This window comes from Triticum urartu, chromosome 5, assembly GCF_003073215.2.
Source record: "Triticum urartu cultivar G1812 chromosome 5, Tu2.1, whole genome shotgun sequence".
NCBI lineage: Eukaryota > Viridiplantae > Streptophyta > Magnoliopsida > Poales > Poaceae > Triticum > Triticum urartu.
Window position 1 is genome coordinate 453,163,893 of NC_053026.1, and position 72,089 is coordinate 453,235,981.

At 44.2% G+C, this 72,089-nt stretch overlaps 2 protein-coding genes across 6 annotated transcripts; both read right to left on the reverse strand.

Moving 5' to 3' along the window:
- Positions 1–2,930: 2,930 nt before the first annotated feature.
- On the reverse strand, positions 2,931–35,252 carry LOC125509748. Of its 5 annotated transcripts, none has more exons than XM_048674780.1 (13): positions 34,965–35,252; positions 34,108–34,351; positions 33,527–33,598; positions 32,416–32,493; positions 32,150–32,227; positions 13,090–13,127; positions 11,986–12,962; positions 11,468–11,662; positions 10,976–11,132; positions 10,724–10,769; positions 10,407–10,453; positions 7,411–8,816; positions 2,931–7,281 (listed from the first exon to the last, which is right to left on the reverse strand). In XM_048674780.1, the coding sequence occupies exons 10-12, from the start codon at positions 10,762–10,764 to the stop codon at positions 7,840–7,842; spliced, it is 1,065 nt and encodes a 354-aa protein (XP_048530737.1). In that variant the 5' UTR covers positions 10,765–10,769; positions 10,976–11,132; positions 11,468–11,662; positions 11,986–12,962; positions 13,090–13,127; positions 32,150–32,227; positions 32,416–32,493; positions 33,527–33,598; positions 34,108–34,351; positions 34,965–35,252; the 3' UTR covers positions 2,931–7,281; positions 7,411–7,839. The 5 variants fall into 5 exon arrangements, with proteins under 5 accessions (XP_048530737.1, XP_048530740.1, XP_048530735.1 ...); XM_048674783.1 differs by adding an exon at positions 9,708–10,116 and having other exon boundaries at positions 10,215–10,453; positions 11,468–12,962; XM_048674778.1 differs by having other exon boundaries at positions 11,468–12,962.
- Positions 35,253–43,686: 8,434 nt separating this feature from the next.
- Positions 43,687–45,055, reverse strand: LOC125556240 (tricin synthase 1-like). The gene is made up of 5 exons (XM_048719012.1): positions 44,863–45,055; positions 44,656–44,735; positions 44,400–44,544; positions 44,175–44,309; positions 43,687–44,095 (listed from the first exon to the last, which is right to left on the reverse strand). Exons 1-5 carry the CDS (start codon positions 44,935–44,937, stop codon positions 43,802–43,804), a joined length of 729 nt encoding a protein of 242 aa, XP_048574969.1. The 5' UTR covers positions 44,938–45,055; the 3' UTR covers positions 43,687–43,801.
- Between the last annotated feature and the right edge of the window lie 27,034 nt (positions 45,056–72,089).

Genomic DNA, 72,089 nt, shown 5'->3' on the forward strand with positions numbered 1-72,089 from the left:
ATCGAGCAGTTCCTTCACTTGACCCTCAATTTCATTTTTGAGCTCTGGTTTGTGCCTGTAGGGACGCTGGTTGACAGGTTGCGCCCCTTCCATGAGTGGGATCCGGTGATCGCAAGCACGCCTCGGTGGAAGTCCTTTTGGCTCTTCAAAAACATCCATGTATTGCTCCAAAACCCTGAGGATTTCTACTGGTATGGCTTCCTCTTGCACACCTGCTTCGTTCACATCATTCAGGTGGACCACATATGCAACTGAGCCCTGTTTACAAGCAGCTAAAAGCTCCTAAGACCAAATCGCTGAACATTGATGCTGGTTTTTAGTTACTGCCTGCAGATCCACAGCCCCTTGGTCAGTGGTCACTGTCATATGTTGCGCCTCCCAATCGATATGCATCGGGCTATGTTTCTTGAGCCAATCCATTCCTAGGATAGCATCATAAGCCCCAAGTGAGAGGAGCTTAAAATCTGTGACAAATTCATGTCCATGAGATGTCCACAGGCACCGAGGTATGAAACTGTCACAGTGTAACACTGCACCATCCGCAACCTTAACTTTGCAAGCTTTGGACAGTTTACGCACCCCGGATAACTTAGCAGCCATGCGATGGTCGACGAAAGATGCTGAACTGCCTGAATCGACTAGCAACGACATCTCTATACCCTGTATCCATGCGTGTAGCTGCATCACACCTGGCCCATCTGACCCTTCAATAGCCTGCTTGGAAATGGTGCATAAATTGTCTCCCTCAAGCTCCGTGTGAATCTTGATTGTGCTCGCCCAACACTTCCTCTGTTGCAAATAACTCCAGCAGCTCTTCCACTACATGCATCTGGACGGTCGAGGGGCATGTGTGATCTTTGCCCCACCGTTCGCCACACTTAAAACAGAGACCTCTAGCTCTTCTGAAAGTACGCAGCGCTGCCATCTTACTGTTATCTGTCCCTGCTCTTGCTGCTTCTGTTCCTCGGCGATCTTCCGCACTAGTTGCAGGTGCTGATGGTCGTGCAGTGCTCACAGACAGGCTCGGAGCACTTGTTGTCATGAAACGTGGTGCTGGGAAGCGACTGGGCACCGTATGCCTGGCAACCTCGCCCTCCGCCACTTCCTCCTGAAGCAGCGCCAGAGAACATGCCGTGCCGAGGTCGGGCGGGCGTTGGATGAGCACCACCGCCCATATGTCCGCCCGCAGACCCTCGATGAATCGTGTAAGGAAAAAATACGGATGCGTCAGTTCAGAGTATGATATCATGTGATTCATTAAAGTTTCAAAACGTTCAATGAAATCCGCAACAGAATCCGTCTGCCGTATAGCATAAAACTGATGGATAAGCAATTGGTGCTTATCATGACCGAATCAACTGCATAACAGAGCTGTGAATGACTCCCAGTCAAGACCAGCGATCTTGTGTTGTACTGATTGCAACCAAATGGCAGCCGAACCAGAGAAATTCAAAATCGCCATGGGTACCCAATAGGACTCCTGAACCGCAAACATCTAAAAATATTGCTCCGCCAGCGTTTTCCAAAGCTGAGGATTCTCGCCCGCGAAATTGGGAAACGAGATCGGCGGGGGTGCTTGCCCCATCGCCGTCAGTACTTGTGAGGACAACGGGGAAGAATTCGAGGATGGGATCATGGCCATACCCGTGACCGGGGAAGCCGCCGGTGACTCTAAAGTTACCGTCGGAGATCCACCGAGGTGTAGTGACGCGCCGTGGCTTGGTTGCCCTTGAATCTCGTGCACAACGACCGGAGAAGTCGGCGGCGACAGCGAACTGGTGGGTGGTGCCGATGACGCTGATGCGGCCTGGAGCGCGGCAACCGAGATCTCCAATTGCGCGAACCGCACCTCCAACTCTGGCTTCCACGAGACGAGGGCTTCGATCCGTGCGGTCTGCGTCGCCACGGCCTTGAGGATGGCCTTGTTGTCCTTCTCTTGCCGGTTGGCGCGGGCGGCGGCCTCGTCGCTCATCTTGTCGAGGTACGCTTTCAGGGCCGGATCCATGTTGGCGATGAGGTTGTCGCGCGCTTGCTTCTGGCGACGGGTTTCCAGGGCGGCGACCTAGTGGCGGTGGCGGTGGCGGACTGGTGGTGGAAGGGTGGTGGGTGGCTAGCTGATACCACGATGTTAGGCGATGGATCTGATTTCTCACACTCATAGGGTAGCTTACAGAGTTCCACTTTGTCTTGTGGGAAGGGAAAGAAGAAAGCAAAAGCAAAAAAGAAAAGCCGTGCCGTGCCGTGCCGATGCCTGATCCTCCTGGATGCTCTCCCAGTCGCGCTGCCTTTCTTAAGTATAGTTCACCCACTCTAGGCCCACGAACAGGCGATTCGAATGCTTGATCCGAGGTGGCTTGGCGATGACGCGCTCCTGCCCCTGGTTGGTTGTAGGTCGAGTTTCTGCTGCCATGCTGTCCTGCCTGTCTGACCTGGCCACCTCCTGACTGTCGATGGATGCTTCTGTATTTAGGACACTGACAAAAACAAACAGTCCTTAGTAGTTACTCCACGGGATGAGGGAATGTTGATCAACATTGACCAACCACCACGACCCACCCACGGAGTAATTTATTCGGTCAATAATAGTCAGTTTGGGTTTTATACATGAAAAAAAACTGAGCAGATAGTGGAACGAACAAATTAACACGGCAGGCAGACAAAAACGCATCGTACCAAGCGAATAAACTGCAAAAAATCACCACAATTGAGGACCCTAACTCAAAAAGCCATCATCTTTCGTTTTTGTTTTTCCAAAACCACCATCATTATACTGACAGTTTTTAGAAAATGCCGATTGATCGATTAGAGAAGTTTGATGCAAATTTAACAAATGGGTCCCATTGTCAGGTGCCACATGGCTGGGTTTAGACGGGTGCCCGTCACGCATGTACTCACGACGCTAAGGTTTGACCAGCTCGCGTTGCAGCAAAAGCAAATCATCAGTCCAACTCCAAATCACAGCCATCATGCCGCAGCGCACCCGCCGCTGCCCCGCGCCCGCTAGCGAGCCTGCCTTGCAGCGCCGCCGCACACCCGCCCGCAAGTATGCCTTGCAGCGCCACTGCCTCCAGCCACCGAGAGCCTTGCTTGCCTCCACGGGGAGCACCGGGGCCGCAAAGGCGGCCAACTTATGAAAGGGGACGAGGGGGCCACGGGAACCGCCGTGGCTGCCGGGCCTCGGCCAGTAGGGAGAGGCGACGGGAGTTTGGCCGCTCGTGCGCACCATCGTGCGGGACGGCGGCCATTGAGCGTCGACGGGGACGCCATGGTGGAAGGCGGCGGGCAGCACCTCTCCACAAGATGAGCACTGGTACGACTCCTAATCCGAGCTCGAACCAGGACCTCGCCGCCATCGACTCTGGTGAGGAGCTACTCCACAACGTCGCCGGTCTACATCTTCCATCACAGTAGCGGCCATGGATGAGCGAAGGTGCCGGTAGCGAGCTCTCCGGCGAGCTCATGAGCTGCTCGACGGAATGCCAGAGAGGGGTCGAGAGAGACGGGAGATGCTGACAAGTGGGCCTATATCAACTTAACGAGCTATGCAAACATTGTTGACTTTTCTTGACACGCCATCACTTACACGCGGGTTGCAGGCGTCTGGTTTTCACTGAAGCCGCTCTAATCGGTCAATCAGTGTTTTCTAAAAATTGTCAACACAATTGCAGCAGGTTTTTGAAAAAAAGAAAACGAAAGGTTGTGATTTTCTAAATTAGAATCCTCAATTATGGTGGTTTTTTGCAATTCACTTCGTCCAAACCTATTATCCACAGTTCTGCTCAACACTATTGCAATATCCAGGGTGCTTATTTCTTATTCAGACCAATTCAGTATGTGCTGATCGACACCAACCCAATTCAGTGTGTGCCGATCGACACCAACCGAACAACAGCGACATCGACATCAATTGATCCGCCGCACCAGCCGTTCGATCAGGCAACGCGTCAGCACAGCATGATCATGTCGGAAATGATGAGCCGGCACACCTGGATGCGACGGTCGCCGGTGAGCGCCGCATTAAACGAGTTATTTACCCCAAACCACCACACTTGAGACTAGAGTAACATCACGCACTCGAGCATCTTTCATAAAAAATCGTCTTTTGAACTTTTCTAGCTTTTTTTTTGAATTTACTATAGCTTAGGAGCAGATTTTTTTTTCTTTTGAGGGAGCTCAGAAGTAGATGCGCTCGGGTGCATAGATGGATTTTTGCATAGGTTCTTTACTTCTTTCTAATACTAGTTGACCCGTTGAGCCAAATGGCGCAGAGGCATGCTAAAGCCATTTACGCGATGAAAAGAATTTCCATGTGTTTAATCCCCTAATGACAGGAAACATGATGGAATGTTGTGTATAGTGATCTAGATATACACGGCTTATTTTAGTAGTATAGAGTCTAATCTAAAACGAAAATGCATGCCTTGGTATGAAAATTAAGATAGAATTGTCTTTCACAACCAGAGTGTTTTGAAAAGGTTTGTCTTTCTCAATAAAAAAAGGTTTTAGCAACCACTTAGGCATAAGCATGTATTATCTTTACTCCTTTATTAATTAGCCAAAAAATATGTGCATGTCTAACAGTATCTACAAAGTATTTAAGGTTTTACTGTCCTGGACTGCTCGGTGTCCGGCCCACGAAAGGTTTTCCTGGGCCTGCTCTGCTCGCTGTAGAATATGAAGCGGCAGGGTATGTATCCTGTTAATCCCACCTTCACACGATACATTGCGGACTGGGCGGAGACACGGCGGTGACCTGCAAGCCAAGATGATGGGAGGTGGGCGGTTACAGAGAGAGACGACACAACGACTTGCAAGCATGTGATTTATAGTCCAGTAAATATCACATGGCACTGGTAGGAACCCAATGGCCAGATATTGAATAAGGTGTGACGTTAAAGTTAGTCCAATCATCTCCCTGTCAGAACATACACAACATTTCACCTCTAAAGTTCACCTCTACATATTTTTTTACTAAACAATGTTTTGCCAGAATGTCATACACCATTTCAGCACAGCGATCCTTTTTTATATACGGAGCAACGAGAACAGGAACTAATCTTAGTGAACTAAAAGTTATTCTCCATCTTAATAAAAAGAGTCAGACAGCATACGAGCATAAAAAGAAGTCCACATCACCCCTGTGGTTTCAGAAACCGGCTAACCCACCCCCCAACTCTGAAACCAATTAACTAATCCCCTGAGATATCTAATACCAGCCAAGGCACCCCCTAATCCCAATTAAAGTGGTATCTGCCGATGGTTTTACTTGCGTGGCTGTACAGGATGGCCACGTCGGCTTGGTAGGAGGCGCAGGAGATATGAGCACGGGCCGCCGGCTGTTCCTAATTCATCCAATCCCCAATCCCCAACCCCATAGTTCATCTCTTCCTCCTCTCCTGTTCGTCGCCATGGCTGCGGGCTGAAGCTAGATGTTTGTTTGTTCTCTGGTTCTTCTCCTCCCGTTTTCGCTGCCATGGCCGCCCCTCTCCTCCCCTGATCCATTATTCTCCCATGACCTGGAAGCACCTTGAACAAGGAGCGCCCTTGCCATGGCTGAACGGAGCAGCACAATCTTATCTTGGAGTTTATGTTCAGTGTACATCGTGAGTTTTAATTGGGACAGTACAGATGCAGATATACTGAACTTTAAACTTTTTTGAAGTCAATGCCCTGTTTTGCTTTCGTTGGAATTTTTTTACGAGTAGAATGCGTCGTTGGTTCAATTTGTTGTCTATATTACTTCTCAAGGGAGACAAGGGCTGGGTGTTCCCCATCGAATTTTTGCTACAAACTGAAAGGTAAAATGCGAGTAGTACTTTAGCTTACATGAATCCTGTATGATACTAACAACATAGCTTTTCTTCAAATGGAGAAGAGAATAACAGTGGTTGCGTTTTTTGTTGGTTAGTGCGAACATCTTGGTAAGGAATCCAGGCTAGAGATCATCAGGGACGCAAGTCACACCTTGCTGTTGGAGGGGGCGAGAAGGTCAACAATTTCACCAAGTTGTTCTCCTAGATGACCCGAATAGACCTTGATTTGGCAGAGCCCAAACTGAAAGCTGCTCAGAGCATCCATTCTTTCAGGAAAACTACACCCAAAATCATCTCAGGGGCCCAAATGGTGTACATTATACTCTTTGTAGGCATGTACTAATGCTATGAGAAGAGAGAATTCAGTTTAGTTGAGATTGAGAATCAGTACATGCAAAAAGTGTTATCTTCTCTCGCTGGTGTTGTTGTCCCAGTCTAGTTGAAAAAGAAGACTTCAGAGAAAGCATTTTATTTAGGAAATGTACTTCTGAGTCTACAAACTGTTGCATATGCACCAATATATGTAATCTGAATGCAATATTTTCTTCTAACATGAATGAAAGTTTTTGTGAATTGAAAGTACTCTGTTGTTGTAATTATCATGGTTGCAAATTGGCAGCATTTTATTTACATTCGCCATCATTATTGCAAATTGGCAATAGCAGAATTAATAAACAAGACATGACGACAATTATCTGTACTGTTTCAGCTTTACTTTGGAAGAACAAATTTTTCTAAACACAGAAGTGAAATCACATAAGAACAAATCATGCCCACATCGCAAAACAGTATATGTGTCACATAACAGGGAACAAGTGCTACTAGTACCAGTTTTACATAATATAGCATGAACTAGAGCATGCATAACAGTGAATGATGTACCACAAGTTCATATTTATTTCAATGTAGGTAGGTAACTAGCAGTCAATTATTGCCATATAACCACCATTGGAATCCTGATTGGTTTGACATTGGCTGAGATCTCGACCCAGGTGTTGGTTGATAAGAAGATGATGCTGATGGAGGTTGAGATGATTGTGACTGGGCAAATGGTTCCATGCCACTTCTGAGACTTTGCTCTATTTTGTTGGATCCTCACAGTCACCTTCTTTCTAATGATTTCCATTGCCGTTATTACAGAGTAGAACCTTGATCTCATGATGGCATTATTAAATGACTCACACATGTTGTTCTCAACTGAGTCACAGAAAGAGCCAATCCTAAAGTAGGCCCTAAACCAATGCTCCGACGCGGTTTTCATCATGTCTCTTGCTCCTTCTACTGTGTTTTGTGCAAGCTTAGCCCTGTTGTAATTGAATTGGCTTCTATCTGATGACTTCGCACATGCCCAGAACATTTTCTGAAAGACCTTGTCCCTGTGTTCTTTTCTCCAGTTAGCATAAATGTGTCTTGCACACATCCTATGCTCTGCTTGAGGCACAAGCTCATTGACTGCCCTGATGAGACCCTACATAAGGGAAGAAAAAACTGACATAAGCAAATAATCTCACATCCATAAGGACAATAGGAGAGTAAGATAATTAATTATGTATCATATATGCAATAACAAAAATATGAGTAACAAAATTTAGCTCACTTTCTGTTGATCAGAGATGAGAACCCATCCTTCACCATTGTTGTTTATCTGGAGATCTTTTTGAAGAAACGCAATGAACCAGTACCAGGACTCATAGCTCTCAACCTCTACTATTGCCCAAGCTATTGGATACATCTGGTTATTTGCATCTCTGCCAATTGCACAAAGCAACTGCCCCTTGAATGCGCCCTTCAAAAAACATCCATCTAGCCCCACCACTCTTCTACATCCTGCAAGAAATCCTTTCTTGCAACCATCTAAACACATATACATTCTTTCAAACACATTACTATTAAGAATTTCTGGATTTAATGTCACTGCGATAGTGCTACCGGGGTTGCTTCTAAGCAACTCAAGCTGATAATCATAAACCCGAGCATACTCACCATCAGATAGATCAATTATCTTCTCCATAACAAATTTCTTTGCTCATTTGCATTTGGAGATGGACACATCAGCTACTAGATCCTGAAGAACAGCTTGTTGAATGTGCTCTGCCTTCCATGATGGATTGTCCCTAATTTGCCTAAAATACTTCTTTGCAATGACACCACATGTGACCAGCTTGTTGTCCCTTCTTGGAATGCAAGTGTGCTCATTATTGTACCTCCATACTAGAAACCAATCAGACCTACTAGTAATGGACCCATAAATACTCCAAGGACAGCCAGGCCAACTGCATTTTGCACTTACTCTCCTTTTCTCATCTTTTGGAAATAACAAGTGGTGATATGTTTTCAGTCCATACTTGACCAATGCATTCTTGAACACCCTACTGTCATGGAAGGCCATACCAACAGAGAATAAAGGAATTTCAGAAGTGCTATCATAAACTTTGTGCTCTGTCTTCTTCCCCTTAGGCATGTCATCCCTGTCACTTGCTTCATCATAAGATAAATCGTCTGCGCTGTCAAAATAGGGTGTCACATCACCATCACCATCATCAAGCTTGCAATCCTCTGGGACAAGGAAATCCTCTGGCACATCAACTACTTTCTCATCCTCTTCTCCAAGCATTTTGTCCCTGACCTTGTTCTTGAGTTCCCTTGCATATTTTTTGAATTCAATTGCTTCTTCGTCATCGGCAGAACTATTTTCTTCTTCTTCTAAATCAACCTCATAATCACTATCACTGCTTGTGGATTCATCTTCACCCCCTTTGTTTCTTTTTCCTTCAGCCACCTTTGATTTTCCTGCTATGGAGCCACTTCCCTTCACAACCTTCCTAGAAACTGGCAACTTCTGGGGTCGATGGAATACATGTGCATCTTCAGCTACCTCATGCATCTCCTCTGCATCTCCTCTAGATTCCTCTGAATTTCTCTTCTCTTCTGAACATTGTTCCTCTCGTTGTCCCTCTCCTTGTTCTGCCTGCCGAACAGATAGGTAACCGAGTGGTTTCATATCTGCGAAATAACAACAAAATACAACACATATATAAGCGCTCTGCACATATATAAGATCGAATCCCTATGCAATCAAACCGGTGACAAATCGCACATACATAAGCCCTCCGGATATAAACTGTTTCAATAGTCAAACCTCTAACTTAATGTACAGTCAAGCATAAAACCATCCTGGTAAAATGAGTGTAGCAACACAAATTATTATTGCTTCTGAATACTTACAAATTTCTAAAACATACGTACCAGAGTTTATATGAGTTTAGTGTATTTCAAAATTTATGATGCCCCCGTCATGCTCATGCTAAAGGTATGCATGCATCCTGGAATACACAGGGCATTTTGCAAAAGTTGATTACTTCTAGAGTACATGCAGACAGGCATCAACCTGGGTTATGGACTGTTAAGTCCAGCAGGTTTCTGAAAGAAAACTGCTGATTGCAGAGTAGCTATTTCAATGTGTACTGTAGCTCGACGGCCGACTAGTTGTTTAATTGTGATCACACAAGTACCATTGAGAAAATACTAAGACGTCAGTCGAGATTACTCATGGAGAAAAATAACAAAACTAGTAAAATGGCAGTGGTCTAAAGGGACCCGGGACCCAAATCGTATTTTCTGAATTTGAAAAAAGTCCTTTAAAATCTTCAGAACCTAGACTGTTCAAGTGCATAGAGATAATCTTGGTGTACATACATTAACTCAGCAAACACTACTCGGGTGAAACTATGGTGCGTTAGTACTAATCACCGGACTGATCGAGGACTATATAGTTGGCGTCTGACATCTAAATTCAGAAAGGGTCGTTGCAGCCTTGCAGGTGTGCAAGTTTCAATGCGTAGTCAACACAGAGAAGTACGTGTGTGCTGGGCATGAAAGAGATGAGCGCCTAACCTGGACTCCTGGAGTCGTCGCGCTGCTACCTTCAAGCGGCGATCATCCCGTCTTGCCCCGCCGCCGTCTTGTCGAAAGGAAATAAGGGAGACGATGCCCAAACAAACCGGAGGAGCAGTTAAGTCTCAGACCCACCCTACCAAGCCGACGTGGCCATCCTGTACAGCACGCAAGCAAAACCATCGGCAGATACCACTTTAATTGGGATTAGGGGGTGCCTTGGCTGGTATTAGATATCTCAGGGGATTAGTTAACTGGTTTCAGAGTTGGGGGGGGTGGGTTAGCCGGTTTCTGAAACCACAGGGGGTGATGTGGACTTCTTTCTACGAGCATATTGCCACCGTAAGCAATTTCCCCTTGTGGTGATAGCAAGAGGAATCTGGAAAAAATGTTCAATGATGGCTATGATCTGCATATGATTCATGATTGGAAGTTAGTGTACACAAATGGTTGATCAGACAAAACACCAGATGTCCAATCACGCTAACAGTTAGTAGTTGGCATTACTTTCTCTTCCGAAGCGCGCACATTCGAGTTCAGTATGGATGCACTGAGCGCTTAAGACAGGGGCAAGCATGAGCCAAAACAGAACACAACTCTGCCAAATCCTGACTGTTAACACAATCTAAACTAATGACCATGACAACACATACGAAAGAAAAGAATGCAGCAGCTAGATAGAAAAGGAAGTGAGCAAACCTCCACTGGCAGAACAAACAAGCAGCAACCTGCAGAGATCATACAGCCTGCGAGATAAAAGGGAAGGAAATCGTCAGGGCAGAAGCATTAATCCAAAAGAACTTCATCTCCACTGACCATGCAGATGTAAACTGGAACAGCAAGGCTGTTCCAACATTCTAGAGAATTCAGAAAAAGCCCTAAGATTATGGCCTTAAACAAACAACGACCTATAAATTCTCACCACCCTTCCAACTCGCCGGTGAGAATTTATAGGTCGTACGACCTAGTATTAACAAAGATCATGCAGTAGCTAGCAAGAAAGGGAGGGAACAAACCTCGACCGACATAACAAAGAAGCAGCAGCCTCGAAGATCATACAACCTGTGAAACAAAAAAGGAATCTGGTCAGAAGGAAAAACAAGCATAGCCTATTCTTACATGACTGTATATAAAGATTCCCAGCCAAAAATTGCAGCCTATACTAATACACGACTGAATATCAAGATCATCAGGATAAATAGTTTCCTTACAGAATCATGTACGCTTGTGCATTTAATTAAACATCTAAATAAAGATAAAGGATATACCATCTTTCCATCTGATAATCTCCGGTAGTCAACCACTCATAATATCTTGAAAAGGAGATTGTGCCTATAATTGGGAGGATCTTGTGAAATGTTTAATCTAGTTATCCTTGCCTTCCCTGCAGATTACCGCTGGTGCAGTACTAATTGTTCAAAAATTCTGCAATATAGAGTTAATATGGAGTATATTGAGAGTACGATCAAACAAAAAAAATTCAGAAGAAATGGCAAGAGTTTCCAACATTGCAAATAAACAATAGACCGGACAAAAAAGTCAAAAGCTTGTAGACACAAACACAAACTCTCTCCGTCCGGAATTACTTGTCATCGAAATGGATGAAAATTGATGTATCTAGAACTAAAACACATCTAGATACATCCATTTCGATGACAAGTAATTCCGGACGGAGGGAGTAGTTGCTACCCAAACCTTTGACCAGAAATGACTTGAATATTTATTTTTCTTAGATTGCAAGGAGCAGATTATTAGATTACCTAGTACTGCTTACAAAAAGCATACGTAACCTTCTCTTCAACTTGTGAGTAGGTTGAATCCGATGTTCCAGCGCATGGTCCCCTGCTGTGCACACACAATTGGGCGATCCAAGTGCAAGTACTCGCACGCCAATGGAAGGCAGACTGCGTGCACGATGACACACAACCCGCTCTATTTCCTTCCTGCTGTTTTTCCTTCACAAGGAAAGATAACTATGGAATCAACATTAAACTTCAGAGAATAAGATAAAGCTGAATTACATATCCATACGGAAAACACCCAGAACTGAGAAATGACATAGGAATTGAGAGCTGAATTAGAGAGAGCACATAGCCATGTGAGAGATGACATAGGAATTGGGAAAATATAATCGGACCAAAATCTAGCAAATTCTTCCAAACATATCCTAAAGTAATTTAGAAAATGTGTCTTCATATTTTCACTACGAAAACGCTAATAAATCAAAAGAAACTGAAGGTAAACGAAAAGTGGCTTGATCAGGAGCTGCACTACTGACCATTAAATAAGCAGCAGTGCAACACTCTCCATCAGCCAACCACCTACTGGGCATCCACAATTTTGATTTAAAATGAGATCCTTTGTTAATAGGTGAGAACCTGTCATTGCAATTGACATGTTCAGGCACAATTTAATTTAATTATTATTGTCGGTGTCTTCAAAGCATTATCAATGAATAAGATGGAAGGTATTAAGTTACCAAACTGACATGGCAACACAAATAGTTCTACTGGCAATCAGATAAATCACGCGTGTAAGCAATATAAAAAGGATCATACATAATAAATCATGCATGTAAGAAATATGAAGTGCAGGTTTCTGTGCACCTAGCACTTCTCATTTTCACATAGAAAGGTACAATCAGATGTCAAAACAACAGTATATGTTCAAGGCAGATAGATGGACGTGGTACAAAGAAGCATCAGTGGTACAAAGAAGGATCAGAGTATTGCTGGGTTGGCACAGTATCCCAGTGTTAATGTACATATGGTGGAAGTTTAGGAATGAGTTCACTTCTTTAACAAAATAGGAAAAGTGTGGCCTGTAGCATGAAGAATAAATTCAAGAAAGTAAACTGATGGGCAGGGAACCATTATTTAAATTCCCATGGTGAATTTCCCTACAAAAGTCCTGCAGTAGGAAAAGCACATGACATAGAAAAAAAATAGGAAGTGGGTCCTTGTGTTTATCTTCTGCAAAACATGGCTATTTTCAACATAACCATGTAACTATTTTATGCTGCACAATCAAAATCATTAAGAAATTAGTCTCTTAATCTTCTCTTTGTATGTGCCACACTGCAAACAGAAGGCCCAGGAAAATGTCAAATTGCACAGAATAAATGAGTCATGGCGGGGAGAGCAAACCAGCTTACTTTCCACACAAACCTGAATCGCAACTATCCTAACTTCATCGGCTGTAGCATGGCTATTTTGGGGACGGGACTGTTGCTTTGACTGTAACCCAGTCACCAACCTGCAAGCACAAATAGAAGATGGGATCAAATGATTTGCCCTACAAATTTAGGACAAAGAATAGCTCTAACGCAAAACAACAACAACTATAAAGTAGCTAAAGAAGGGGAAAGTAAGAGACCTCATACCTTAAAATCATCGAACTTCTCCATGCTGATGGATCCGCCTGCCAAGGTGCAGATTGATTAGGAATATCAATTATGAGCAGACCATCGCTCTCGATATCGATTATTTCCTATTATGTGTAGAGTTTCTAAAAATGAGAGTACTTGTTGCTAGCAAGTAAAAGGATCTATGATGAGTACTTGTATCCACTATACAGAGAACATTTCTCTTTGTCAAATGACTTCAATGAATCATAATAAAAGAGCATGTCTTCAAGAACAAACATTAACTCAATGTTGAATTGAGGAACAGTACCAATGGAAAAAGACAGGAAGAAAGGAAACTACAATGACAGGCAACTTCTTTGCCCTGACAATATAGGAAACCAAAGCCTGCAAATTGGAAGAGGACATCACATTTAAATTACCTCTGATACACTGTTCAAGAAATCGGCTTATCGGTCGATTTATCGCTCATTGTGTGGTGACCGCTAAGATTAGGCCTTATCTTTGATATTTATCATTCGGACTGATTTATCGCTCTGAAAGGCGATAAATCGTTAGATTCCTGATTAATCGGGCTGGGCCCCTAACGTCAGAAAGACCAAAAGGCTAAATTTTGGCTCCCCTAAGGCGCCTACGGTGGCCTTCCCGCATAGCCACAACACATAATTGGGATTTCCCCCACTCAGTTAGGGTTTCAGCCTCCCCACCAGGCCGCAATGCAAGATTCACCACGCCGCTGCACCCTGCTCACCTCCGGCGGCCCTAGCTAGCACCACCCGAGCTAGGCGCCCTCTAGATCCCCCTCTCCTCTTCCACGGGACCTCAACCAGCAGAGCGGCAGAACCATCTCCAACTCCTGCATCGCCATCGCGACTCCTCTGCAACTCCCATCGCCGACGGCTGGATCTGCTCCCCGTCGCCATGTCTTGCTACAGCAGCACCGGAGCTGCGCCCCTCTTCCTCTACCAGCACTGGAGCTGCGCCACTCTTCCTCTCGCAGCACCGGGGCCATCTCCATCACCGGCGGCTGGTGTTGCTCGCCGCTGCCACCCTTCCCCCAGCAGCAGTAGAGCGGCTCCATCCTCTGCTTCCTACTCCGATGAACAGCAGTAGCTAGACACGCCATACCTTCTCCAGCAGCAAGACGAACGGCTCCATCCTCTCCTGGTATTGTTTCTTTGTCACGCGGCTCTCCTCTTTTAAGCTTTCAAACTACAGCTACTGTCATTTCTTCTGTCGATAAAAATGAGTGCCAGCTGCTGTCATTTCTTCAGTCAATAACTGTGGTTGTAAGCAAGTCTTATTGTCAATAACTGAGGTTGCAAGCAAATTGTCATTTCTTCAGTTAAAACTACCTACTAGTAGTGATAAAAATCAGTCGTTTTTTTAGTTTAACTGCAGCTACTGACTACTAGTTGTTGTTGCCCTTCAGTCATTCAGTCACTAGTGATAAAATTCAGTCAGTTTTGGGTGTAACAAAATCAACTACAGAATCACAATAGTGCAGAATCATGCGATAAATCACGAGTGGACATGGTGCCAGGCGAGGTCGGTATCCCGCCCGCCCATTCCCAAGTGATTCGTGCATATATTATACGGTGAGCATGTATATTCATTTCTCTGCACCATATCCGTTGCCCTGAGTGCAAAGCCGGGCATGTGGTCTGGTTCATTTCAGGCAGTAGTAAACCCGGGGAGGCATTTCTATAGCTGTGATTGCCATGGTGTAGTAAGTTCATCATCTACTGTTCCATACATCGTTTGCACTCTGTCCGACTAACGCAAATGAGGATGCAGACTTTGGAAGCGGAAGAACAAGTATATACAGTACTTGAGTGCTAGATGGAGCCACCTAACATAGCAAACATCCAGCTTGCTTGGAAATGCTCATGCTGCCCAACCCTTCTTCATCAGTTCTCCTTGTTCATTTCTCACAGCGTGCCGCAGGCCACCACAATGTGTTCATCAAAGTCCCAGCTTATCTCCACACCTCCTGAAGAACCTTTTCATCTTGGGCGTTGCGAACATGCTGCTGATGGCCATGATCTGCATGCACAAATTCTGAAGCGACCCCTCGTGCGATGGATTTGATCTTGTTCCCATATGTACCCGGCGAGATGGATTTGCTGTAGTTCCTCTATGTAACCAACGGGCGATGGATTCGCTCTAGTCCCCTTATGTATTCTTCTTCCCTTCTTCTCCATGTACTGCATGTATCTGCCAGTCCCAGCTGCGTCATACGTACGCAGCAGGCTGCCCTATCAATAATACATGTCCATCGTTTGTGAGCATGAAGCATTAACTTCGGCTAATTGCGTGAGACAGTGCAAAATTAATTACTAAACTACGTAACGACCAGAGGCAGGGAAGGCATTGATCCCACCTGCAATAATGCTCGGCCAGCCGACATGCGATGGGAATCAATACACCCAGCTGCCATGCAAAACATTAAAGCACCCAGCAAGCCATTAATGTGTCATCAACGCAACGTCCTTTTCCATCGCCGGGGACGCGCACGTGGCTCATGTATTCATACGAATGTAAATGACGCCCTGGGCCACACGGCATGGCGTATAACGCGATGTATTCATAAAGCTGGTAATTAACCTGTCAAGTATTTGTGAATGGCCTATAATAAGTAGGCATCGCGACGCGCGGGTGGATGGACTGGATTACGGCAGCGCGTGGCTGCATGTCCCAAAAATTCACGTCCAGAATCATGTACAGAATAAGTTGCCCATCTATGCTATTGCCCTTTTCTTTTATGTACAGAATAAGAATCATCAATCATATACAGAATAAGTTGCCCTTTTATTAGTCTGATTCTCATACATGTTGTTGCCCTTTTTTCAGATGGCTGCTTCCGATGCTTCTGGGGTTACAAGTTCCAGACTTAAGAGAAACTCGGATGACATGGCATGGGAGTTTGCTATGCTGATTGATCCAGATGATCTGCAAAGAGTCAAGTGCAAGCTTTGTGGAAAAGTGATGTCAGGAGGGGTGACTAGGATGAAGCAACACATTGCTCAGATCAAAGGGTCAGTGACAAGTTGCATGCAAGCCACACTAGAACAGCAAGCTCGGTGTAAGGATGCATATGAGGCGCCAAAGAAGAAGAAGCAAAAGCTACAGGAAGAAAATGAAGTAAGAGCCTTGGTGACGAACATCACCATGTCAAGAGTCCATTTGGCAAGTGACACGTGCGACCTCTACTTCACATACATAAAGGTGAATCATCTCCTTTACACGTGTTCACTTGACCCCTTAGAGAATGGTATACTACTTGACATTCCTCTCGTGTGCATGCATAGGTATTGCCGGAGCTTCACTGACGACGACAAGGAGCGCAAGCGCCAAGGAACACCTACACCATCCGCGAGGGAAGCTTGGAAGCGAAGACAGAAGAAGACGGAGCTGCAATAAAGCTACAGCCACCGGATGTCCGATGATCCACGGACGTCCGACGCGACCACGCCCAGGCCAGCCAGAAGAACCGCAACCAATGCACACTACAGCGGCCGAACGACCGACGAGACACCGGATGTCCGACACACTACAGCCACCGGACGACCGGACGCTACCGGAAATCTGGCGACGCCTGTCCAGAGAAGAAACATCGAAAGTCCGATGCCCTCCGGACGACCGGACGACTCCAACACTGCCTGTGCGCAGCCGGGCCTTTGGCCTTGTACCCCTCTCCCACTTACTCTTTCGTGGCTTAGACTATAAATAGACCACCTCCACCTCCTTTCTAAGGTTAGCAAATATGATAGCTCATCTTAGTTGAGCTTTGCTCCTACCTACTCTTCTCTTGAGAGAGAGAGAGACCACTCCCATGGAGTTCAAGACCTCCATGTGAGCATGTGAGAAGATCCCGAGGGATTCAAGACCCCACTTGTGGGAAGGATCTACCTAGATCATACCAAGACCCCATCTCCTTTGGATTTGGGATGAACTCTACCTTGTATCTTTCCCTTTGTTGTTCATGTACCTTGTGGAACTATGTGTTTGTTAGTCTAGTGGATGTGTGATTGGACTTGTTCTTGAGTGTTTCCCCTCCTCCATTCTTCCTCGTGTTCATCGTGTTCTTCGTGTTCTTCGCGGGAATCCGCTCCAATCATGAAAGATCGGCTGAAACCGGGTCTAGCCCATATCATATGGTATCATAAGCCATGTTGATGACGAATTTGGAGTCCTCCCCCTCTGTTTCTAGCCTAATTTTGTGTGTTTTCGTCCCAATTCGAAAATCCCGCCCCAAATTTTTTTGACGTTGTTCTGGTGCCGCTCTTCTCGAGACGACTTCTTATCGTGACATTGTTGCTCATCTTGAGTGGCAACATGCGATGGCATAGATTGCGACCCTTGAGCGCACCGACTCGTGGTAACACAATTCCCTTCCTCATCGTACTCATCCCATCACTTGTAAGTGGGTTTGCAAGGTTAGGACCTTGATGGTTCTCTTGAATGTTACAAAGCTCGTAGTGTGGTCCGTGGCTTTAGGCAGGAACATGGTGATGACACATTTGCTCCTATGCCCCAGATGACCACTCTTCGTACACTTCTCGTTGTGGCTTCTATTCACCACTAGTTTGTCTCTCAACTGCTCTCAAAAATGCCTTTCTTAAGGGTGAGTTGCATGACACGCTCTACATGTAGCCTCCACCTAGGTATCCCCTTCTTGATGGCATGACTGCGATCGGTTTTGGCGAGTGCTCATGATCTGCAATTTATATCCACGTTTTCGCTCATTGTCAGAATTTTCTCCTATAAGTCGATGACATGATCATCACTCGTGACGACTCTGAGTACATTGCCTTTGTGGAGGCTCGTATTACCCAGTAGTTTCTTATGCCTGATCTTGGTCCACTTCGCTACTTCCATGAGATTGAGGTTTCTTCCACCTCTGAGGCTCTTTATTTCCCAAGAGAGGTATATCCAAGATCTTCTTGCTTATGCTGCTCTTGCTGATGAGCGCACTATTGACTCCTATAGACCTCAATGTTCACCTTTGTACTTCTAACGGTTTGGCCTTGCACTATTGACTCCTATGGACCTCAGTGTCCACCTCTGTACTTCTAACGGTTTGGCCTTGTCTCATCTAACGCACTAATGTCATCCTGTTGAGGGTCTTGTCTATTAGTAGATGTCACTCGTCCAGACATTTCATAACCCATCAAATTCTAAGTCAGTTTTTCTACGCTCCCGCTTCGACCCATAGTCACCTCCTTTGTGTTCTACGATATCTTCGCCTAGACATTTATCACTTGTTTCGTTGCATTTGCTACGTTCTTCTTGAACGACGTGAGCGCACCAAACCGAGTACTCAGCCTGTTGAATGTGTCTTATCGGTTACAGTGATGAGCACAAGGGCTATCGATAGTCAGATATGCATTTCTTGATATGTGACTTTCGATGAGTCTCGTCCTTCTATCCTCGTCCATCCTCTCCTTTGCCTCCCCATTGAAGATATTTCTTTACTCAATTTCCCCGATACACCTACCACTCATGTATTGCCCTCGTCCACCATCCCATTGTTTCTTCCCATACTACTGTTGTGGACCCATGTTATCATCACTTGTGGCTTCACCACCTTGTTCATTGCCTGAGGCTACCTCACCTCGCTCGTCCTATGAGGATTCCCCAATGATTCCTCCTCGTCCTCTTTTACTACAATGATCGTGTGTATGTTGTGGATGCTGCTGGTGTGCCATTTTCATCTAATTAGCTCAACCTGCTTATGGCTTCACACTCACCCCCTTCCGCCCATTGACAAATATGGTTATTCTGGCGCCCCTCTTCTCAAGAAGACTTCTTATCATGGCGACATTGTTCATTTTGAACGGCAACATGTGATGGCAAAAGAGATTGCCACTCTTGAGCGCACCATCACATGGGATGTAATTTCCCTTCCATCTTGTGCTCGTCCCATCACTTGTAAGTGGGTCTACAAGGTTAAGACTGATGGTCCTCTTGAGCATTACAAAGCTCGTATTGTGTCCTATGGCTTGGCCCGCATGACCACTCTTCCCACAGTAGTCTATCGTTGTGGCTTCTATTCGTCGCTAGTCTATCTCTCAACTTTATGTCAAGAATGTCTTTCTCCTCCTAATGCTCTCTTCCTCCACACCTCCCATGCACTCTCCGCTAGCATCCTTTGCCTGGTTGCGGGTTGCTCTATGCCATGCCTCGGTACCACGTTTGTGTTCCCTTGATGGGCTCCCTGATGGGCGCCGCAATAGCCAAATGCTCGAGCGCCGCCGTGGAAGAGAGGTGAAAAATGTTCACAAATTGGAATAAAATCACATATTTGAAAAATAAGTTCAGGAACTCGAAAAAAGTTCACGCACAAATTCGGGAAGAGGTTCGTAAATGTGGAAAAAGTATACAAAATTTTAAAATATTCACAAATTTGGAAAAGGTTTAATAATTTAAAAAATGTCCACAAATTTGAAAAAGAACTCAAAACACGAATTTGGGAAGAAGAATTTGGAGAATGTTCATGGACTCGAAACACAAATATGGGAAGAAGTTTGAGAAACTGAAAAATGGACTTGAAAAAAGTTCATTAGCTTGAAATATCATGAATACGAAGGTCACAAACTCAAAAAAAAAGTTCACAAGTTTAAAGAAGGAAAAATAAAAATTAAGAGGAAAAACAAAATTAAAAGATAAAAAGAAAACCAAAAAGGACCAAATAGAAAACCAGGCAAAAAACAGATGTAAAAAAAGCACAAAAACCAGACAAGAAAGACAGAAGAAAAATACGAGTGTGCGGTGCGAAAAAGTAAACTGGCAAAGGCCCAAGGTCAAATGGGATGTGCGCTTTGTTTACCAAAACAATAGAAAGTGGCGCCTTAAGCGTTGAATAGGGTTTGGAGTGGGAAAGAAGTGAAAACGTTGTCTAGGGGCTCGAAGCCAAGCGTGTTAGGATTAGGGTCATCACACAAGTACTTTACTTGTTGGCCCTCGGAATTGTGACTCCCAAGGCCTTGAGGAGCTTCACTGGCTTCACCTTCCCTCTGCTGCCATCGCCGCCAATCTCTCCACCTCACCTCATCTACCGGCTCTCGGAGGCGTCATCGTTTTGTTCACTTGTGTGGCTCTCGTCACCCATCCTTAGTTCGACGTGGTCTTCTTGGATCTATCTTTGGCAGTGTGTCTTTAGACTGGCGGTGTCTCTTTAGACTATCAGGTTTCTCAACTTGGTAAATAGGTTTGGTTAGTTTATCCTCATAGCGATATTGTGTCTCGACGTCCTTTCAATCTCGTTCGCTCTGATATTTGAGATAGAACTCCCTTTGCTTCGAAAGGAGGCCATCTCCACTATACCTTTATAGACGATTTCTCTCAATGCGCATGGACATATTTTCTGCCTTATAGTGAGGACTTATCAATCTATAAGAAGTTTGCCGCTGGGGTTCATACCCAATTTTCTCCACTCCTATCTGTATCTTCCATGCAAATTCAGCTCGTGAGTATATCTCTAATTTGCTGCGCGGATTCCTTGCTAAGCAAGGCCCACTCGCGCAGTCTCTTGTCCAGGTACTCATGCTCATGTTCCTGCATTTTCAGTCTGCCAAAAAACTTGTGGTCGAACACTTCTATATGTCGATCATCACTAGCGACGACTCTTAAGTTCATTGCCATTGTGAAGGCTTGTCATAGTGAGTTTCTTATGACCGATCTTGGTCCGCTTCACTACTTCCTAGAGATTGAGGTTTCTTTCTACATCTAATGGTTTCTTTATTTCCTGGGAGAAGTATATCCATCTATCTCATAAACCTTCAGCCATCCACTGCTCCGCAAGGTGGTGTTCCATTCAAGCGTCTCTTTGATCGTTTCTTGATTATTCGGTGCTTCAATTGTTTGGTTGTGTTTCCTATGTCCTTCTTGCCCCTTGTTAAGGCACCAAACTGACTGCCAATCTGTTGAGTATGTCCTCATAGGATACAGTGATGAGCATACGGGATATCGTTGTTGGGATCATATTTGTTGTTGGATCTACACGTGCCCATTTCCTTACTTTCCCAACACTCTTATCACTCCTGTTGAGCCGTTATCCATTCATCATACTCCTCCTGCTTCTTTGACTGTTGCAGATCCAACATAATCTCATATGATTTCCTCACATCGCTTATCACAAACCTTCATCACTGCTAGCTTCCTTGTCACCATGACTTAAGATTGTCTCGATGATTCCTGCTCGTACTCTGCTATATTTTCCTCACTTTTATACACGTCATCCGCGTGTTGTGGGTGTGTCTACTAATGTGACATCTTCCCTGTCTCAGCCTACTTATGGCTTGCGTCCTCGTCTGCTTCCTACTTGTGGTCTTCCAAGCGTTGAAGCTGCTATTCTTGAGACGACTTCTTATTCTAACGTTGTTCATCGTGAATAGCAGCATGTGATGGCGTCGAAGCTTGATTGATGCTCTTGACCACATCGGCGTGTGGGATCTCATTTCTCTTCATCGTGCTTGTCTCATCACTTCTAAGTGGATCTAAAAGGTTAAGACTAATGGTTCTCTTGAGTGTTACAAAGCTCATATAGTGGTGACAACATGGTCATGACAATGATGAGACATTTGCTCCTATAATGGCCAACATGACCACTCTTCGCAGACTTTTCATCGTGGCTTCTGTTCGCCGCCGATATGTCTCAACTGGCGACGACTCACAAGTACATTGCCTTTGTGAAGGCTCGTCATAATGAGTTTCTTATCTCTGATCTTGGTCCTCGTCACTACTTGCAATTGAGGTTTCTTCTACACTAATGGCTTCTTTATTTCCTAAGAGAAGCATATTCAGGATCTTATTGCTCGTGCTGCTCTTACTGATGAGCACACTCATCCACCTTGTGTCCACCTCCGCTCCCTGTAAGTCCGGATGGGCATCCTTTGCCTGGTGGTGAATTGCCATGTGTGCTGTCTCGATCCCACATCCCGTGTTCCCTTTATGGGCGACACCATAACCGCACGCTCGAGCACCACCAATGGCGAGCAAGAGCTCGGACAATCGGTGCATACCTGGATTTTATGCACAGGACACGCCCGAGAACACGGCACTACCTATCGCCAAGGCCAAGGGCACACTGTAGGAGAACGTGGGATGCTTAATCAAGTGCGTGACACAAAATCCACAAACAAGATAAGGACACCAACCCGAATCAGCGGGGAACGAAGAGTGCACAGGCACATGGGATGCTGGATCAAGTCCATCTGCTGCCACTACAGCCAGTCTCTCCGCCTCTATTGCCTTGTTTACAAGTTATTTTCAGAAGTGGCATCATCTCCTCGAGTCACTTGTGTCCCTCATCTCTCATCCTTAGTTCGACGTGGTCCTTTGGATCCGTCTCCGATGATGTCTTTAGACTGTCAGGGTTGTCGGCTGGGTAAACAGGTCCAATTACCTTATACTCATAGCGAGACTATGTCTCAGCGTCGTTTCGACCTTGTTCTCTCTGATGTCTGGGTCCATCTCCTTTGCCTCAAAAGTAGGCCATCGCTAGTATATTATCTTTGTAGATGATTTCTCTCCACACACCTGGATATATTTTATTTCTTCTCATAGTGAGGTCTTATCTATATATAAGCGTTTTGCTGCCACGGTTCACATTCAGTTCTCTACGCTTATTGTGTTATGCGATGACTCTACTAAAGAGTATATCTCCAAGCTCTTGCGTGGAGTCCTTGTTGAGCAGGGTGCTGTTGCTCAAATCTCTGTTCTTGGTGCTCAACTGCTCATGCTCAAAATGGCGTCGCAAACATCGTCACCTTGAGAAGGCTCATGCTTTGATGGTCGTCTCCTCTCTTCCGCCGCACTTTCGGGCCGAGCCTTTCAGCACTTCCATCTGTCTCATCAATCTTTAGCCATCAGCTCCTTGATAGGGTGGCGTTCCTTTCAAGCGTCTATCTAACCGTTTCTTGATTATTTGGCGCTTCAATTGTTTGGCTGTGTTATGTCCTTGCCCCTCGTGAAGGCACCAAACTGACTGCCAATCTATTGAGTGTGTCTTCATAGGATACAACGATGAGCATACAAGATATCGTTAGGGAACATGTTGGTTGTTGGATGCCTATTTCTAGGGATGTGACTTTTGTTGAGTCTCACCCCTTCTACCCGTGCTTATTTTCATCAACTTCTTTATTGGAGGATATCTCTTTCCTCACTTTCCCGACACTCCTATCACTCCTGTTGAGCCGTTATCCATTCATCGTACTCCTCCTGCTCCTCCGACTATTGCAGATCCAACATCATCTCCTATGATTTCCTCACCTCGATTATCACAAACCTTCATCACTGCTAGCTTCCTTGTCACCATGACTTAAGATTCTGCCGATGATTCCTGGTCGTAATCCGCTATCTTTTCCTCACTTTTATACACGTCATCCGCATGTTGTGGGTGTGTCTACTAATGTGACTTCTTCCCTGTCTCGGCCTACTTATGGCTTGCGGCCTCGTCCGCTTCCTACTTGTGGTCTTCCAAGCGTTGGCGTTGCTATTCTTGAGACGACTTCATATCCTAACGTTGTTCATCCTGAATAGCAGCATGTGATGGCGTCGAAGCTTGATTGATGCTCTTGACCACATCGACGCGTGGGATCTCATTTCTCTTCCTCGTGCTCGTCTCATCACTTCTAAGTGGATCTAAAAGGTAAGACTGATGGTTCTCTTGAGTGTTACAAAGCTCACTAGTGGTGAGAACATGGTCATGACTATGATGAGACATTTGCTCCTATAATGGCCAACATGACCACTCTTCGCAGACTTTTCGTCGTGGCTTCTGTTCGCCGCCGGTATGTCTCAACTGGCGACGACTCACAAGTACATTACCTTTGTGAAGGCTCGTCATAATGAGTTTCTTATCTCTGATCTTAGTCCACGTCACTACTTGCGATTGAGGTTTCTTCTACCTCTAATGGCTACTTTATATCCTAACAGAAGCATATCCAGGATCTTATTGCTCGTGCTGCTCTTACTAATGAGCACACTCTTCCACCTTGTGTCCACCTCCGCTCCCTGTAAGTCCGGATGGGCATCCTTTGCCCGATGGCGGATTGCTATGTGTGCTGTCCCGATCCCACATCCCGTGTTCCCTTTATGGGCGACACCATAACCGCACGCTCGAGCACCACCAATGGCGAGCAAGAGCTCCGACAATCGGCGCATACCTAGATTTTATGCACGGGACACGCCCGAGAACACGGCGCTACCTATCGCCAAGGCCAAGGGCACACTGTAGGAGAACGTGGGATGCTTAATCAAGTGCGTGACACAAAATCCACAAACAGAACAAGGACACCAACCCAAATCAGCGGGGAACGAAGAGTGCACAGGCACGTGGGATGCTGGATCAAGTCCATCCGCTGCCACTACAGCCAGTCTCTCCGCCTCCATTGCCTTGTTTACAAGTTATTTTCAGATGTTGCATCATCTCCTTGACTCACTTGTGTGGCCCTCGTCTCTCACCCTTAGTTCGACGTGGTCCTCTTGGATCCGTCTCCGATGATGTCTTTAGACTGTCAGGGTTGTCGGCTGGGTAAACAGGTCCAATTACCTTATACTCATAGCGAGACTATGTCTCAGCGTCGTTTCGACCTTGTTCTCTCTGATGTCTGGGTCCATCTCCTTTGCCTCAAAAGTAGGCCATCGCTAGTATATTATCTTTGTAGATGATTTCTCTCCACACACCTGGATATATTTTATTTCTTCTCATAGTGAGGTCTTATCTATATATAAGCGTTTTGCTGCCACGGTTCACATTCAGTTCTCTATGCTTATTGTGTTATGCGATGACTCTACTAAAGAGTATATCTCCAAGCTCTTGCGTGGAGTCCTTGTTGAGCAGGGTGCTGTTGCTCAAATCTCTGTTCTTGGTGCTCAAGTGCTCATGCTCAAAATGGCGTCGCAAACATCGTCACCTTGAGAAGGCTCATGCTTTGATGGTCGTCACCTCTCTTCCGCCGCACTTTCGGGCCGAGCCTGTCAGCACTTCCATCTGTCTCATCAATCTTTAGCCATCAGCTCCTCGATAGGGTGGCGTTCCTTTCAAGCGTCTATCTAACTGTTTCTTGATTATTTGGCGCTTCAATTGTTTGGCTGTGTTATGTCCTTCTTGCCCCTCGTGAAGGCACCAAACTGACTGCCAATCTATTGGGTGTGTCTTCATAGGATACAACGATGAGCATACAAGATATCGTTAGGGAACATGTTGGTTGTTGGATGCCTATTTCTAGGGATGTGACTTTTGTTGAGTCTCACCCCTTCTACCCGTGCTTATTTTCATCAACTTCTTTATTGGAGGATATCTCTTTCCTCACTTTCCCGACACTCCTATCACTCCCGTTGAGCCGTTATCCATTCATCGTACTCCTCCTGCTCCTCCGACTATTGCAGATCCAACATCATCTCCTATGATTTCCTCACCTCGATTATCACAGACCTTCATCACTGCTAGCTTCCTTGTCACCATGACTTAAGATTGTCCCAATGATTCCTGCTCGTACTCTGCTATCTTTTCCTCACTTTTATACACGTCATCCGCGTGTTGTGGGTGTGTCTACTAATGTGACATCTTCTCTGTCTCAGCCTACTTATGGCTTGCGGCCTCATCCGCTTCCTACTTGTGGTCTTCCAAGCGTTGGCGTTGCTATTCTTGAGACGACTTCATATCCTGACGTTATTCATCCTGAATAGCAGCATGTGATGGCGTCGAAGCTTGATTGATGCCCTTGACCACATCGGCGGGTGGGATCTCACTTCTCTTCCTCGTGCTCGTCTCATCACTTCTAAGTGGATCTAAAAGGTTAAGACTGATGGTTCTCTTGAGTGTTACAAAGCTCATCTAGTGGTGAGAACATGGTCATGACTATGATGAGACATTTGCTCCTATAATGGCCAACATGACCACTCTTCGCAGACTTTTCGTCGTGGCTTCTGTTCGCCGCCGGTATGTCTCAACTGGCTACGACTCACAAGTACATTGCCTTTGTGAAGGCTCGTCATAATGAGTTTCTTATCTCTGATCTTAGTCCACGTCACTACTTGCGATTGAGGTTTCTTCTACCTCTAATGGCTTCTTTATATCCTAAGAGAAGCATATCCAGGATCTTACTGCTCGTGCTGCTCTTACTGATGAGCACACTCATCCACCTTGTGTCCACCTCCGCTCCCTTTAAGTCCGGATGGGCATCCTTTGCCCGGTGGAGGATTGCTATGTGTGCTGTCTCGATCCCACATCCCGTGTTCCCTTTATGGGCGACACCATAACCGCACGCTCGAGCACCACCAATGGCGAGCAAGAGCTCCGACAATCGGCGCATACCTGGATTTTATGCACGGGACACGCCCGAGAACACGGCGCTACCTATCGCCAAGGCCAAGGGCACACTGTAGGAGAACGTGGGATGCTTAATCAAGTGCGTGACACAAAATCCACAAACATGACAAGGACACCAACCCGAATCAGCGAGGAACGAAGAGTGCACAGGCACGTGGGATGCTGGATCAAGTCCATCCGCTGCCACTACAGCCAGTCTCTCCGCCTCTATTGCCTTGTTTACAAGTTTTTTTTTCAGATATCATCTCCTTGACTCACTTGTGTGGCCCTCGTCTCTCATCCTTAGTTCAACGTGGTCCTCTTGGATCCGTCTCTGATGATGCCTTTAGGCTGTCAGGGTTGTCGGCTTGGCAAACAGATCCAATTACCTTATACTCATAGCGAGACTATGTCTCAGCGTCGTTTCGACCTTGTTCTCTCTGATGTCTGGGTCCATCTCCTTTGCCTCAAAAGTAGGTCATCGCTAGTATATTATCTTTGTAGATGATTTCTCTCCGCACACCTGGATATATTTTATTTCGTCTCATAGTGAGGTCTTATCTATATATAAGCGTTTTGCTGCCACGGTTCACATTCAGTTCTCTACGCTTATTGTGTTATACGATGACTCTGCTAAAGAGTATATCTCCAAGGTCTTGCGTGGAGTCCTTGTTGAGCAGGGTGTTGTTGCTCAAATCTCTTTTCTTGGTGCTCAACTGCTCATGCTCAAAATGGCGTCGCAAACATCGTCACCTTGAGAAGGCTCATGCTTTGATGGTCGTCACCTCTCTTCCGCCGCACTTTCGGGCCGAGCCTGTCAGCACTTCCATCTATCTCATCAATCTTTAGCCATCAGCTCCTCGATAGGGTGGCGTTCCTTTCAAGCGTCTATCTAACTGTTTCTTGATTATTTGGCGCTTCAATTGTTTGGCTGTGTTATGTCCTTCTTGCCCCTCGTGAAGGCACCAAACTGACTGCCAATCTATTGAGTGTGTCTTCATAGGATACAACGATGAGCATACAAGATATCGTTAGGGAACATGTTGGTTGTTGGATGCCTATTTATAGGGATGTGACTTTTGTTGAGTCTCACCCCTTCTACCCGTGCTTATTTTCATCAACTTCTTTATTGGAGGATATCTCTTTCCTCACTTTCCCGACACTCCTATCACTCCCGTTGAGCCGTTATCCATTCATCGTACTCCTCCTGCTCCTCCGACTATTGCAGATCCAACATCATCTCCTATGATTTCCTCACCTCGATTATCACAGACCTTCATCACTGCTAGCTTCCTTGTCACCATGACTTAAGATTGTCCCAATGATTCCTGCTCGTACTCTGCTATCTTTTCCTCACTTTTATACACGTCATCCGCGTGTTGTGGGTGTGTCTACTAATGTGACTTCTTCCTTGTCTCAGCCTACTTATGGCTTGCGGCCTCATCCGCTTCCTACTTGTGGTCTTCCAACCGTTGGCGCTGCTATTCTTGAGACGACTTCTTATCCTGACGTTGTTCATCGTGAATAGCTGCATGTGATGCCGTCGAAGCTTGATTGATGCTCTTGACCACATCGGCGCGTGGGATCTCATTTCTCTTCCTCGTGCACATCTCATCACTTCTGAGTGGATCTAAAAGGTTAAGACCGATGGTTCTGTTTGCCGCCGGTATGTCTCAACTTGATGTAAGAATGCCTACATGTAGCCACTACATGAGTATTCTCTTCCGGATGGCACTGTTTGTCCTCTTGATCGCTCTTTATATGGTCTTGAGTAAACCCCTCCTGCCTGGTTTGAGCACTTCATCTTAGTGCTAACTGCGGCTAGTTTTTTCGGTGAGTTCTCATGATCCTGCACTTCCTGTCCACCATTCAACTCATGGTCGAACACTTCTTTTATATGTGAATCATCACTGGCGACGACTCACAAGTACATTGCCTTTGTGAAGGCTCGTCATAATGAGTTTCATATCTCTGATCTTAGTCCTCATCACTACTTGCGATTAAGGTTTCTTCTACCTCTAATGGCTTCTTTATTTCCTAAGAGAAGCATATCCAGGATCTTATTGCTCATGCTGCTCTTACTGATGAGCACACTCATCCACCTTGTGTCTACCTCCGCTCCCTGTAAGTCCGGATGGGCTCCTTGCTCCTTTGCCTGGTGGCGGATTGCTTATTTTCAGATATCATCTCCTTGACTCACTTGTGTGGCCCTCGTCTCTCATCCTTAGTTCGACGTGGTCCTCTTGGATCCGTCTCCGGTGATGTCTTTAGATTGTCAGGGTTGTCGGCTTGGTAAACAGGTCCAATTACCTTATACTCATAGCGAGACTATGTCTCAGCGTCGTTTCGACCTTGTTCTCTCTGATGTCTGGGTCCATCTCCTTTGCCTCAAAAGTAGGTCATCGCAATTATATTAACTTTTTAGAGATTGAGGTTTCTTTCTACATCTAATGGTTTCTTTATTTCCTGGGAGAAGTATATCCATCTATCTCATTAACCTTCAACCATCCACTGCTCTACAAGGTGGTGTTCCATTCAAGCGTCTCTTTGATTGTTTCTTGATTATTCGGTGCTTTAATTGTTTGGTTGTGTTTGCTATGTCCTTCTTGCCCCTTGTTAAGGCACCAAACTGACTGCCTGTCTGTTGAGTGTGTCCTCATAGGATACAGTGATGAGCATACGGGATATCGTTGTTGGGATCATATTGGTTGTTGGATGCCTATTTCTTGGGATGTGACTTTTGATGAGTCACATCCCTTCTACACGTGCTCATTTTCATCAACTTCTTTATTGGAGGATATCTCTTTCCTCACTTTCCCGACACTCCTATCACTCTTGTTGAGCCGTTATCCATTCATCGTACTCCTCCTGCTTCTTTGACTATTGCAGATCCAGCATAATCTCCTATGATTTCCTCACATCGCTTATCATACACCTTCATCACTGGTAGCTTCCTTGTCACCATGACTTGAGATTTGTCTCGATAATTCCTGCTCGTACTCTACTATCTTTTCCTCACTTTTATACACGTCGTCCGCATGTTGTGGGTGTGTCTACTAATGTGCCATCTTCTATGTCTCAACTGGCGACGACTCACAAGTACATTGCCTTTGTGAAGGCTCGTCATAATGAGTTTGTTATCTCTGATCTTAGTCCTTGTCATTACTTGCGATTGAGGTTTCTTCTACCTCTAATGGCTTCTTTATTTCCTCAGAGAAGCATATCCAGGACTTATTGCTCGTGTTGCTCTTACTGATGAGCACACTCATCCACCTTGTGTCCACCTCCGCTCCCTATAAGTCCGGATGGGCATCCTTTGCCCGGTGGCGGATTGCTATGTGTGCTGTCTCGATCCCACATCCCGTGTTCCCTTTATGGGCGACACCATAACCGCACGCTCGAGCACCACCAATGGCGAGCAAGAGCTCGGACAATCGGCGCATACCTGGATTTTATGCACGAGACACGCCCGAGAACACGGCGCTACCTATCGCCAAGGCTAAGGGCACACTGTAGGAGAACGTGGAATGCTTAATCAAGTGCGTGACACAAAATCCGCAAACAGGACAAGGACACCAACCCAAATCAGCGGGGAACGAAGAGTGCACAAGCACGTGGGATGCTGGCCACTACAGCCAGTCTCTCCGCCTCTATTGCCTTGTTTACAAGTTATTTTCAGAAGTGGCATCATCTCCTTGAGTCACTTGTGTGGCCCTCGTCTCTCATCCTTAGTTCGACGTGGTCCTCTTGGTTCCGTCTCCGGTGATGTCTTTAGACTATCAGGGTTGTCGGCTTGGTAAACAGGTCCAATTACCTTATACTCATAGCGAGACTATGTCTCACCGTCGTTTCGACCTTGTTCTCTCTAATGTCTGGGTCCATCTCCTTTGCCTCAAAAGTAGGTCATCGCTAGTATATTATCTTTAAAGATGATTTCTCTCCAGACACCTGGATATATTTTATTTCTTCTCGTAGTGAGGTCTTAATATATAGGCGTTTTGCTGCCACAGTTCACATTTAGTTCTCTACCCTTATTGTGTTATGCGATGACTCTATTAAAGAGTATATCTCCAAGCTCTTGCATGGAGTCCTTGCTGAGCAGGGAGTTGTTGCTCAAATCTCTTTTCTTGATGCTCATGCTCAAAATGACGTGATGGCTAAGAATGACTAAGAATGGCAAAGGAGATGGACCTTGTTCTCTCTGATGTCTGGGTCCATCTCCTTTGCCTCTCTGATTATGTTGGATTTGCAATAATTGGAGAAGTATGAGAATTATGTAGTCTCTCAGCTTGATGCTAAGAATGGCTTTCTTAACAATGAGCTATGTGAGAAGGTTTACATGCAACCACCACTTGGGTATTCTGTTCCTGGCGACATGGTATGTCTTCTTCGTCGCTCTCTATGGCGTTAAGCAAGCCCTAGCGCCTGGTTTTGAGTGTTTTACCACTGTGATGGCTACCGTTGATTTTGTGAAGGCACATCTTTGTGAGCAGTTTCTTATGTCTAATCTTGGCCCACTTCGCTACTTTCTTGGGATTGAGGTCTTTTTGCTCAAGAAAAGTAATCCAAGATCTTGCTCGTGCCGCTCTTAATGATGAGCGCACTGCTACGACTCCTGTTGATGGTGACACTTTGTCTGATCTAACACCGTTTATCTTATCGGGAGTCTTGTCTATCTAGCTGCCACTCGCCCGAAAGAAGAAACAAACTACAGTGCCCCGTGTCCAAGTGCACCTCTACCCTCCACTATATGCTCCGCGGCTGCCGTCGTGGCAAACTCACTAGCGTTGATGCCTCTCCCATGATGTCGCCAGAGCCTTCATGCCTCTCACACGATGTTGCTAGAGCCTTCAATCTCATGGAGGGGACAATGCCGCCATGGCAGCTAGCATTCCCTCACTCAAATCATGAAGTGTTTGTGAGTGAGATTAACAAAAATACGGGAAAGGAGACAATGACTAGCGTATTAGGGGAATAAGGCCTAAACAGTATTGTTGAGAAGAGTTAGGCCCACTACCAAAATGGTTGGTGTATTCTTCTCCAAAGTGGGACACGCTTTTGATGCAAACAGGACCAAGTGAGATATATTCATACTCTATCAAGCCCAAATGATAATCCCCTTTTTTGGCAAACTTTAACACCGGCCTTCAAATACTAATTTGACCCATTGTCTCCTTTCTATTCAGGTCCATCGTCTCCTTTGGCCTCCAACATTAACGATATTTCTTTCCTCAATACACCTATCACTCATGTATTTGCCCTCATCCACCCATCCCACCGTGTCTTCCTGTACTATTGTTGTATACCCAATGCCATCATCACATGTCGCTTCACCACCTTGTTTGTTACCTCGGGCTACCTCGCCCCACTCATCCCCTAAGGCTTCCCCGATGATTCCCCCTCATCCTCTTCACTACACTGGTAGTCCACGTTTTGTGGATTCTTTTGATGTCGGTTGACATGTAACAGTAATTATATCATTTTAGAAATCCTATGTAGGTTTGACTAGATGTCTGGCCCATGTCTATACTCTATAACATCGTACATAAACACAAGGGTGTACCTTAAACTTATCACCATCCTCCAGAAAGCAATATCTATCCCAACCAGTGCATCACATGATGGAAAATACAAAAATCTTCCGAACTTTGACAAAAACTTAATAAATAGCTAGTTTGCGATTTCAAAAGGAATATATTAATGATAAGGTGTCGAACAAATATGCATGCATGTTGTATCGTGCTTATAGAGTGAACTCACATGAGCTACAGAACGATCCTCATCTCCGAGGAATTGAGTAGTTGGTGAATGAAAACTTAAATCCATCAGCGGATCTATCTGTAGGAAATGAGGGGAAAAGGGAGTTAGACTTCCTGTTTTACTAATGACCTTCAGAGAATTGTAACTAGACACTGTGCAACCACCATGATGGTGCTTGACAATGCATTTACCATGCAACACATAGAAGATTTGAATATCTATTGGGTATATGGCCTAACCACATGAGCAAGTTATACTTAAACTACCTGCGGATCTGAAAATGTCACAAAGCAAAAGCAGCACTTGCGGTTTGTGCGACTCTACAGCATGGTCTGCAATAAAACCTACATACAGACCAAAGCAGCATAGTAAGCATCTGCCAACCTTTGAACTGAGCGATGGAGGAAAGGGCAAAAAAATCAATAAATAATCACAAGGATTCATTACCACAACATTTGTCATAGTTTGTTCGAAATTGTAGCATACAACAGCTTATAAATGGATTGGCACACACAAAAACTGGAAATTTGCACTTTGACAAGGTAGCAAAGGGAAACGTTACAAACATATGCAAGTCTATAGAAGCTAGCCTCCCTCCTTAAAAAAACATGATTCTCTTTGGAATAAACTAGCACATATGCCTATGCTTTGCAACGAGGACATAAATATTCTAGTAGTTCAACACCCATCGTCTATGATTTGAAATTCTGGTTGAGAAAAGAGATGTTAAGTTCTTGTAAAAATCCTGATGCTATATACAACAATGGAATTTTGACACTATCTACCATTGTTGTTAAACTGAATTAATATAACTACAATCAGGATACCTTGTGTCAGCTTATCGAAGTGCTAAGACATATCACAGCGAGCATACCTTGTACATTTAACAAAGACCCCCCCCCGTTGACCGTTCAAAAAAAAAACATATGGCAAGCAAGGTAAGTACCACAAAGTACCACAAGAACACTAACTGTTAAGCTCATGCTGAGTAGGGTCATTCACATTAAACGCAACTCAGGAGAATTTCTCATTTATCCTTGTTACCAGCACACAATTATAATGAGCACCAGACCCACAAATACATCATCTATCAAAATCATCCAGCCACACACCTATCAGCAATACAACTGCAGAACCCATAGAGGGATCTGCTAATACAGAACTACTCCCTCTGTTCCTAAATATAAGTCTTTTTAGAGATTTCAATAAGGACTACGTACGGATGTATATAGACATATTTTAGAGTGTAGATTCAGTACTATAAATTCAGTACTGGCCATGTTCTGAATTAGTTAAAACCTGCCACACTCACCAACATTTTGTTAGTAGTATGCTTAAAATCCATGATCGGACTAGGAAGGCAACACAGCTGCTTACATGTTAGCAATAAGGTCGAGCTCTTCTTCGATGCATGACAATAACACTGATTTGTCTCCAGTTGAAAACAACCTAGCCGAAAAGCATAGTATAAGGCCATGTAAATATACTTGGTTGATTTATGTTCATTTCAATCCATTAGAACAACACAGAAACATAGTGTATACTGATTAGATATAATCGACAACATGTTAGGGTGGCAATCTAGCACACCAACCCACAAGGTGAACAGAATGAAATTATATACTCCCAGCAAAGCACAAGAAAGGCAGGTGTGCATCTTTGCTCCCTAAATAATACTACTCAATTAAAGAGCCTGATCATGTGTTGTTTGTCAAACATGTCCTGTTTGAGTTCATAGTAAACTTGATATGTCCCTCTCTATACTACATGCCTATCTAATTCTGATAATTAGATGGATATAATACCATAGTCATCACTCATCATTATAGGTTTCACTTTTTTCTTTGCAAACTCTGCAGATTGTCCGTACATGGCAAGGTATTAACGATGGAAGCTAAAAATCATGTCTTATTTAAAACAGCAGAGCCGCATTTAGCTTGGCATGTGATCCAGCGTACCTCAGGTGGAGCACCGGTGGTCGGTGTTCCGGCGAAGTTGGTAGAACAGCGAGATTGGATGCTTCCGTAGAGCACTCGATGCCTATTATGTGGCAAAGGAGGGATTTCATGTGGAGTCCGTGTCCGGCACAAGTTGATGGCATGCTCGAGCATGACACAACACTGGCAAAGGAGGGTGGAAGAGTCCATGTCCGACACCCGTTGATGGTGTAATCGTCCTGCTTTGCACATGAACGGATAACACCTACAATGGACAATAATATAAACCTGAGACTATAACATGCATCATCTAAATAACAAAGAATTGGAAATATTACCAGGGAGAAAAGCCACTCTGGTAAACAAGCAATAGTACTTGGACTAAATATGGTATTCAGACATAGCCGGCCATTAACATGATGTTATTATTTTGGATATTATCAGTTATGTGCTTAGAGAACTTTTGTGTGCTTCTATTGATAGCCAGAAGCCATGGCTAATGTATCCGATCTATCTATGACAAGAACATGTATCACAAGTTATCAGCTAATTAATTAGCTGACAGACAATCTAGCAAGGATTGAAGAGTTAGCAGCTTATAAGAATTTTTCTCTGAAGTTTTGATGGTCCATTGATATCTAAAATACTGTAATTACTAATTGCGCAGAATACTAATAGTACTACTTGGTGAAGGAATCAGAATCAATAGAGATCGGAAGCCGGTCTGCGGGACTACTTGTGTCCCTCAATGAATTGCATTGCATAAGGACCAAACTTCTTTTAGGGAGATCAGCTGCAATAGCATCGGGGGTGCATACCTACACCAACGACAGAAGGGCCAAGAACAGAGACTACTGCTACCAAGGGCAAAATCATACATGTGCACAGAGGTAAGAGGACGGTGCAAAGCCCTCGGACGAGAGCGGCGCGAAATCCTGAAGGTGTAGCCGGAGGAAGGACGCGACGGGGACGGGCCGAGCAGCGCAACCTCCGAGGTGTAGCGCCGGGAAGGAGCCGCCGCCGATTCCGCCGGTGGAGGTGGCAGTAGCACCAGAGCTAGGGTTCCGCCGGCAATTTGGGATTTTTTGGGGGTCCGTGGAAGAGACGGGGAAGTGGGGATTGGGGAATCGAAGAGGCGGCGGGGGCTCTCCTGGTATTTTGGGACGCGCGAGGAGGTCCGTGGGGAAGAAGGACTCCGACCGACGCTTTCCTTCTCGTGTGGGATTGGGCTTCATTGGGCCATATGTCAAGGCCCAGGCGGGCGACGACGGGGGCTTTGGAATCCGCTTCGTCGGAGGACGCACATACGCCCCAACTATGCCTCAAAAAAAAAAACATAAGCCCCAGCTTAAAAAAATGGTACCATTCGACGAAATCACAAATTAAGAAGAACTCTTTGCAAAAGAGATTCTCGCCTCCTCAGGTCTCGATGAGTGACGCACCATATGCGCATTACTACAAGTGACGCACTACATGTACGTTACTTGTGGGAGTTTTTCCTTTTTTTCGTAGATCAGTTTATTCAAAACATTATATCTCTTAAACTATGCTCCAAATCTTAAAGCGTTTTCACCGTTGAATTTCTCACTTCCAAATCTTCAAAACTAGGTTCCATGTTAATAGATTTTAACGAACTTTTTTCACAAAAAACCCTAACTAGGAGCACTTTTTTTTTTATCCGGAAGAGGCATAGCCGTGCCTCTCGCGAAAAGACAAAAAAAACATGTTTTTTTTTCATTTCTGATAGACACGCGCGGAAGCAAATTCGTGTATCTTACGAAAGCAAATCCGTGCCTCTTATAGAAGGAAAAAAATCACGTTTTTCTGTTTTCAAGAGGCACAACCGTGTCTCTCGCGAAAGGAAAAAAGCATGTTGTTTCATTTACGAGAGGCACGAGGCACGGTCATGCCTCTCGCAGAAGCAAATACGTGCCTATCACGAAAGTAAAAAAAAAGTATTTTTATGTTCAAAATATAGAAATTTTTGTGTCCAAAAGCTAAAAAGACCAATGGAAAACCAAAGAGATGGAAAACATATATATATTTTGACCCTGGCATGGCTCCCGAAGGAGCACTCCTTCGTTAGTTGCTCCTACCATCCAACCTGTTGCAAGGCATGGGACCTCCTATTCCGCGCTTTAAACGTCACAGAAGTGAACTGGCGCTCACACGCAGCATCTAGTGAGACGTCTCATGAACGCTCAGTGCATATGTATGCGAAAACCCACCAAAAAAGAAGTTGTCGCGGGGAATCCAACTCACACCACAACAATTGTGAAATAGGTTGGCTACCAATGTACCTCAGTGCTAGTGACTACTTGTAGTGCGCATGCTTGGATTTGTAGCGGCGCTATTTGAATCAAACTAGCATATTTAAAAAGGTTTATTAACATTTTAAAAAGTTTCACTAATTTGAGAAAAAAAAAGTACAAGAATTTAAAAAATTATAGTCAATTTGAAAAAAAAATATCGATTTCAAAAAACTATAGTGAGTTTCAAAAGGGTTCATCAGTATTGAAAAGAAAAGTTCATCAATTTTAAAAAGGTTAACAACTTTGAAAAAAAAGTTCATCCATTTTGAAAAAAAAATCATCCAATTGAAAAATGTTAATCGATATAGAAAACAGTTCACGGTTTTGAAAAAAGTTCATCAATTTTCAAAATATATTCAGTAAAATTGAAAAAAGTTTATCCAATTTGAAAATAACTTTTTAAAAAAAGTTCATCGATTTTGGACAAAAACTCATTCAATTTTGAAATAAAACTCATCAATTTTGAAAAAAAATGTTCATCACTTTTGCAAAAAGTTCATTTATTTTAGAAAATAAGTTCACATAACTAAATAATCATGGAATTTGAAAAAGTTCATTGATTTTGAAAAAAGTCTCATCAAATTTAAAAAAAGTTAACAAATTTGAATCGAAGTTCATCGGTTTTGAAAAGAGAGAGTTGACAAATTTGAAAACAAGGCCCCCTTATTTAAGAAAACAAAAAAGGAAAAAAAAAGAATAAAGAATAACTAAATAAAAACATATGTCAATTTTGGGACGCGCGAGGAGGTCCGTGGGGAAGGACTCCGACCGACGCTTTTCCTTCTCGTGTGGGATTGGGCTTCATTGGGCCATATGTCGAGGCCCAGGCAGGCGACGACGGGGCTGTGGAATCCCTTCGTCGGAGGACGTACATACGCCCCTACTCAAAAGATCGTACCCCTCAAAGGAAAAAATCCGACGAAATCACAAATTAAGGAACACTCATTGCAAAGGTCACTCCCACCTTCTCAGATTACGATAAATGATGCACTACATGTGTACTATTTGAGTTTTTCTTTTTTTTAGATTCATTTATTCAAAACATTCTTTCTTAAATTATGTGTGCAAATCTTGAATCGTTTCACCGATGGATTTCTCATGTCCAAATCTTCAAAACTAGATCTTGTGTTGATAGATTTTCACGAATATTTTTTCACAAAAATACAAACCAGGAGTACATTTTTTTCTTTTTCAAAAGACGAACAGTTGGAATCCGCTTCGTCGGAGGACGCACATACGCCCCAACTATGCCTAAAAAAGCATAAGCCCCAGCTTAAAAAAATGGTACCATTCGACGAAATCACAAATTAAGAAGGACTCTTTGCAAAAGAGATTCTCGCCTCCTCAGGTTTCAACGAGTGACGCACTATATTCGCGTTACTACAAGTGACGCACTACATGTATGTTACTTGTGGGAGTTTTTCTTTTTTCCGTAGATCAATTTATTCAAAACATTATATCTCTTAAACTATGCTCCAAATCTTAAAGCGTTTTCACTGTTAAATTTCTCAGTCCAAATCTTCAAAACTAGGTTTCATGTTAATAGATTTTAACGAAATTTTTTCACAAAAAAAACTAACTAGGAGCACTTTTTTTTCTTTCCGAAAGAGGCACAGCCGTGCCTCTCGCGAAAAGACAAAAAACATGTTTTTTTTCATTTCTAAGAGACACGGCTGTGTCTCTCGCGGAAGCAAATTCGTTCATCTTACGAAAGCAAATCCATGCCTCTTATAGAAGGAAAAAAAATCATGTTTTCTGTTTTCAAGAGGCACAACCGTGCCTCTCGCGGAAGAAAAAAAGCGTGTTTTTTCGTTTATGAGAGGCACGAGACACAGTCATGCCTCTTGTAGAAGCAAAAAGAGTATTTTTATGTCCAAAAGCTAAAAAGACCAGTGAAAAACCAAAAAGATGAAAAACAAAAAAAATGCCAAAAACGCATGCGAAAAAAAAAACGAAGGGAGCGCCCCAAAGGGTGACCCCGGCATGGCTCCCGAAGGAGCACTCCTTCGTTAGTTGCTCCTACCATCCGACCTGTTGCAAGGTATGGGACCTCATATTTCGCGCTTTAAACGTCACGAAAGCGAACTGGCGCTCACACGCAACATCTAGTGGGACGTCTCATGAACGCTAGTGCATATGTATGCGAAAACCCACCAAAAAGGAAGTTGTTGCGGGGAATCCAACTCAAACCACAACAATTGTGAAATTGGTTGGCTACCAATGTATCACCTCGGTGCTAGTGACTACTTGTAGTGCGCATGCTTGGATTTGTAGCGGCGCTATTTGAATCAAACTAGCATATTCAAAAAGATTTATTAAAATTTTAAAGAAGTTCACTAATTTGAGAAAAAAAAAGTACAAGAATTTTAAAAATTATAGTCAATTTGAAAAAATCATCGATTTTGAAAAACTATAGTGAGTTTGAAAAGGGTTCATCAGTTTTGAAAAAAAAGTTCATCAATTTTAAAAAGGTTAACAACTTTGAAATAAATGTTCATCTATTTTGAAAAAATGTTCATCTAATTGAAAAATGTTAATCAATATAGAAAAAAGTTCATTGTTTTGAAAAAAGTTCATCAATTTTGAAAATAAGTTCAGTAAAATTTTAAAAAGTTTAGCCAATTTTAAAATAACTTTTAAAAAAAAGTCATTGATTTTGGAAAAAAAACTCATTCAGTTTTCAAAAAAAATCATCAATTTTGAAAAAAAAAGTTCATCGCTTTTGCAAAAAGTTCACCAATTTTGGAAAGCATTCATTTATTTTGGAAAATAAGTTCACATAACTAAAAAGTCATGGAATTTGAAAAGGTTCATTGATTTAAAAAAAGGTCTCATCAAATTTGAAAAAAAGTTAACAAATTTGAGTAGAAGTTCATCGGTTTTGAAAAGAGAGAGTTGACAAATTTGAAAACAAGACCCGCTTATTTAAGAAAACAAAAAAGGAAAAAACAAAGAATAAAGAATAACTAAATAAAAACATACAGAAAAATGACCAGCGAACCCAAAAAAAACCCGCGAACTGAAGAAAGAAATAAAAGGGAAAGGAAAAGAGATAATGTGCACGACCGGGTGAATATCATAGTGGTTGTTGTTGTATCCTTAGAATGTTGAGGTTGTGAGTTTGAACCAGCACGGCCACACTGTGTAACAGAGAAAATAGAGAAGTTATAGCCTAGAACGGGGCGACGGGTGTGCTCTGGTTTACAGTATGTACTGTAACCGGCGTCGCTGAAGCGTGTCGCTGCCGCGCGAGCATATGGGCCAGCCCAGTGTGCGGGAGGCCAATGCCTCATTTTTGTCTGTTAAACTTTTACTTGGATAATTTTAATCAACTTTGAAAAAAAATGTTTATGGAAACAATGTTAACAAAGCATTTGAAAAAATGTTAAATGTGTATAAGAAAAATGTTGACCATGTATTAAAAAAAGTTAAACTTGTATTTGATAAATATTAATCATGGATTTGAAAAAAAATGTAAAATGTTCATAGAAGAAATGTAGACCATGTATCCAAAAATGTTAATCCGGTATTTGAAAAATGTAAATCTTTGTAGAAAAAATGTTGATTGTGTATTCAATAAATATTAAACTTGTATTCCTTTTCAGACAATGTTAAACTTGTAATTGGAGAATTTTAAAAGTATATTAGGAAAATGTACTATATATACGAAAAATGTATATAAAAATGGAAACCCGAGAGAAAACATAAAAAAACTAACAACAGACAAGAAAAAATAAACAAAACCGAAGAAAAACATGAAAAGAAGGGAAATAAAGAAAAGCTAGTGAAAATGAGAAAGGAAACAAAGAAAACCGAAAAACAAAGAAAATAAAAAAATAAAATGGAGAAAGAAACATGAAAAACAATGTAAAAAAACTGAAGAAAAAAACAATGAAAAATCGGCTCTTTTCTTTAACAAAGAAAAACGAAGGTAGATTTCCATTTGTCAGAGGCTCAAATGAATAAGACATCTCAATTAGTATCTTATTTTTATATTGTGGTGCAGTATATATAGATATCTTGAAGATGGCAACAATAAAAATATTCTGTTTGTGTTGTTGAGGATCAGCTTGATTTTTTGACAGGCGCAATGTTGGACTTAATCGGCGGAATCATTTGTATTGACCTGCTACTGCATTACTTAATCAACTAGTTTCAGACAGGTGAATTTCTTTTTTACCATCCTACCACATTTATGCGAGAGTAAGAAGGACAATTGGTGTGTTTTATGTACGTGCCAAGCTGGGATTGTTATCTATCAATTGTGTTGTCCAACATACTGCCCATTTCTTCAACCTTGCTTTGTGAGAGGTATCATTTACTTGTTGATATGCCAGAAAAGATTTTTTTTCCTGTAGTTGTTGTTTCCGGCATAATATTCTACTTCCTCCGTTCTAAATTATTTGTCTTTGATTTGTCTAGATACGGATGTATCTAGACTCATTTTAGTGCTAGATACATCCGTATCTAGACAAATCTAAAACAAGTAATTCGGAACGGAGGGAGTAGAAGTGATATCATATTGTTCTGTTAATTAATATTTTCATTTGATTATGAGGATTGAGGGATGATTTTCATGATTCAGGACTCCAATTTGATGTTTGTGTTTATCCATCCTCTTATTTCTAACTAGGTAAGCTAGATGCTAGCCCTAAATTTACATTAGATCATTTTTTTTTCTTATGTCGACATATATAGCTAATCTCAGTCGCCTTATTTTTTTTGTTGCCATTAACAACAACAATAGCAACAACAAAGCCTTTAGTCCCAAACAAGTTGGGGTAGGCTATGTTTTTTTGCTGTCATGGTAGGCCAAATTTTAATTTTAGGATGCATTGTGCTATGGTTTTCATCATCATCTCAGCTAATGTGGTGGTTTGCAATAGTGGGATGTTCAGTTTCCACCATGTATATTGGATGCATTTACCGCCATTTCATTACTAGCTCTTTCTTTATGTATTAACTCCATTGGATCATGCGAATCAACTTGTAGTTCGATGGTTAGAGGGACTGTGGCATCCCCGGCCCACCAGGGTTCAAATCCTGGTGCTCGCATTTAATCCTGGATTTATTTCAGGATTTCCGGTGTGTGTGTGCACGTGTATATGAGTGCCTGCGTCTGTATTGTGTTAAAAAAACTCCATTGAATCCCTTCAAATCTTTATAAATCAGGCAATCAAAGATGAAAAAAATTAAATTTCATTATTTACTGAGGGAAGAGAGTATGCCCAAAATTTACTGCCACGATAGACCAAATTGTATTGTATTATGGATTTTCATCTTCCTGTTCAATATCCACTATATAACTAAAGTATATTCATGTACAACCATAGATTATACAACTGTTAGTTACTACTCCCTCCGTTCGGAATTACTTGTCTCGGATATGGATGTATCTAGAACTAAAATACATCTAGATACATTCATTTCCGCGACAAGTAATTCCGAACGGAGGAGTGGATCCTTATATGTTCACTCTACTGGATTCCTCAAGATCTATGTAAATCAAGTAATCCAGTATGAAATGGTAAAATTCAAGATTCACCAAGGGAAAAGAGTGCGGTGCACGATAGCGAGGCATGTGCAGAAACAACAAAAAACCAAGGTAGCACACACTTGCACTTTGGAATTGAATTTCCAGGGGTAAGTATGGTGCATTTAATTATGCAACACAACCCCAAGTTTTGCAATATTAATGTAAGGGTCTGTTTGGTTTCAATAAGTCACCTGACTTATAAATCAGCTGACTTAAAACCAGTGACTTATAAGTCACGTCTGTTTGGTTGTCATCTGATTTATAAGTCACCTAAGCACATCTTTCCATCTTGTTTTTTTTATGTAAAGGTGGTGAGACCCATGCAAAAGGGGGTGACTTATAAGTTTTAAGTTGCGGCAAAGCAACTTATGACTTATAATTTGGAGTGACTTATAAGTTGGGTCTGTTTGACAAAATAAGTCATTTTTTTTTCACTTTTCGACTTATAAATTAATGACTTATTTGAAACCAAACAAGGCCTAAGTTAGCAAGCTTCATGTTTAGCAACATAGATCCATGTTGTATTGTTTAGTTTAGGTAACAATGATTGTGCTTCTGATTAGCAAGTCTACCGGTTCCTTTCTTATTTGGCCGACGTGCAGCATATATGCCTCTGTTCTGACTAGACAATTATTTCTCGAACTTTTCTTTCCGGTGAGAATAAAGCTTATGCTGCCATCATATTTTCCCGATGTTGTTGCAAGCTCACCACATGTATGAACTGTGCCCGTCGCACACATATTTCCTCCGTTTCAAAATATATAACCTAATTTTATATTAAAATTAGTACAAAGTTGAGTTATCTATTTTAAAACGGAGGGAATACTCACGATGCTAAGGTTTGACCGGCTCAAGTTTCATAAAAAAACAAATCATTAGTCCAAATCACAGCCGCCACGCCGTAGTGCACTCTTGCGCCGCCCCGCGCCTTCCGACGAGCCTACCTTATAGTGCCGCCGCGCACTCGCTAGCGAACCTGCCTTGTACCCGTCGCCGCCTTGCGCCCGCCAGCGAGTCTGCTTTGCAGTGCCCCTGCCTCCAGCCGCCGAGTCTTTCCTGCCTCCATCTGGGAGCACTACGACTGCAGAGGAAGCCAGCTTGTGAAGGGGGATGAGGGGGGCACGGGAACCGTTGTGGCTGTCAAGCCTCGGCCGGCAGGGAGAGGCGATAGGAGTTTGGCCGTGTGTGCGGACCGCCGTGCGAGACAACGACCACTGAGCGTCGACGGAGGTGACAGGGGTGGAAGGCGGCGAGGAGCACCTCGCGACGGGATGGGCACCGGTGCTACTTCTCGTCTGAGCTGGAACCAGGACCTCGCCGCTGCCGACTCAGGTGTAGAGCTCCTCCACAACGTCGCCGGTCTACATCATCCATCAAAGTAGTGGCCATGGGTGAGCGAAGGTGCCGGCAACGAGCTCTTTGGTGAGCTCGTCAGTTGTTCAACAAAATGCGAGGGAAGGGATGAAGAGAGACGGGAGATGCTGACAAGTGGGCCTATATCAACTTAACGGTCTATGCAAACATTGTTGACTTTTCTTGCCACATTATCACTTACACGCGGGCTTCAGGCATCAGGTTTTCACTAAACCACTCTAATTGGTCAATCAGTGTTTTCTGAAAACTGTCAGCACAATTGCGACGGGTTTTTGAAGAAAAAGAAAATCAAAGATGGTGGTTTTTAAATTAGAATCCTCAATTATGATGGTTTTTTTACAGTTTATTCCACCCTAACCCATTATCCACAGCTCATGCTCAGCACTATTGCAACATCTGAGGTGCTTATTCTTATTCAGACCAATCCAGTACGTGCCGATCGACACCAACCGAGCACCAACATCAACATCGACCACACACACGTGCCGATCGATCACGCGACGCGGCGGCACAGCATGATCCCGTCGGAGATGGCGAGCTGGCACACCTGGACACGGCGGTCGGCGGTGAGCGCCGCGTTGAACCCCCTGGCGATCCCCGCGAGCTCCCGGTCGCGCTCCGACAGCGCCTCGTCGTCCGGCGCGGCCACGGAGCCGCCCCATAGCGTGTTGTCGTAGGCGATGAGCCCCCCGACCCTGACCAGCCGCAGCAGCCGCTCGTGGTAGTGGTGGAAGTTGGCCTTGTCCGCGTCCACGAAGGCGAAGTCGAACTTGCCCAGGTTGCCATCCTGCAATGGCAATGTCATTAGGCTGCAACAGTGCGAAGCGAGCACGGACGGAGGCAGGGGGGATGCGCCGCGCACGCACCTCGGCGACGAGCTGATCCAGCACCGGCAGCGCGAGCCCGACGCGGAAGTCGATCTTGTGCGCCATCCCGGCCTTCTCCACCACCGGCGCCCCTATCTCGTCGTAGCTCTCGCGCGTAACGTCGATGGCCACGACCTGCCATCAACCACATGTAACACAGGTCAAAGAAAATGGACTGGCCGTGCGCGCACACACCAGGAAGCCAGCGAACGGTGGAAATCTGACCTTGCCGTCGTCGGGGAGGGCGAGGGCGGTGGCCAGCAGCGAGTACCCGGTGAACAGGCCGACCTCGACGGCGTTCCTGGCGCCGAGCATCTCGATCAGCAGGCCGAACAGCTGCACCTGGTCCGGCGACGCCGCCATGCGAGCCCTGCACGTAGCGGGTCCCACGCCCGTACGGGCAAAAAGTCAAACACCATTCGAGCAAGGGCGGCACAAAAAACGCACCGCCGGAATCCCAGGATTCGGACCGGATCCGTACATGGGGTGGGCCGCGGTGGCGACGCGCAGCTCCCGGAGGCAGTCGGGCTCGCGCGGGAACACCGTGGACTCCAGTATGTACTGCGGCAGCAGAGAAGGCGTCGGATAAATTGGTGGTCATGTGACGGCTTTGAGGAAATGGATCGAGGAAGTCTCGGGCGCGTGGTGATTTGATCTGGTTGGGATCAAGAGGGAGGGTTTGATTTACCTGGTAGAGCTGCTCGCTCTTGAGGAGGGTCTTGCTGTGGAGGTTGCTCCCGGCGGCGGGGGCGGGGGCGGTCATTCTCGGACGGTTGGTTTTGCCGGCCGGCCGGCAGCGTTCCTGAAAATAGGCTTCTTGCTTCTCGCAGAAAGTCTTTCGACTTCCCAAGGCCAGGAGGCAAGCGATGCTGTCACGGGTCCTCCGTAAACAGGCAGGTGATAAAAGCCGCCGCCCGCTGGCACAACATCAAAGTCGGCCCGCCAAATCTTCCAATCTTCATTGCTGGCAGATGTTTTCTTTTCGGATTTGCTATTTTTCAGTTGACTATTTTTCAATTCGCCTTTATTCAATTTTGTGTCCGTTCGATCTCGCGCTGAGATTCGCGCCCGGTCCTGTCTTGCTTTGTGTTGGTTTTCGGATTGGTTTTCTTACCGGGCGTGGTTTTCTGCTTTTAACCTGTTTTCCTTGGCCCCGCCCTCCCCGGCCGGTTTACTGTTGGCCTTTTGTCGTTTTTGAATGTGAGCGGGGTGTCATTCCACTTTCTCATTTCGATAAGGCGGAGGGAGAGAGCTCCAGCGACGGAGGAGGCGGAGTCTGTCGTGGTTCTAAGTCTGACAGTAGAATGGGGGTAGGAATGTAAAGGCAAGATCCTAGCTGGCCCTTCTCGGAGGAAGTAACAGCCCTACGTCTCGGAGCCCAGAGGCGGTCTACTGGATGATATGCGTGTGAGTTACAGGGGGTGCGAACCCTTGTGCCTGTGGAGAGGGGGTGGCTTATATAGAGTGCACTAGGACCCCAGCCAGCCCACGTCACAGAGGGTTTAAGGTACATTGAAGAGAGAACGTTACTGGTAACGCCCGCACTAAAGTGTTATAAATGACAATTAAGCCTATAAGTAAATGCCCGACCGTTGTTCATGCAGAGTGGCTTTAGCTCTTCTATCCGTCGAGTGACTTCTGCGACGGTCGAGTGACATTGATTCTTCCGAGTGGAACGTCTCTGGTCGAGTGGATGATGGTACCCTTTGAATGATCCTGGCTTTAGGGTGATGTCCTAGAGGAGGATGTCTAAGTCAGGTCTATGATCCTATCCTAGGTACATAGCTTCATCAGAGGCGACTGCTTCTGTTCATGGCTATTTCGAGCTCATCCACCGCATGATTTTGATTTCTTCTCCCTCTTCTCTTTGTCCGCCGGCTGCCCTGGTTAGTTGTCCTTGTCTCGCATTTTGTCCATGGTTTCGTGGCCGTGTAGTCTCAGATCTAGGGGATTTCGTGGATCCGCGAAGTTTGTTTGTCGTGGTGTTTGTAGTTCGTCATGGTTGTGCTGTAGGAGGTTGCAGCGTGCCATGCATAGTCCGCCGTGTCTTCCTTTTCCTGATGTGGACGGAGGCCAAATCCCTCCCGGTTAGGATCATGTAGGACATTTTTTTGGAGGCAGTGTTGTGGCTGTTTGATGTGGAGGTAGGCGTAGAACGCTAGATTTCTCTTGTTGTTGATGTAGAGGTAGGTGTGGTAGGGTTTAGTTTTGAGAGGTGGATCCAGTAGATGTCGAACGTTGAAGGATCGAGTTCAGTGATTCGCGCTCAGTATTAGTGTAACTAATTCTTTTTTCAGAGTTGATCTACAGCTACTATATAGAGCTTCACTGTAGCATGTTTTTGCTTCTAAGTGTTTCAGTGTTTCTCGTTTTATAGCCTAAACCTTATCACTGTGTAACCTTTTTTCCTCTAATTACCGTGGGAATAGCTTGTCTTTTTATCATTTTTCCCTACAATCTCTTCATGCAGCTTCCCTGTTGTGCTTCACATAGTATTTTCACCGATAATTACTGTGTAGTTTGGGTGGTAGATATACTGTAAATTACATAGTAATTTGACCGATAATTTCTATGAAATTATAGTGTAATCCTATCCCATGATTTACTATGTAGTTCGACCAATGTTTACACTGTAGTTCGATGCCCCCTTTTACAGTTTAATTTTGCCCATATTTTACACTGTAATCTGTTGCGCTTTTGCACAGTATTTTTTACCCATAATAACCGTAATTTGTATGCTAGTTACACTGTAATCTGATGCGTTTTTACACTATAATTTCTCCTGTATTTTATTGTGTAATTTGTATGCTAGTCACCCTCTGCTTTATGCATGAGTGGTCTCGTAGATCACCCTGTTTGTTGTGCGGCCCTCCAGTCTTGATGTTTTATTAAAATCTGAATGATCCCATGACTTTTGTTTGTCTATTTTCTGAACCTTACCAAGCATTCGATGGATAAGATTGTGCAGTCTTGATTTTGTGAAACCTGTGGTGCTTTTGACCACTCATGTGTGGTGGCAGATGTTTGATCTGCGAGTAAGATTCAGTAAACTGGTCATATGTTTGGCAACAAATGCTCTTGCTTTTGTGAACTACTACTTCAGAAGTTCTTTGGGAATTTGTCTGTCAATTTTGGTTCTGCTAACAACTCTGGGATTTTGTCTTCCTATTTTGCTCAATATCATCATCACCGCTGTATCTAGTGATGTGAGGCTTGTAAAATATCTTTTAAATCACGTTTTCTGCTGAAGGTTGTTTTGTCGTCCGCATCCAATTCGGAAGCCTGCTGCCTTTGCACCGTAATCTGTTGTGCTTTTCCACAGTATTTTTGACCCATAATAACTGTGTAATTTATATGCTAGTTACACTGTAATCTGATGCGTTTTTACATTGTAATTTCTCCCATGTTTTATTGTGTAATTTGTATGCTAGTCACCCTGTGCTTTATGCATTTGTGCATTGTAATTTTACCCATTTTTCTTACAATGTATTTTCTCCCTCAGCTCGCTATTTGCATTTCTATATTTTGAGGCCCATTTTCTTCTCTCTATTGTTTTTCCGGTAGTATCTCAATGGGTAGATTGCGAAAAGTCTGTCTCAAGGATGTTCCCCTAGTTTCTTCAGTCGAGAGTGCTGATTCTTTGAAAGACCCTTATGTGCCTAATGATTTTGCTGATGATGGTTCTAATGCTATGTCTTTGGTAGTTATTATTTGTCTTCTTATCTTCTTTTCATTTTCATTTTCTTTTCTATTTCTCTATTTTTTATTAATTTTTGTTCTTGTTTTCTGATTTTTTTTCCTTTTGCAAGGTTGTTCTGGTGATGATGAAGAGTTTGATAAAGCACTTTACAATTTCTATGTGAATAATGCAAGCCATTTTGTGATGATGAAGAGTTTGATGGTTTTAATCCATATTTTTTTCATATGTTGGTTTGATGATTTATGTTTTTTGTTTTTTGATCAGAAAGTCAAGTAAATGAAGAGAAAATTCTCATCTGCTGGCAGAAGGAATGTTGTAAGTATTTTTTTCTCCTTCGTTAATCATTGAGTCATTTGTATGGTAGCTACACTGTAACCCTACACCCTTTTTTACAGTGTAATTTTACCCTATATGAATTGTAATCTGAATCCCCTTATTATTGAGTGATAATTACTGTGAAATTTGTATGATAGTTACATTGTAATCCTATAATCATTGTATAATTTTTTTATGGTAGTTACACTATAATCCTACACCTTTTTTACAGTGTAAATTTACCCATATCTACACTGTAATCCGATACCTTTTTTTACACAGTAATTTACCCATATCATTGTGTAATTTTGTATGGTAGTTACACTGTAATCCTACACCTTTCTTACCGTGTAAATTTACCCATATCTACACTGTAATCCGAATGCCCCTTCTATTTACATAGTAATTTGACTGATAATTTTTGTGTAATTTTGTATGGTAGTTACATTGTAATCCTAGACCTCTTTTACAATGTAAATTTATCCATATCTGCACTGTAATTAGATGCCTTTTTTACTCAGTAATTTGACTGATAATTACTGTGTAATTTGTATGGTAGTTACAGTGTAACCCTACACCATTTTGCAGTGTAATTTTACCCATATTTATACTGTAATCCGATGCCCTTTTTTACACAGTAAGTTTACTGGTAATTACTGCGTAATTTGTGAAGGAAATATGCCCTAGAGGCAATAATAAAGTTATTATTTATTTTCTTATTTCATGATAAATGTTTATTATTCATGCTAGAATTGTATTAACCGGAAACATAATACATGTGTGAATACATAGACAAACATAGTATCACTAGTATGCCTCTACTTGACTAGCTTGTTAATCAAAGATGGTTAAGTTTCCTAACCATAGACATGAGTTGCCATTTGATTAACGGGATCACATCATTAGGAGAATGATGTGATTGACTTGACCCATTCCGTTAGCTTAGCACTTGATCATTTAGTTTATTGCTATTGCTTTCTTCATGACTTATACATGTTCCTATGACTATGAGATTATGCAACTCCCGTTTACCGGAGGAACACTTTGTGTGCTACCAAACGTCACAACATAATTGGGTGATTATAAAGGTGCTCTACAGGTGTCTCCGAAGGTACTTCTTGAGTTGGCGTATTTCGAGATTAGGATTTGTCACTCCGATTGACGGAGAGGTATCTCTGGGCCCACTCAGTAATGCACATCACTATAAGCCTTGCAAGCATTGTAACTAATGAGTTAGTTGCGGGATGATGTATTACGGAACGAGTAAAGAGACTTGCCGGTAACGAGATTGAACTAGGTATTGAGATACCGACGATCGAACCTCGGGCAAGTAACATACCGATGACAAAGGGAACAATGTATGTTGTTATGCGGTTCGACCGATAAAGATCTTCGTAGAATATGTAGGAGCCAATATGGGCATCCAGGTTCCGCTATTGGTTATTGACCAGAGAAGTGTCTCGGTCATGTCTACATAGTTCTCGAACCTGTAGGGTCCGCACGCTTAACATTCTTTGACGATATAGTATTTATGAGTTATGTATGTTGGTAACCGAATGCTGTTCGGAGTTCCGGATAAGATCACGGACATGACAAGGAACTCTGGAATGGTCCGGAGATAAAGTTTGATATATGGGATAATAGTGTTTGGTCTCCAGAAGGTTCCGGAATTCACCAGAAGGGGTTCCGGATGTTTCCCGAAATGTTTGGGTACGAGAACACTTTATTTGGGCCAAAGGGGAAAGCCCACAAGGTTTTTGGAAAGCGCGAAAGGAAGTTTTGCGGAGTCCAGGGGCTAGACGCTAGGGTCCCTGGCGTATGGGTCCAGATGCCGGGAACCCTGGCGTCTGGCCCTGGAGTCCGAGAAGGACTCTTGCCTTTTGGGTGAAACCGACTTTGTGGAGGCTTTTACTCCAAGTTTGGACCCCAAGGCTCAACATATAAATAAAGGGGTAGGGCTAGCACCCAAGACACATCAAGAAACACCAAGCCGTGTGCCGGCAACCCCGTCCCCTCTAGTTTATCCTCCGTCATAGTTTTCGTAGTGCTTAGCCGAAGCCCTGCGAAGATTGTTCTTCACCAACACCGTCACCACGCCGTCGTGCTGTCGGAACTCATCTACTACTTCGCCCCTCTTGCTAGATCGAGAAGGAGAGGACGTCATCAAGCTGAACGTGTGCTGAATACGGATGTGCCGTACGTTTGGTACTTGATCGGGATGGATCGTGAAGGTGTGCGACTACATCAACCGCGTTGATAAACGCTTCCGCTTACGGTCTATGAGGGTACGTAGACAACACTCTCCCCTCTCGTTGCTATGAATCACCATGATCCTTGCGTGTGCGTATGATTTTTTTTTAAAATTACTACGTTCCCCAACAGTGGCATCCGAGCCTGGTTTTATGCGTAGATGTTATATGCATGAGTAGAACACAAGTGAGTCATGGGCGATACAAGTCATACTGCTTACCAGCATGTTATACTTTGGTTCGGCGGTATTGTTGGATGAAGCGGCCCGGACCGACATTACGCGTACGCTTACGCGAGACTGGTTCTACTAACGTGCTTTGCACATAGGTGGCTGGCGGGTGTCAGTTTCTCCAACTTTAGTTGAACCGAGTGTGGCTACGCCCGGTCCTTGAGAAGGTTAAAATAGCACTAACTTGACGAACTATCGTTGTGGTTTTGATGCGTAGGTAAGAACGGTTCTTCACTAGTGCAGAACCGGGCAATAGCACCGGTTCGTAAGGCCCTTTAGTGCCTGTTCGGTAACCGGCACTAAAGTGTGGGCACTAAAGGCCCCCCCTTTAGTACCGGTTCAGCACGAACCAGTGCTAAAGGGCAACCACGTGGCACGAGCCAGCTCCAGGGGCAGGGAGCCCTTTAGTACCGGTTGGTGACACCAATCGGTATTAAAAGGTTGGGGGATTTTGGGTTTATGATTTCTTTTTCATTTAATTTTGTGTTTTCTATTTAATTCTTTTTCGTTTTATGGTATTTTACGATACTACATATTATACACGTTATGCATATATATAAATAGAATTTCTAGTACAACCGATCATATATATATATCATCGAATGTCTCACAACCACCATTAATTAATTCACACATATATACACACATGTATATATATATACAATTAGCTAGCTATATACAATTTCTCCTAATTGGTGCCTTCGGAGCCAGTGGCATTAGCCTAATTGGTGCCTTCGGAGCTAGTGGCATTAGCCTAATTGGTGCCTTCGGAGCACGATAACAATTGGAAGTGGTTAATGGGGGCGGTAGCGGGTAATAGTATTCTCCTTTGGGATCTATGACCTGGTCGAGCAAAAATCCCGCTATTTCCTCTTGAATTGCTTCTATGCGGTCCTCTGGTAGGAGCCTCTCCCGCACCTCTTTGAACTGTTAAGAAGGAGATCAATATGCATGTGTCTTAGTTGTGTGACTAGATATCGATAATGGTGTAAAAATTGTGAATAGTGTTCTGACAAACGTACCCACTCCTGTCTTTGAGATCTGCTCCTTTCGGACGCCATCATGCAAATGTTCTCGCAAACGTAGTATGCACACAGATTATTCCCCGCGCCTGCTTCAGGGCCTTTACGAGAATGGAATTTGATCAGATAATAATTAATCAAGCATGGTAATTAAAGAGATGGCAGCTAGCTAGTACTACTTAATTACTTACCTGGGGTCGATACCATTTCAGATTTGGTTTCCATTGGCCTGGAGTGACGCCGACGAACTTTGACCAAGCCCTGCTCGCCGACAAAGAAAATGAATAAATGGGTTATTAAATAGTTGTTATCAGGAAATGACGAACTAATTAAATAGGCCGAGATATAGTTAATAATGATTGAAATTACCTGTTGACTATCCCCTTCATGATGGTGTAGTCAGTTGGTTTCTTAAGTAGTGAGTCTAGTACTTCAACTGTTCCTTCATCAACTTTAATGATTAACAAGATCTAGTGAAATCTGCGTGCACACACGTTTGCATGTCTTAATTAAGCAGGCACATGTAAGCAAAAACATGTAGCTAGCTAGTAGGCAAAAACAGAATTTGTAGTACAAGACAGTATGACTCACTCGAAGTTGTAAGGAAGTAGTATATCATCATTGTATTTGAGGCGCTTGAAGAACTCTAGCATGCTTTCCTGTACACTTTCTCGTAATATGGATCTAATTTCCATGTGTATTCATTAATGGTATTTGAGTCAACGAACCCAATGCCATAGCGTCCATCTTTTTTCATTTCATAAATCTTCATCCTGCATAATACCACATAAAAGAATATAGTGATGATAATTACAGGTAATGATTGATCAAAATGATCACTACAGCTAGCTTGAGACTTAAATTACAGAAAGAAATCACTTACAGACAATAGCAACTGACGATAGATTTGTTGAGTGCGTCTTGATTGTATAGCTGAAATAGTTCTGAATACTCAATGGACACAGCTTTCTCATGGTAGTAATGATCCTTCTTGACATTCACCATGAGGGACTCTCAATTGGAATTCTTGGTAATGTCCATGTACCATTGATGCAATTCATACATTCTCGTTGGGAGCTTCTTGACCTCGTCTGGCTCGACCAAAGGTTGGCCCCGGACATATTTCCATTTTATTTCCTCCTCTCTAGTCGGAGACATGGGCTCGATATCGAGGAGTTGTCCAACAGTGATCATGAGCGTTTCAGCCTGCTCAATATGCTCCTCAGTTATTACCACATCGCCCAGCCCGGGAACGTTAACGGTTTGCCCACAATAATATTGGGCGCGCCTACTCTCATGTGTTGTTGGCACAACAAGCGGGGGGATTGATTGCGCCGCCTGTTCTCCCAGCTGGGGAACGGTTTTACCGCTCCTTTTGCCAGCTGATTTGCTCGAGCTCGCCTCTTTATGTAGACGTGCTCGATTTAACTTCTTGATGTGGTGCTCATAGTCTGTGTCAACAGGCTTGGGAGCTGGTGCTCTAGCCATACGAATGAAGTGGTCAATATTTTCCTCAGGCACTTTCTCCCTTGGCGGTGGTGGCGGTTTCGGTGCAAAATGGGCTTCCACCTCGGCCTTCGATATGGCTACGTTTTCCTCCTCGGACTTGTCGTAAGGCCTCTGCGGAAGAGGCGCGAGGCTTGGACCATATTGAAATCGCTTGCCTCCGCCTGTACCTCCAGTAATACCTCGACTTGTACCGCTACGCACCATAGCTGAGGCGGCTCTCTTCCGTGATTGATGAGGCGAAGAAGACGGCTGACGTGGCTGACTTGGAGGAGGAGGAGTGGCCTGACGCTTTGCCGGACTTGGAGGAGGAGTGTCCTGAAGCTGTGCCGGACTTGGAGGAGGAGTGGCCTGACGCTTTGCCGGACTTGGAGGAGGAGGAGTGGCGTGAAGCTGTGCCGGACTTGGAGGAGGAGTGGCCTGACGCGTTGGTGGACTTGGAGGAGCGGGTCTGCTGACTCGGTGGCGGACTTCGATGAGGAGTCGGATGACGCGGTGTCGGTGGCCTTCGAAAGATGATGCAATCCTTTCTCCATAGGATGATACGATGGTTGGCCTCTCCTAGTGTGTGCTCATCGTCACCTCCAGGAATGTCAAGCTCTAGCCCCGAATATTGGTCCACCACCTCATCAACCAAGACACGAGCATAGCCCGCTGGAATCGGGTTGCAATGGAAGGTTGCCTTGGGGGGATTTGTAAAAGCAAGGGCGTCCGCCACCTTCATGGATATGTTCTTCATTTTGAAGTGTAGCTCGCAGTTAGTGTTCTCCATGATGTCATCCACTGGGTAGCTATCCAGCAATGCGTCGCCCGGGGCGGAACCCACGCTGCTTCTCGGCATGGATGGGACAGTGCTATCCAATGCTGGATCATCCGCGAGCTGCTGCAGCTGCTGAGACCCCCTTTGCTGGCTAAGTGAGTTGACCTGCTCCTGCTGCCGCTGGAATTTGACTGCCAAGTCCGCGTGCGCTGATTCTAGGCCTTGAAGGCGTTCATAGTCCAGCTTCCTCTTCTTCTCCTCCGCAATCTTCTTTCTCGCACGGGTTCTGTAGTCGGCGTTCCAGTCCGAAAACCCCTCATACCACGGAATAGCGCCCATGCCTCGTGTTCTTCCCGGGTGTTCAGGATTTCCCAGGGCACGTGTAAGCTCATCGTTCTCTCTGTTGGGCTGGAACACCCCCAATCGAGCCTCTTCTATTGCAACAAGTAGCTTATCTTCGGCTCCGTCCAGACATGCCTTCTTCGAAACTTTTCCTGTCTTCGGGTCCAACTCCCCCCCATGCGCATAGAACCAAGTCCTGCACCTGGGGGCCAGCTCAATGTTTCTGGAGTGACACCTGCATTCTCCATCTCTTTCTCAGACTTATCCCACTTAGGCATTCCCACCGCATAGCCACCTGGCCCCAGCTTATGGAACTTATCCCTTTTTGCGGCATTGGCCTTGTTTATTCTTGACCGTTCCTTAGATAATTCCGAATCCTTGAATTTCACGAAATCGTCCCAATGAGCACTTTGCTTTTCTAGTGTTCCCTCGAATACTGGAGTCTTCCTTCCTCCCTTGACGTACTTGTCCCATTCACGATTCCTGTGGTTGTTGAATGCAACCGCCATCTTCCTAAGAGCATCGTCCTTGACTTTCTCCACATCTGCATCTGTGAAATGATCTGGTAGGGTGAAATGTTCCATGAGTGTTTCACAAAGAAGAAGTTTTTGTCTGTCGTCGACAAAAGTAACTCCTGGATGTGGCTTTGCTGGCTCTCTCCATTCTTGAAGGGAGATCGGGAGTTGGTCCTTCACAAGAACTCCGCACTGACGAATGAACTTGTCCGCAATCTTCTTAGGCGCTAATGGTTCGCCATTAGGTTTGATGGCCTCGATATTGTACTTTAAGCCCTCCTTCAACTTTTTGTTCGGGCCTCGTTTCCTGTTGCCTGAAGATTTGTTCGATCCGGATGGCTGAAAGAAGAAAGATCGATTCGTTAATATATCTTCAAGTCATTTAAAACATGTGATGATCACCAGATGCCTGCTTATATAAATATATATACCTTGCCGGTCTTTGTTGTTTCAAGATCAACATTTTCTTCGTCATGTTCATAGTTCATGACTTCATCAATTCGGTCGTCACGATCGAATATCATATCACCCTCCCCGGTGTTGTTTAGATATTCGGAGCCGTCATAATCTTCTTCATTCTGATCATCATCTGGCCCGCGAGGATTGCGTATGATATTGAACAGGGCCTCTTCTCCCTCTCTGCCGGTATTGTCCGCCATAGGTTTTATTTAACTAATCCAAAAGAAATATATTCAAATTACAATGCATGGATGCAATCAATTAATAAGGAAAAACTGAATCAATCATAGTACATAATAAGCATCATCGAATATAATCTCGAATACGTCGTCTCGAATAATAGATATAATCTCGAATACATCGTCTCGAATAATATATATAATCTCGAATAAATCATCTCGAATATTATATATCGAATACATCACTAGCTAGCTAGCTAAGAAAGATCGAATACTAGAGAGTAATCTAGGCGGTGGACAACCAAAGTGAAGGAACCATCACTGGATCATAGCTCGGGTGCTCTCCCCAAAGAACCTGCCAGGTATTGGAGAACCTGACGTCCATAGCAGCCATGTAGCGATGGACGTGCTCGTCCTCCTCCCTGACACGACGACGTACCACCTCCGGCGGGGCCGGCTCCCTCCGCACCGAAAGTGGCCCATGCGAACGCCACCAAAGGAGATGAGGGTCGACGACGGGACCCGGGGCCGGGTTCCTCACCAAGCATCGCGCCCCTGAAGGTAGAACCTCCTAGTGCCAGCCCGGCGGAGCCCAGTCCCGGACATGGGTCCTCTGAAGTAGGACGTCGTCGCGAGCGGGTCGACGGCGAGGATGCGGGCCGGGCATCGTCGACAACAAATACTATATGCCGCAAAAGTAAAGTAACATTTTTTAAATGATGGATTGTGATTTCATATATGCAAATTCTAAATTTTATAACTAAAACTAACATTTCTAATATTTCTATAACTAAAAAACATTTGTATATAACTAACATTTGTATATAACTAACATTTCTAATATAACTAACATTTCTATATAACTAACATTTCTAATATTTCTATATAACTAACATTTCTATATAACTAACATTTCTAATATTTCTATAACTAAAAAACATTTCTATATAACTAACATTTCTAATAATTCTATAACTAAAAAACAGAAAGATTGTGTGTGTGTGTGTGTGTGTGTGTGGTACATGGCGGCCGGGGCAGGAGCTCACCGGCGAGGCGCGACGACGGGGGGCGGCGACGGGGACGAGGACGGAGATGGAGACGGCGACGAGGACGGGGCGGCGACGACGGGGACGGGGTGGCGACGATGGGGACGGGGACAGGCCGGGAGGGGACGACGGGAGGACGGGGTGGGGCGCAGCGACAGGGCGCGGCGCGACGACGGGGAGGACGGGGACGGGGACGGCGACGGGGGCGGTGACGAGGGGCGGCGGCGAGGGGGCAGAGGAGAAAGAAGCAGAGGGAGAGATGAGAAACTGATAAATTTTTTGAAGTGTTTTCTTATATAGAACAACCTTTAGTACCGGTTGGAGCCACCAACCGGTACCAAAGGTCTGTTTTGGCCAGGCCAAGCGGCTGGAACGGTACCCCTTTAGTACCGGGTGGTGGCTCCAACCGGTACTAAAGACCCCCCCTTTAGTACCGGTTTGAGCCACCACCCGGTACTAAAGGGGGTGCGCTGGCGCAGGTGCGGTGCGAACTGTTTAGTCCCACCTCGCTAGCCGAGGGGCGTCCGCACTGGTTTATAAGCCCCAGTGCGGTAGCTCCCTCGAGCTCCTCTCCAAAGCAGGCCTACTGGGCCTAAATGTTCTGTGCTGCCCTGTGGGCCTACTGGGCCTTTGCGGGCCTGCATCCTGGCCCAACAATAGGTTGGGTTTCTAGTCGTATGCAGGCCGTTGTGGCACAGTAGGTGGGCTTTTTTTCTTATTTTTTTGCTTTATTTATTTTTGTTTTATTTATTTTTGAGTTGTTTTTTTGCTGTATTTAGAGTTTCTTTGTGAATATTTTTGCTTTAGGTACAAAAAATTACAAACTTTCTGTTAGTACCGGTAGTTTACAAATTTGAATAGTTTAAATTTTGAATTATTTGAAATTTGTGTGAATCACTAGTTTGTGAATAACTTAACTTTGAAAATAGATTTTGCAGTGATTCTTTTTTATTATGTTTAATATTAGTGTGTTTTATCATTATATTCAATTTGGTAATGCTTAGGTTATTTAAAAATGAAATGCCTTTGTAATGGATGAGTTTTCGTCCGAAACCCTGATACTTCGAAAGAGATTGTCCATTTTGTACACGAAGTGCATCCAGTTTTTGCGGTAACCCTCTCTACTTTTTTGCACATACTATGTGGGTGAAATTATGATACCATGCTAACTTTCAACCTTTTCTGAGTTCATTTGAAATGCTTTTCAATTTCAGGGTCATTTAGCTGAAAAAATCAGTAAATGCATGAAAGAATTTGCTTGCACATAAAATTTCTTCGCGTTTCAAATGCCAAAACACATAACTAGTCACCCTAACTATTACAGAGATTCCCTCCTGGGTGTGAAACACAGAAGAAAGTGATGATAGTGAAGCCGATCACATCCCAGATCTTTGGGTGTGAAACTTTTTCTTCGCGTGTGTCCCTTTGCGCCGTAGCCATGGAAAATCTTCATCATTTAACTGGATGCTCGAGTCAATATTCACCGTGAATGGAGCAATTTCATCAAACTTTTCATAATCTCCTGACATGTCTGTCTTGCCATCCACTCCCATGATGTTTCTCTTCCCAGAAAGAACTATGTGCCGCTTTGGCTCATCGTACGATGCATTCGCTTCGTTATCTTTTTCTTTTTCTCGGCTTGGTAGACATGTCCTTCACATAGAAAACCTGTGCCACATCATTGGCTAGGACGAATGGTTCATCTGCATACGCAAGATTGTTGAGATGCACTGTTGTCATTCCGTACTGCGGGTCTTCTGTTACCCCGCCTCGTGTCATATTGACCCATTTGCACCGAAACAAAGGGACCTTCAAACCACGTCGATAGTCAAGTTCCCATATGTCCTGTATATAACCATAATATGTTTCCTTTCCCGTCTTGGTTTCTGCATCAAAGCGGACACCACTGTTTTGGTTGGTGCTCTTCTTATCTTGGGCGATCGTGTAAAATGTATTACCATTTATCTCGTACCCTTTGAAAGTCATTATATTCGAAGATGGTAACTGGGACAACAAGTACAGGTCATCTTCAATATAGGCGTCATGCATGGTACGTGTCTGCAACCAGCTAGCGAAACTCCTGGTTTGTTCCCGTGTAATCTAGTGATCAGACCGCTCCGGGTGTTTGGAGCGTAGCAAATTCTTGTGTTCATCCATATACGGAGCCACCAAGGCGGAATTCTGTAGAACTGTGTGAAGGAAATATGCCCTAGAGGCAATAATAAAGTTATTATTTTATTTCCTTATATCATGATAAATGTTTATTGTTCATGCTAGAATTGTATTATCCGGAAACATAATACTTGTGTGAATACATAGACAAACTAAACGTCACTAGTATGCCTCTACTTGACTAGCTCGTTAATCAAAGATGGTTATGTTTCCTAACCATAGACATGTGTTGTCATTTGATTAACGGGATCACATTATTAGGAGAATGATGTGATTGACATGACCCATTCCATTAGCTTAGCACCCGATCGTTTAGTATGTTGCTATTGCTTTCTTCATGACTTATACATGTTCCTATGACTATGAGATTATGCAACTCCCGTTTGCCGGAGGAACACTTTGTGTGCTACCAAACGTCACAACGTAACTGGGTGATTATTAAAGGAGCTCTACAGGTGTCTCCAAAGGTACATGTTGGGTTGGCGTATTTCGAGATTAGGATTTGTCACTCCGGTTGTCGGAGAGGTATCTCTGGGCCCACTCGGTAATGCACATCACATAAGCCTTGCAAGCATTGCAACTAATGAGTTAGTTGTGAAATGATGTATTACGAAACGAGTAAAGAGACTTGCCGGTAACGAGATTGAACTAGGTATTGAGATACCGACGATCTCGGGCAAGTAACATACCGATGACAAAGGGAACAAACTATGTTGTTATGCGGTCTGACCGATAAAAGATCTTCGTAGAATATGTGGGAGCCAATATGAGCATCCAGGTTCCGCTATTGGTTATTGACCGGAGACATGTCTCGGTCATGTCTACATTGTTCTCGAACCCGTAGGGTCCGCACGCTTAACGTTACGATGACAGTTTCATTATGAGTTTATATATTTTGATGTACCGAAGTTAGTTCGGAGTCCCGGATGTGACCACGGACATGACGAGGAGTCTCAAAATGGTCGAGACATAAAGATTGATATATTGGAAGCCTATGTTTGGACATCGGAAGTGTTTCAGGTGAAATCGGCATTTTACTGGAGTACCGGGAGGTTACCGGAACCCCCGGTAACCTAATGGGCCTTAATGGGCCTAGTGGAGGAAGAGGAGAGGAGGCCTAGGGGCTGCCGCGCGCCCCTCCCCCCCAAGTCCGAATTGGACAAGGAGGGGGGGCGGCGCCCCCCTTTCCTTTCTTCCCTCTCTTCCTTCTTCCCAAGTCCTAATCCAACTAGGGAAAGGGGGGGAGTCCTACTCCCGGTAGGAGTAGGACTCCTCCTGCGCGCCTCCTCCTAGGGCCGGCCGCACCCCCCTTGGCTCCTTTATATACGGGGGCAGGGGGCACCCCTAGACAGATAAGTTGATCTCTAAGATCGTTCTCTTAGCCGTGTGCGGTGCCCCCTTCCACCATAGTCCTCGATAATATTGTAGTGGTGCTTAGGCGAAGCCCTGCGACAGTAGAACATCAAGATCGTCACCACGCCGTCGTGCTGACGGAACTCTTCCCCGACACTTTGCTGGATCAGAGTCCGGGGATCGTCATTGAGCTGAACGTGTGCTAGAACTCGGAGGTGCCGTAGTTTCGGTGCTTGATCGGTCGGGCCGTGAAGACGTACGACTACATCAACCGCGTTGTCATAACGCTTCCGCTGTCGGTCTACGAGGGTAGGTAGATCACACTCTCCTCTCTCGTTGCTATGCATCACCATGATCTTGCGTGTGCGTAGGAAAAATTTGAAATTACTACGTCCCCAACAGTGGCATCCGAGCCTAGGTTTTATGCGTTGATGTTATATGGACGAGTAGAACACAAGTGAGTTGTGGGTGATATAAGTCATACTGCTTACCAGCATGTCATACTTTGGTTTGGCGGTATTGTTGGACGAAGCGGCCCGGACCGACATTACGCGTACGCTTACGCGAGACCGGCTCCCGACGTGCTTTGCACAAAGGTGGCTAGCGGGTGTCAGTTTCTCCAACTTTAGTTGAACCAAGTGTGGCTACGCCCGGTCCTTGCGAAGGTTAAAACAGCACCAACTTGACAAACTATCATTTTGGTTTTGATGCGTAGGTAAGAACGGTTCTTGCTAAGCCCATAGCAGCCACATAAAACTTGCAACAACAAAGTAGACGACGTCTAACTTGTTTTTGCAGGGCATGTTGTGATGTGATATGGTCAAGACATGATGCTAAATTTTATTGTATGAGATGATCATGTTTTGTAACTGAGTTATCGGCAACTGGCAGGAGCCATATGGTTGTCACTTTATTGTATGCAATGCAATTGCGCTGTAATGCTTTACTTTATCACTAAGCGGTAGTGATAGTCGTGGAAGCATAAGATTGGCAAGACGACAAAGATGCTATGATGATGATCAAGGTGTCACGCCGGTGACGATGGTGATCATGACGATGCTTTGAAGATGGAGATCACAAGCACAAGATGATGATGGCCATATCATATCACTTATATTGATTGCATGTGATGTTTATCTTTTATACATCTTATCTTGCTTTGGTTGACGGTAGCATTTTAAGATGATCTCTCACTAATTATCAAGAAGTGTTCTCCCTGAGTATGCACCGTTGCAAAAGTTCTTCATGCTGAGACACCACGTGATGATTGGGTGTGATAGGCTCTATGTTCAAATACAACGGGTGCAAAATAGTTGCACACGCGGAATACTCAGGTTATACTTGACGAGCCAAGCATATACAGATATGGCCTCGGAACGCGGAGACCGAAAGGTCGAGCGTGAATCATATAGTAGATATGATCAACATAGTGATGTTCACCAATGAAACTACTCCATCTCACGTGATGATCGGACATGGTTTAGTTGATTTGGATCACGTGATCACTTAGAGGATTAGAGGGATGTTTATCTAAGTGGGAGTTCTTTAGTAATATGATTAATTGAACTTAAATTTATCATGAACTTAGTACCTGATAGTATCTTGCTTGTTTATGTTTGATTGTAGATAGATGGCCCGTGCTGTTGTTCCGTTGAATTTTAATGCGTTCCTTGAGAAAGCAAAGTTGAAAGATGATGGTAGCAATTACACAGACTGGGTCTGTAACTTAAGGATTATCCTCATTGCTCCACAGAAGAATTACGTCCTGGAAGCACCGCTGGGTGCCAGGCCTGCTGCTGGAGCAACACCAGATGTTATGAACTTCTGGCAGAGCAAAGCTGATGACTACTCGATAGTTCAGTGTGCCATGCTTTACGGCTTAGAATCGGGACTTCAACGACGTTTTGAACGTCATGGAGCATATGAGATGTTCCAGGACTTGAAGTTAATATTTCAAGCAAATGCCCGAATTGAGAGATATTAAGTCTCCAGTAAGTTCTATAGCTGCAAGATGGAGGAGAACAGTTCTGTCAGTGAGCATATACTCAAAATGTCTGGGTATAATAATCACTTGATTCAATTGGGAGTTAATCTTCCAGATGATTGCGTCATTGACATAATTCTCCAATCACTACCACCTAGCTACAAGAGCTTCGTGATGAACTATAATATGCAAGGGATGAATAAGACTATTCCCGAGCTCTTCACAATGCTGAAAGCTGCGGAGGTATAAATCAAGAAGGAGCATCAAGTGTTGATGGTCAACAAGACCACTAGTTTCAAGAAAAAGGGCAAAGGGAAGAAGAAGGGGAACTTCAAAAAGAACAGCAAGCAAGTTGCTGCTCAAGGGAAGAAACCCAAATCTGGACCTAAGCCTGAAACTGAGTGCTTCTACTGCAAGCAGACTGGTCACTGGAAGCGGAACTGCCCCAAGTATTTGGCGGATAAGAAGGATGGCAAGGTGAACAAAGGTATATGCGATATACATGTTATTGATGTGTACCTTACTAATGCTCGCAGTAGCACCTGGGTATTTGATACTGGTTCTGTTGCTAACATTTGCAACTCGAAACAGGGACTACGGATTAAGCGAAGATTGGCTAAGGACGAGGTGACGATGCGCATGGGAAATGGTTCCAAAGTTGATGTGATCGCGGTCGGCACGCTACCTCTACATCTACCTTCGGGATTAATATTAGACCTAAATAATTGTTATTTGGTGCCAGCGTTGAGCATGAACATTATATCTGGATCTTGTTTGATGCGAGACGGTTATTCATTTAAATCAGAGAATAATGGTTGTTCTATTTATATGAGTAAAATCTTTTATGGTCATGCACCCATGAATAATGGTCTATTCTTATTAAATCTCGATAGCAGTGACACACACATTCATAATGTTGAAACCAAAAGATGCAGAGTTGATAATGATAGTGCAACTTATTTGTGGCACTGCCGTTTAGGTCATATCGGTGTAAAGCGCATGAAGAAACTCCATACTGATGGACTTTTGGAACCACTTGATTATGAATCACTTGGTACTTGCGAACCGTGGCTTATGGGTAAGATGACAAAAACACCGTTCTCCGGTACTATGGAGAGAGCAACAGATTTGTTGGAAATCATACATACAGATGTATGTGGTCCGATGAATGTTGAGGCTCGTGGCGGATATCATTATTTTCTCACCTTCACAGATGACTTAAGCAGATATGGGTATATCTACTTAATGAAATATAAGTCTGAAACATTTGAAAAGTTCAAAGAATTTCAGAGTGAAGTTGAAAATCATCGTAACAAGAAAATAAAATCCCTACGATCTGATCGTGGAGGAGAATATTTGAGTTACGAGTTTGGTGTACATTTGAAACAAAGCGGAATAGTTTCGCAACTCACGCCACCCGGAACACCACAGCATAATGGTGTGTCCGAACGTCATAATCGTACTTTACTTGATATGGTGCGATCTATGATGTCTCTTACTAATTTACCGCTATCGTTTTGGGGTTATGCTTTAGAGACGGCCGCATTCACGTTAAACAGGGCACCATCAAAATCCGTTGAGACGACGCCTTATGAACTGTGGTTTGGCAAGAAACCAAAGTTGTCGTTTCAGAAAGTTTGGGGCTGCGATGCTTATGTGAAAAAGCTTCAACCTGATAAGCTCGAACCCAAATCGGAGAAATGTGTCTTCATAGGATATCCAAAGGAAACTATTGGATACACCTTCTATCACAGATCCGAAGGCAAGACTTTTGTTGCTAAATTCGGAAACTTTCTAGAGAAGGAGTTTCTCTCGAAAGAAGTGAGTGGGAGGAAAGTAGAACTTGATGAGGTAACTGTACCTGCTCCCTTATTGGAAAGTAGTACATCACAGAAACTGGTTTCTGTGACACCTACACCAATTAGTGAGGAAGCTAATGATGATGATCATGAAACTTCAGAACAAGATACTACTGAACCTTGTAGATCAACCAGAGTAAGATCCGCACCAGAGTGGTACGGTAATCCTGTTCTAGAAGTCATGCGACTAGATCATGATGAACCTACGAACTATGGAGAAGCGATGGTGAGCCCAGATTCCGCAAAATGGCTTGAAGTCATGAAATCTGAGATGAGATCCATGTATGAGAACAAAGTGTGGACTTTGGTTGACTTGCCAAAAGATCGGCAAGCAATTGAGAATAAATGGATCTTCAAGAAGAAGACTGACGCTGACGGTAATGTTACTGTCTACAAAGCTCGACTTGTCGCAAAAGGTTTTCGACAAGTTCAAGGGATTGACTACGATGAGACCTTCTCACTCGTAGCGATGCTTAAGTCTGTCCGAATCATGTTAGCAATTGCCGCATTATATGATTATGAAATTTGGCAGATGGATGTCAAAACTGCATTCCTGAACGGATTTCTGGAAGAAGAGTTGTATATGATGCAGCCAGAAGGTTTTGTTGATCCAAAGGGAGCTAACAAAGTGTGCAAGCTCCAGCGATCCATTTATGGACTGGTGCAAGCCTCTCGGAGTTGGAATAAACGCTTTGATAGTGTGATCAAAGCATTTGGTTTTGTACAGACTTTTGGAGAAGCCTGTATTTACAAGAAAGTGAGTGGGAGCTCTGTAGCATTTCTGATATTATATGTAGATGACATATTACTAATCGGAAATGATATAGAATTTCTGGATAGCATAAAGTGATACTTGAATAAGAGTTTTTCAATGAAAGACCTCGGTGAAGCTGCTTACATATTGGGCATTAAGATCTATAGAGATAGATCAAGACGCTTAATTGGACTTTCACAAAGCACATACCTTGACAAAGTTTTGAAGAAGTTCAAAATGGATCAAGTAAAGAAAGGATTCTTGCCTGTGTTACAAGGTGTGAAATTGAGTAAGACTCAATGCCCGACCAATGCAGAAGATAGAGAGAAAATGAAAGATGTTCCCTATGCTTCAGCCATAGGCTCTATCATGTATGCAATGTTGTGTACCAGACCTGATGTGTGTCTTGCTATAAGTCTAGCAGGGAGGTACCAAAGTAATCCAGGAGTGGATCACTGGACAGCAGTCAAGAACATCTTGAAATACCTGAAAAGGACTAAGGATATGTTTCTTATATATGGAGGTGACAAAGAGCTCATCGTAAATGGTTACGTTGATGCAAGCTTTGACACTGATTCGGACGATTCTAAATCGCAAACCGGATACGTGTTTACATTAAACAGTGGAGCTGTCAGTTGGTGCAGTTCTAAACAAAGCGTTGTGGCGGGATCTACATGTGAAGCGGAATACATAGCTGCTTCGGAAGCAGCAAACGAAGGAGTCTGGATGAAGGAGTTCATATCCGATCTAGGTGTCATACCTAGTGCATCGGGTCCAATGAAAATCTTTTGTGACAATACTGGTGCAATTGCCTTGGCAAAGGAATCCAAATTTCACAAGAGAACCAAGCACATCAAGAGACGCTTCAATTCCATCCGGGATCTAGTCCAGGTGGGAGACATAGAGATTTGCAAGATACATACGGATCTGAATGTAGCACACCCATTGACTAAGCCTCTTCCACGAGCAAAACATGATCAGCACCAATACTCCATGGGTGTTAGAATCATTACTGTGTAATCTAGATTATTGACTCTAGTGCAAGTGGGAGACTGAAGGAAATATGCCCTAGAGGCAATAATAAAGTTATTATTTTATTTCCTTATATCATGATAAATGTTTATTGTTCATGTTAGAATTGTATTATCCGGAAACATAATACTTGTGTGAATACATAGACAAACTAAACGTCACTAGTATGCCTCTACTTGAATAGCTCGTTAATCAAAGATGGTTATGTTTCCTAACCATAGACATGTGTTGTCATTTGATTAATGGGATCACATTATTAGGAGAATGATGTGATTGACATGACCCATTCCATTATCTTAGCACCCGATCGTTTAGTATGTTGCTATTGCTTTCTTCATGACTTATACATGTTCCTATGACTATGAGATTATGCAACTCCCGTTTGCCGGAGGAACACTTTGTGTGCTACCAAACGTCACAACGTAACTGGGTGATTATAAAGGAGCTCTACAGGTGTCTCCAAAGGTACATGTTGGGTTGGCGTATTTCGAGATTAGGATTTGTCACTCTGATTGTCGGAGAGGTATCTCTGGGCCCACTCGGTAATGCACATCACATAAGCCTTGCAAGCATTGCAACTAATGAGTTAGTTGTGAGATGATGTATTACGAAACGAGTAAATAGACTTGCCGGTAACGAGATTGAACTAGGTATTGAGATACCGACGATCTCGGGCAAGTAACACACCGATGACAAAGGGAACAAAGTATGTTGTTATGCGGTATGACCGATAAAAGATCTTCGTAGAATATGTGGGAGCCAATATGAGCATCCAGGTTCCGCTATTGGTTATTGAACGGAGACATGTCTCGGTCATGTCTACATTGTTCTCGAACCCGTAGGGTCCGCACACTTAACGTTACGATGACAGTTTCATTATGAGTTTATATATTTTGATGTACCGAAGTTAGTTCGGAGTCCCGGATGTGATCACGGACATGACGAGGAGTCTCAAAATGGTCGAGACATAAAGATTGATATATTGGAAGCCTATGTTTGGACATCAGAAGTGTTCCGGGTGAAATCGGCATTTTACTGGAGTACCGGGAGGTTACCGGAACCCCCGGTAACCTAATGGGCCTTAATGGGCCTAGTGGAGGAAGAGGAGAGGAGGCCTAGGGGCTGCCACGCGCCCCTCCCCCCCCCAAGTCCGAATTGGACAAGGAGGGGGGCGGCGCCCCCCTTTCCTTTCTTCCCTCTCTTCCTTCTTCCCAAGTCCTAATCCAACTAGGGAAAGGGGGGAGTCCTACTCCCGGTAGGAGTAGGACTCCTCCTGCGCGCCTCCTCCTAGGGCCGGCCGCACCCCTCTTGGCTCCTTTATATACGGGGGCAGGGGGCACCCCTAGACAGATAAGTTGATCTCTAAGATCGTTCTCTTAGCCGTGTGTGGTGCCCCCTTCCACCATAGTCCTCGATAATATTGTAGTGGTGCTTAGCCGAAGCCTTGCGACAGTAGAACTTCAAGATCGTCACCACGCCGTCGTGCTGACGGAACTCTTCCCCGACACTTTGCTGGATCGGAGTCCGAGGATCGTCATCGAGCTGAACGTGTGCTAGAACTCGGAGGTGCCATAGTTTCGGTGCTTGATCGGTCGGGCCGTGAAGACGTACGACTACATCAACCGCGTTGTCATAACGCTTCCGCTGTCGGTCTACGAGGGTACGTAGATCACACTCTCCTCTCTCGTTGCTATGCATCACCATGATCTTGCGCGTGGGTAGGAAAATTTTGAAATTACTACGTTCCCCAACACTGTGTAGTGTGCTTCAGTGAGAGAATGTCCGTCCATACATATTATTTGTTCCCCTCCTAGCGTGCCTTTTCCATCCAGTCTGCCCTTATGCCGCGATTCAGGAACACCAATTGGCTTAAGGTCAGGAATAAAGTCAATACAAAACTCAATGACCTCCTCATTTTCATGGCCCTTGGAGATGCTTCCTTCTGGCCTAGCACGGTTATGAACATATTTCTTTAAGACTCCCATGAACCTCTCAAAGGGGAACATATTGTGTAGAAATACATGACCCAAAACGTTAATCTCTTCGCATAGGTGAACTAGGACGTGCGTCATGATGTTGAAGAAGGATGGTGGGAACACCAACTCGAAACTGACAAGACATTGCACCAAATCATTCTCTAACCTTGGTATGATTTTTGGATCGATTACCTTCTGAGATATTGCATTGAGGAATGCACATAGCTTCACAATGGCTAATCAAACATTTTCCGGTAGAAGCCCCCTCAATGCAACCGGAAGCAGTTGCGTCATAATCACGTGGCAGTCATGAGACTTTAGGTTCTGGAACTTTTTCTCTGCCATGTTTATTATTCCCTTTATATTCGACGAGAAGCCAGACGGTACCTTAATACTGTGCAGACATTCAAAGAAGATTTCCTTCTCTTCTTTGGTAAGAGCGTACCTTGCATGACCCTGATGTATGCCGTCTTTTCCGTGCATACGTTGCTGGTCCTCCCGTGCCTCAGGTGTATCTTTTGTCTTCCCATACACGCCCAAGAAGCCAAGCAGGGTCACACAAAGATTCTTCGTCACGTGCATCACGTCGATTGCAGAGCGGACCTCTAGGTCTTTCCAATAGGGCAGGTCCCAAAATATAGATTTCTTCTTCCACATGGGTGCGCGTCCGTTAGCGTCATTCGGAACAGGTTGTCCACCAGGACCCTTTCCAAAGACCACCTTCAAATCCTTGACCATATCATGTACATCAGCACCAGTACGGTGGTGAGGCTTCGTCCGGTGATCCGCCTCACCTTTGAAATGCTTACCTTTCTTTCTTACGGGATGCCTGCTCGGAAGAAATCGACGATGTCCCAGATAGACATTCTTCTTACAGTTAGCCAAATATATACTGTCGGTATCGTCCAAACAGTGCGTGCATGCGCGTTATCCCTTGTTTGTCTGTCCTGAAAGGTTTCTGAGAGCAGGCCAATCATTGATGGTCACGAACAGCAACGCCTTTAGGTCAAATTCTTCCCCCATGTGCTCATCCCACGCACGTACACCTGTTCCATTCCACAGTTGTAAGAGTTCTTCAACTAATGGCCTTAGGTACACATCAATGTCGTTGCCGGGTTGCTTAGGGCCTTGGATGAGCACTCGCATCATAATAAACTTCCGCTTCATGCACAACCAAGGAGGAAGGTTATACAAACATAGAGTCACAAGCCAGGTGCTATGGTTGCTGCTCTGCTCCCCAAAAGGATTAATGCCATCTGCGTTTAGACCAAACCATACGTTCCTTGCGTCATCTGCAAACTCCTTCCTGTACTTTCTTTCGATTTTTCTCCACTGCAACCCGTCAGCGGGTACTCTCAACTTTCCGTCTTTCTTACGGTCTTCTCTGTGCCATCGCATCGCCTTGACATTCTCTTTGTTTTGGAACAAATGCTTCAACCATGGTATTATAGGAGCATACCACATCACCTTGGCAGGAATCTTCTTCCTGGGGTGCTCGCCCTCGACATCACCAGGGTCATCGCGGCTGATCTTATAGAGCATGCACCGCATACCGGGCAAGCGTTCAAATCCTCGTACTCACGGCGGTAGAGGATGCAATCATTAGGGCATGCATGTATCTTCTGCACCTCTAACCCTAGAGGGCAGACAGCCTTCTTTGCTTCGTATGTACTCTTGGGCAATTCGTTGTCCTTTGGAAGCATATTCTTTATCACTACCAGCAACTTTCCAATTCCCTTGTCAGATACACCATTCTCTGCCTTCCATTGTAGCAATTCCAGTGTGGTGCCCAGCTTTTTCTTGTCACCTACGCAATTCGGGTACAACAATGTTTTGTGATCCTCTAACATCCGCTGCAACTTCTTCTTCTCCAAATCACTTGCGCAGTTTCTCTTTGCATCGGCAATGGCCCGACCTAGATCATCAACGGGCTCATCCGATGCCTCTTCTTCAGCTTCTTCCCGCATTGCCGGCTCAGCTTCTTCCCGCATTACCGGCTCAGCTTCTTCCCTCATTGTTGTATCATCGTATTCAGGGAACCCATGGCCAGGATAGCTGTCGTCGTCCTCTTCTTCTTCACTGTCTTCCATCAACCCCTCTTTCTCCATGCTTGGTCCAAACATTATAGTGGGGCATGAAACCGAACTCAAACAGGTGGACGTGAATGGTTCTTGACGTAGAGTAATAATGACCATTCTTACAACCAGCACATGGACAAGGCATAAACCATCCACCCGCTTGTTTGCCTCAGCCGCAAGCAGAAAAGTATGCACGCCATTAATGAACTCGGGAGAGCATCGGTCATCGTACATCCATTGCCGGCTCATCTTCAATACACAGCACCGAAAACAGCAAATTAATACAATACATAAAGTTCATACATAAAGATCATACAACACTTAAATGCAACAAACAAATAACTCTCTAGCTAAAGAATTTAAATGCAACAACAAATGCGATCAAGATTGCAACTAAGGTAACAATTGATCCAATAGCATAATGATACCAAGCCTCACTATAAATGGCATATTTTCTAATCTTTCTAATCTTCAAGCGCATTTTCTCCATCTTAATCTTGTGATCATCGACGACATCGGCAACATGCAACTCCAATTCCATCTTCTCCCCCTCAATTCTTTTCAATTTTTCCTTCAAATCCTCGTTTTCTCTTTCAACTAAATTTAACCTCTCGACAATAGGGTCGGTTGGAATTTCCGGTTCAACTACCTCCTACATACAAATATATATGTCAACTTGATGGGCATAATTTGTCATAAACACGAAATGCAACAAATAGTTTTAAAAGAGAATATACCACATCCGAATCATAACAAGGGCGAGGGCCGACGGGGACGGATATCAAAACCATGGCACTATGTATAACAAACAACGTACGGGTAAGATAATTATATGAGTAACTATATATCCAAATCACACAAACATCAATTTTTTATATAAAATTTCATGAACAAGAGGCTCACCACAAGGTGGTGCCGGCGACGGGACGGTGCGGGCGATCGATGGTGGTTACGACGGAGATTTAGAAGGCACTAAGTAAACCACACCTACATATGCAAACTAAGTGTTATTTTTGACCTCAAATTGCATATAAATCAAATACTAGCACATATATATAATTCCTCCCAAATTACTAAACTCAAAAATCAATCACTATATAAAGCATTGCACGAGCTAATCTAGCAATGAGAGATGAAAGGACAAAGTTGCTAACCTTTGTGATCATTTGAATGAATGGGGGCCTTCAAATCTTGACAAATTTTGGGCAAAATGTGTGATGAGCTTGAGAGGAAGAGGGAAAAGAACAGAGAGGAGAGGGGAAAGGAGAAGAATAGAGCGAGCTCGGGTGGACGAAGGGTCTATGTAGGACGACCTTTAGTACCGGTTCATGATACGACCCGGTACTAAAGGTGCTGGAGGGGCCCCGGACTGACAACATCCTGCCACCACTCACTTTAGTACCGGTTCGTGGCACGAACCGGTGCTAAAGGTTCGCCAGGAACCGGTACTAATGAGAGCGGCCGGCTAGCCGTTGGAAGCGGCACTGATGCACACATTAGTGCCGGCTCAAATTCAAACCGGCACTAATGTGCTTCACATTTGACCCTTTTTCTACTAGTGCTTGCTCAGCCTGTAGCAGCCACGTAAAACTTGCAACAACAAAGTAGAGGACGTCTAACTTGTTTTTGCAGGGCATGTTGTGATGTGATATGGTCAAGACATGATGCTATATTTTATTGTATGAGATGATCATGTTTTGTAACCGATTTATCAGCAAATGGCAGGAGCCATATGGTTGTCGCTTTATTGTATGCAATGCAATCGCCCTGTAATGCTTTACTTTATCACTAAGCGGTAGCGATAGTCGTAGAAGCATAAGTTGGCAAGACGACAATGATGCTACGATGGAGATCAAAGGTGTCGCACCAGTGACGATGGTGATCATGACGGTGCTTCGGAGATGGAGATCACAAGCACAAGATGATGATGGCCATATCATATCACTTATATTGATTACATGTGATGTTCATCTTTTATGCATCTTATCTTGCTTTGTTTGACGGTAGCATTATAAGATGATCTCTCACTAAATTTCAAGAAAAAAGTGTTCTCCCTGAGTATGCATCATTGCGAAAGTTCTTCGTGCTAAGACACCACGTGATGATCAGGTGTGATAGGCTCTACGTTCAAATACAACGGGTGCAAAACAGTTGCACACGCAGAATACTCAGGTTAAACTTGACGAGCCTAGCATGCAGATATGGCCTCGGAACACTGAGACCGAAAGGTCGAGCGTGAATCATATAGTAGATATGATCAACATAGTGATGTTCACCATTGAAACTACTCCATCTCACGTGATGATCGGACATGGTTTAGTTGATATGGATCGCGTGATCACTTAGAAGATTAGAGGGATGTCTATCTAAGTGGGAGTTCTTAA

Excerpts from the sequence above, each read along its gene's own strand:
- LOC125556240 (XM_048719012.1), bottom strand. The coding sequence starts at position 44,937 with ATGACCGCCCCCGCCCCCGCCGCCGGGAGCAACCTCCACAGCAAGACC. Across the intron at positions 44,736-44,862 it reads AGAGCGAGCAGCTCTACCAG|TACATACTGGAGTCCACGGT; the intron begins GTAAATCAAACC and ends CTGCTGCCGCAG. Across the intron at positions 44,310-44,399 it reads CCCTCCCCGACGACGGCAAG|GTCGTGGCCATCGACGTTAC; the intron begins GTCAGATTTCCA and ends GGTTGATGGCAG.
- LOC125509748 (XM_048674781.1), bottom strand. The coding sequence starts at position 10,764 with ATGATCTTCGAGGCTGCTGCTTCTTTGTTATGTCGGTCGAG. Across the intron at positions 10,454-10,723 it reads TCTTTGTTATGTCGGTCGAG|GCTGTATGATCTCTGCAGGT; the intron begins GTTTGTTCCCTC and ends TTTATCTCGCAG. Across the intron at positions 8,817-10,406 it reads TGTTTGTTCTGCCAGTGGAG|ATATGAAACCACTCGGTTAC; the intron begins GTTTGCTCACTT and ends GTTATTTCGCAG.